Raw genomic sequence first — 54,889 nt, forward strand, 5'->3', positions numbered from 1 at the left:
TGTCTGTGTGTGTGTCTGTCTGTGTGTGTGTCTGTGTGTGTGTGTGTCCGTCTCTGTGTGTCTGTGTGGTGTCTGTGTGTGTGTCCGTGTGGTGTGTGTGTCTGTCTGTGTGTGTCTGTCTGTGTGTGTGTCCGTGTGGTGTGTGTGTCTGTCTGTGTGTGTGTCTATGTGTGTGTGTCCGTCTCTGTGTGTCTGTGTGGTGTGTGTGTGTGTGTGTGTGTGTGTCTGTCCCCTCACCCGCAGCTGACAGGTCCTGGTGGCGTCCCGGCAGGTGCTGAGGAAGGTGGGTGCTGTGGGGCTGAGCAGCTGCACGTTTCAGGGAGCGCCTCCCCGGGGCGGCTCCTGAGCCCCACTTCCGGGACGGGCACCCCAAGGCAGGCGTGGCACAGGGCGAGCAGCCAGTTTCACTTCCTCCTTGCCACAGCACACAGCTCTCAGGGCGAGGAACAGGTCCCGCGCCAGGTCCTCTGCCCACGGCCCGCGCCCCGCACCGGGCAGGAGGGCGGATGGGCAGAGCCAGGGCCCCTGCAGGGAAGATGAGCGCCCGGGCCCCCGCGGGCCCCTGGAGCGGACCCGACGACACGGCCGAGCTCCTGCAGGACCTGGGGTAAGAGGCCCCCAGCCGAGGCCGCGGGTCAGGCCCGCGCGCGCCCCCTGCTCCCACCCGCCCGCCCCGCCGTCTGCCCTGCGGCCGCCTCTCGTGCCCTGAGCACAGGCGGGTGGGGAGCCGGGACTATGCCGAGGCTGCCGCTTCCGAGAAGGGCCAGGTCTGAGGCGTGCCGGGGGCGCCGCAGGCTCCCGGGCGGGCGGGAATCTCTAGCCCCGGGCCGCTGGCGGGGGTGCGACTGTCCCGGCCAGGCCCTGCCGAACGCAGGGGTGGGCGCCGGAGGTATCTGCTGCGAGGCCCGCCTGTGTCTGTCCCGATACTGGGGGGCTCTGGGTCAAATGGGGTGCGGGACATCTCTGAGCCTGTCACACGGCGAGCAAGGAAGAGGGTAGAGTGTGCGCCCCACTCCGGCTGCAGGTCAGGGGGCCCTGTCTGCAGGGAGGGCGGCGAGACAGCTGTGGGCATCCACAGGAGCCGGCGTTGCACAAGAAGGGTGGGGATTTCCTAGAGCAGCCCTTGCCGGGGCGCCCTGGCTGGCGGCTCCACGCCTGCTCGTCAGGAGGGCCTGGCCTGCTCCTGTGTGGATTCCACGGCCCCCTGTCGCCCTTGGGCGTGCGGCCTGTCCAGCGATTCCCCGGGGGGTGCCACGCGGGACGAGGTCTCTGCACGAGACTCCTGGGGGGTCGAGGCTCCCAGATCCTGTCCTGAGACCCTAGCGTCGCGGTTTCTGATGTGATCCCGCCTTCAGCAGGCAGCTCCGCAGGGCAGCTAGAACCTTTAACCCCCCCCAAACACACTCCCCTTTGGGGAATCAGATCTCTCTACCCTCCCAGACTGAACCCCAAATGCAGCGGGAGCGCGGCTCTGAACGCCCCCCGGCCACACAGCTCAGGTACGCCACGGGGGCCGCTCGGGCCTGGAGAAGTGACCGCACCGGGGCTCTGCCCGTGCCCGTCACAGCCCAGCCCAGCCCAGAGGGGACACCCCGGCCCTTCCCTGCACACTGCCGGGACCCTGCCGGAGCACAGCGGGCACCCCTGGGTGCAGCCTAGCTGAGGGACACTGCTCCCCACCACGGGGCCAGGGACACGGGCAATGCAGCCTCACCCCCAGGGCTCAGGGCGCACAGGCGGGCTCCAGCCCAGCCCCGAACCCCAGGAGGCGTGTGTGCCCAGAACTGGCCATGCGGGCGGCCCTGGACATCCGTACCCCTCCCGGTGGACTCTGCAATGACAGACCACGCGGGCCCCGGGCATCTGCTCTGGAGGGGGCCCCCACCTTGCACCTGTGGGGGTGTGGCCGACGGCGTCAGGCTCTTGGGCAGTGTTTTCTGTAGAGCGGGGATGTGGTCACTTCCGAGCGAGGCCAAGGCACGGAGCTGCGCTCGGGAGAGACCGGGAGGGCCGAGGGCTGTGGCGTGGTCCTCCCTGTCGGGTGTGAGCCTGGACACTGCGGCACTGGGCGAGCAGGAGGAGCAGCAAAGGCTGGTGAGAAAGAGAGAGAGGGAGAGAGAGAGAGAGGGAGAGCGAGCGAGCCCCGCAGTTCCAAGAAAGAGAACGCTGGCATTTTCTCTGTCGGTTGGGAGCCTTTTGTTGAACAGCCAGACCGAGGCTTGTTTCCCTCCAGGAAACTCGGTGGCGTGTGTAGCCGCGGGCGGGCGGCTCCGAGGGGGCCGCCCCACCATTCACGAGCACGTTTCTGACCCGCTGACGAGCGCTCGCAGCCGCCGCGCTTGCTTGGCTGTCCCTGGGGCAGCCGAGCCGCGGCCGGAGGGGCGCGGTACCGGGGTCGGAGGCTTGTCTCCCGAGGGGGGTCCCCGCGCAGCTGCCCGGGCTCCAGCAACCGGGTCACGAAGCTCCCGAAAAGGCGGCAGGAGCGGGCAGGTGGCCCGCAGGACGCCGCTGCCCGGCTCGTGGGCGCTGACACCCGAGAGTCCCGGGGAGGATCTGCCGCTTCCGGCGGGACTCCGAGCGCACACGGAGCTTTGAGTCACCGTCTAGTCAGGAGCTGTGCCCAGAGGCCTGACGAAATCAGGTTTCAAAAAGCACCAGAAGCAGCAGAGTGACTCCGTGCAGTGGGCAGACAAGGTGCAGCTGCCGCGGGGACTCAAGTTTTAAATTGCTCTCCAGGGTGATTCGAGCAGTTCGATTCTTATGTTACCGTTTTGGGTCAATACAAGCCGGTAACTTGGGGTTCACTAGGTCTTGCAGTCTTTGTTGGTCCCCAACCCGAGCAGACGCCCTGCGCCGCTTGAGCGGCTGCTCCGGGGGCTCTTTCCTGCGGCGACTGGATGCAGAGACTCGGGAGCATTTCTGCGTCCCGCTCAGAGGGCCGGGGGGAGCCGCCGCTGCTCCTCGGCCTGCACCTACGGGAGTGAGCAAAGCGGGGGTGGGGGCCGCACCCGGTCTAAGCCCACACCGGCCGGGCACACGTCTGCTCGGCCAGCTCCAGGCTCCGAGGGTGTCACGGTCCGCGGTCCCTTCAGGAGGCTCCGCGGTGAAATGTGGTGGCCAGAGCGCCGGGGGCTCGGGTGGGGCCACGGCCATCCCTCGGGCCGCGGACACCCCGCTGGGCCGGCCCCCGAGGACCGCCCGGCCCGGCCACACACACCGGCAACGCCTGCACACGGTGCACATGTGTGTCGTACAGAGCAGAGGGCGACACGCTCAGGGCCGCCCACGTCCCCCCTCACAAGTGCAGGCGCCGAGAGTGCACCCCAAAGTCAGGGCTGCTTGCGCCTGGGGGTGTGCAAAGCCTGGGAGCCCTGGCCGGGGCGCGCGTGCCTGTTGCTACGTGACCGGCCCGCTCCTGACGCGACACCCTGCTCGCCGGCCGGCCGGGCACCCAGCAGTCAGAAGCTTGTGGCGTCTGTGCGGGTCCCAGCTGTGGGGCTGGCCCCGCTGAGGAGACTCAGGGAGCCGGACCCCGTGGCGCCTGCGGGCGGCTGCGGTGCCGAGATGGGCAGCAGCGCGCGTCCCTCTCCTGGGCGGGCTGCTGTGTGGCTCTGGAGAGGAAGGTGCCTCGGCGGCGCCCTGCGCGGCTCTCCCTGGCCTTGACTCCGCGCTGCCAGCCCCGCGGGCTTGCTGCTCCTCCCTGGCCCCGGCCCTGCTCCCGCCGCTGCGCACCTGCCCACGGCCCGGCGCTGAGGCCGCTGCTCCCACTGTGCGTCCCGCTGCGCGGCTGGGCCCGGCGCGGGCTGCCGTTTGGAGGAAGGACGGTCCCCAGGGGGCGGGCGGGACAGCCCACGGGCCGCAGGGCAGCCCGGCCTGGGCCGGGGACTCTGTCCCTTGAAGTTAGAAACACGCGTGTAAAGACGGAGGAGCGAAGGGCACCCGCGGCAAACACGGGGGTGCAGGGAGCACAGCCCACGAGGACGCGGCTCCCTGGGACCCCACGATCTGCCCGGCTCGGCCCCCCCAGCACCCTCCCCCCACCCCCGCCCGGGGCCAGCTCGTGCTGTCCCGTCCCGCGCCGCGCCGTGGCCTCGCTCTCCAGGCCCGGCCAATTCCCGCTCCACGCGCCCCCTTAGCGGGCCAAGGCCCCGCCGCCCCGCCGCCCTGCTCCCCAGGGGCCGCCCAACGCAGCCGCACCCGGAGCCGACCCGGCTGTGCCGACCCGCCCGGCGCTGCAGCCCGCCCGCGGCCCGTGTCTGTTCGCAGACCTCATTGTTGCAAACCTCCCCGCGTGTGCGGCGCACGGGCCCTCGCTGCGCGCGGTGGCGCGGTTGTGCGAGCGCCCCTGGGCGACAAACGGGCTCTGCTCCTGAGGGGCCGAGTGTCGCGACAGCCGTGACTCACTTCATAAATGTTTATCCTGAAACAAAGATGGTGAAAGTCATAAATTACTCCACCTACGAACGGGTATTGTCCAACCGAGGCGCCGCTGACGCCGTCCTGAACGCCCGTTCCTGCCCGCCCGGTGCCTGCAGAGGCCCGTCACGCTGGGAGTGACGGCCGCGTGCGGTAGCGCTCGAGAAAACTGGGAAAGGGAAGCCCCCACAAGCTCGGCCACGTGTCAACACTCAAAAACACCCTGGTCAGCTCCTCTCCAGACTTCTAAAAATATTTTTCTGGAAACGCACACGCACACGCAGACTCACGCGCACAGGCACGCACGCTCAGGCCTGTGGTCATGCCCGCGTACACTGTGGCCCTTGCTTCCCGGCAGGGCGCTCCCCACCGCCTGCTCCTTGCTTTGTCCCAGAGCAGGCTCCGCCGGGCGCTGTGGGTCGGCCTGCTCTCCTGTGTGAAGAACTGGGGGTGGGCATGGGCGTCGGCTCAAATTCCAGAAGGCCTTGACAAAGCAGCAGGTGGGGCTGTGCTCAGACTCTGCTTTACCGTGCGGGGTCCCCGAGTGTGCGCAGGGTGTGGGGTCCCCGGGTCACGGCGTTGAGCGCTCAGATCAGCCTGAGTTGAGATGACGGGGTGGCGGGGGGCAGAGTCCAGGAAGACGGTTAGTGAGGGGTTCACGACGGGGGCCGGGCATGGCGCCGCGGGTCGGCTCAGGCAGCGGTGACTGGCAGCCAAGTAAAGTTTCCTGCTCCTGTAGCTTTTACTGTCAGGGTCTAAAGAAGCTGGGAGCACCTGCAGGTCATCCCTGTCTCCTGACTGGGTCTCTGTCGCGGTGAGTTTCCGAGGTGGTCTGCGGCTCACGCTGCTGCTCAGGGGGTTCCGGCTCCCGCCGGGGAAAGGCCACTGTCAGGCTGACTCTTCAGACGCTCCTGGCGCCATTTTGCCGCGCTCAGTGCTCGGGGGCTCAGCTCGGCCTGTCTCTTCTCAGCCGAGCCCAGTGGCCCCTCGGAGCAGGGCCGTGGACTCGCGCTCCGCCTGCCCCACGCCGGGCGCCAGGGTGAAGGGCAGGTGACGAGTCTCCGAACCGCCCCAGGTGGAGTCAGAGCCGCCGGAACTCGGGGCCGCTGCTGCCGTGTGCACACACCGACGCTGTGTCTGCCCACCCAGCCCTTAGTGCCAACCGTCCTCGGGACAAGATGGCCGAGCCGTGGCACTCTCTGGGCACGGCGCAGGGACGTGGCAGCGGAGTGAGGCCCGGGGCTGCTCTGCTCCCCGACGTACTGGGCTCTCCCTGTGACTGCAGCGTCTCCCGGGGGGCCTTCCCACCCCGGCGCCAGCCCCACGGGGGCCATCCGGGACCATCCCGCCCCAGCACAGGCCCTGCCAGCCTTCTCGGGCCTCCTCGACCCTCACCCGTAGTGCACTATCCCGTCAGCGGCCTGGATCCGTGTCACACCCCGTCCCGAATCTGCTTTCAAGAGAGTTGGCCTCTTCCCCAACTTCCTCCAGAACAGGCTTGTCCTGTTCTCCACTCCCAGAGCTCGCCCCCACCTTTCCGTCCTGTTTCCCTTGAGCTGAGCCCCGACTCCTACGAAAGCGCTTGGTGCCACCTTCGGCTCATTGTTCAATCCTGCTGACACCAGAGCCGTCAACAGGGGAGCTCCCACACCTGGGCGCCGGCCCTCACTAGCCTGCCAGGAGCACACGGCAAGGCGGGCACTGGGATGACCAGCCAAGTCACAGGCTCCCCAGGTGCCCCTGCTGGAAAGAGCGCCCGGTGCCCAGCCTCCCCAGCACCGCACCGCGGGGGCCCGAGCAAGACCGCCAAGCCCTCTGCAGAGCGCCTGCCGGGCGCCCTCTGCTCGGGCACTGTCCATCGGTGCATCGACCACAGACGAGCCGACTCTGACATGGACTTCGTGGCTTACACGGGACACCTTCATGTCTTGAAATCGCCACAGGCTGATGACACAAGAGGCAGATCGACGGGTCTTGAGCTAAATTTGACCTCAAACCCGTGGTTTCTGATGAAGCACAGGGCCAAAGCTTGATCTCCCCAAAATCCGAGCATCTATCACCCACCCTAGGAAACCTGAAGGCAAGCCAGCGGCCCCAGGGGGAGGCTTCGTGCCGAGGCAGGTCAGGCCCGCGGGGTCGCAGCAGGCCCGCCTCACGTCTCCCGGGCGGCCGGAGGCTCTGGCGCGAGTCCAGGCTGAGGAGAGACTGGTCAGCTGTGTGGCCCCGAGGGCCGAGGGCGCCGGCGGTAACCGGGCATCCGCCCCGCTCTGGAGAGTTCACACGGGGTCAGCGTTGTCCAAAAGTGAGAATCGTTTTGAAAATGAAGATAAAAGACATTTCTCCGCGGAAGGTGCGTTCGTGGCGGCTCAAGTCCAGGGGCTCCCGGCTGCCCCACGACACCAGCTTTTTTCTGCTTGCTTCGGGCTCCGCGTTGCTCGTCCAACGCCCGGCGCCGCCTCTCGTGGTCTTGACGACCTAGTGGGTCGCGACCGACACTTTACACAAGAAATAGCAGACGGCAGCGCGTGGAGGGCAGCGCGCGGGCCAGCGCTGGGTGCGTGTTTGTCACAGTCACGGATTGCACGCCAGGCCACGGAGGTTGAAAGCCGCGCCTTGAAAGCGCAGAACAAAACGAGACATAAGTGAGATGCAAACTCCCGTCAGCAAACGCTGACAACAACGCCCTCCCCGGGGGCGGGGAGCCTGCGGCGTTCCTGGGGGCCGGGCCGGGCCGTCTCCCGGAAGGTTCCCGCACCAGGGCAGCAGGCCGGCCAGCTCTCCGGACCTGGCTGCGCTCTCTGCGAGCAGCTTCCTGAACCCCGGGTGGCCACGGACCTCCTCCAGACCTCCTCCAGGGCTGCGCCTCCCCGCGGCTGCGGGATCGCGGCAGGTGACGCGGCGGCTGATGTCCCTGTGGGGGCCACGCGGGCTGCGTCTCTGCTGTGCTGACTTGGGGCCCGGGGCGGGGGCCCGAACACACCGCGGCCTCCGGGAGATGGGACGGTTTCCAGAGCCTTTCCTCTGTCCGTTTTGCTGCTTTTGGAAAGTGAGACCAAAAAGAAAAGTTCTATTGGGTCAAGGATCATGATTCTCGCCGCAGAGCAGCGCGTGGCTAGCACCCAGCACCCAGCACCCAGCACCCAGCACCCAGCACCCAGCACCCAGCACCCAGCACCCAGCACCCAGCACGGCCCGGCACGTCTGTCATGCTTTGGGGGGGGGGCGGTGGGGGTACCTGACGCTGCTGCGGCCACAGGCTGAGCCGCAGGCTGAGTGAGTCAGCGGAGTGAGGCAACACCCAGGAGGGGCAGGGCAGGCCTCCCGCACGCGGCTGCCTGCTGGGCTGCTGATAAGCACCCGGTGGTGATAAGGGGCCAAGCTGAGCTAACGGGAAAGAGAAAACACTCTGGGTGCCTTCCACTGCCTGTGGCGGCGTCTCCCAGGAGCCCCAAGCGGCAGCCCCGGGCCCCTGGTGAAAGCTTTGAGCAGGAATCAGCGATGCAAGCAGGGGCGTCTCCTGGAGGAACCGTGGAGGGGGTGACCTCCGTGCAAGCAGCAGGTCCACCAGCAGCAGCGTGCGGGCAGCAGGGGAGAGGCCAGGAGCGCTGCTTATTTACACATGGCACAGAACAGAAGTACCAGACACGGAGACCGACCTCACGCTTGTGATCGCCTCTGTGGTCAGGGAGCACACGAGACATTTATTTACTAACTTAGACACTTCTGGTTGTTTGATTAAATAAGCAACACCTGACTTTTATAATCTCCAGTGGTGGCTCACCGTGAAGCCGGGGAGGCTCGGCGTGGGGTCTCTGTCCTGCCCAACCCAGAGATGTTGCAGATAAACTAGTCAACTCCGAGTGTTCGAGACCAGCCCCCGGCACACCCTGCAAATGCTCGGGACCTCTCAGCTCAGAGGCAGAAGAACGGAGGGTTTTCCAGATGTGCCAACATCCAGAACGTCACTGCCAATGCCAAGTTGCGAAGCTGAAAACAGCTTCAATAATGTGAAAAAACATTCTAGGCGAAAGGCCAAATTACTGTTGTATTCTCTCTCTGGAAAATGATGCTATAAAATTATTATGCTATGAATAATCAAGGGCCACAGAGTCAAACACGTAGACAAAAACAGGCGTGTGTTAAGCAGTTAAAGAAAATAAGTTTTTTAGGCTTTATGGTATTTGTCAGCTTTCAGATTTGTGACTTGTGCAATTTCTCGTTCTACATATTTACTCTTGTTTTACTTTGCAATGTAACAACTTTTTTAAAGAGACGTCGAGATTTCACTAGCTTCAAGCCCCTTAAAATCTGACTCTCCCCTCTAATAACCGAAATAATGAAATTACAAGAGTAAGCACAGTTTCTTTTTTTAAAGATGTATTTATTCATGCATACAAGAGCTGGGGCACAGGCCAGATGCGCGGGGGGGTGGGGTGGGGGTTGAGAGGAGTCACCAGAGACCAGTGGGGAGCAGAACAGGCAGCCTGACGAAATCCACTGCTGAGGGGAGCAGCGGGCGAGACAGGACAGGTCTGCTGCGCCGTGTGGGATTCTCACTGGCCAGCCGGGCACGAACTGTGCTGCAGAGGCTGCAGACAGCTTCACAGCGCTGCGCTCAGTTTTGACAGCAGGCACACGAGGTCCCTGTGACTAGACCTCCGTGCGTGAGCTGACGGTTGTCTACATTAAGCCATAAGAGCCCTCAGACCGCAGCCGGGGGCTGCCGGAGCCCGGTGCTGGAATAAGGCGGCGCCAGCCTCCTCCTCCCCGTGCCCCTGCCTGCAGCTGCCCCTCGCCCCAGCCTGGGGCTCTGAGCCTGCGCGTGCCTGAATTCTCCCTTCCATGCTCTGTTCCTGCTCTGTTCTCGCCACAGGATTGTTCTCTGAACCACGGTCACGCCACATCCCACCACACTGTGGAGAAAAGGCTCAGTCTCTCTCCCGCCCTTCACCTTCTCTCCCCACCCGCAGCGTCCGGTAAAGAACAGGGCCGGCACACAGTCCATGAAAGAATGACACACGAATAGCGCTGTTATCTCTGGAGACTGGATGAAGGAAGAAGCGAACTATTGTCTTATTTTAAGTTTTAGTTTCCCAATTACACAGAATTTTTTTTTTTTGAGAACAAGTTAAATGAGGAAAGTTTAATCAATTGAAAGCTGCCTTTGATTACAACTGCAGCTCCGGTTCCTTCTGCGAAGAAGCCCATACTTACGAGTGTGGTGTCTATTTTTCTCAGACTTTAATTTTATGCTTTTCTGTGTGTTTACCTGTAAATATAGGTGAGTTCTAGTGCTTGGGAGGTAGATTTTAAAACTAAGTGGTATCATCCACCTCATACCAGTGAGAATGGCCCGTATGAAAAAAACAGAAAACAACAAATGCTGGTGAGGATGTGGAGAAAAAGGAGCCTCTTACACGCTGGGGGAGAGCAAATGGCCCAGCCTGTATGGAAAGCTGTGTGGGGGTTCCTCAAAACACTAAAAATGGACCTACCATACAACCCAGCAATTCCACTCCTAGGGGCTACCCAAAGGACACAAAAACACTAAATCAAAAGGAAACCTGCACCCCTGTGTTCACTGCAGAGCTGTGCACGAGAGTCAAGATATGGAAATGATCTAAATGCCCCCCAACAGACGACCGGATCAAGAAGCTGTGGCATATGCACCCAATGGAATACTACTCAGCCATCAAAAAGACAGATGGATGCGTTTGTGCAACATGGATGGAGCTGGAAGGGATCATGCTAAGCGAAATACGTCAGAAGGAAAAAAGACAAGTATCAGAGGATTTCAGTGATATGCAGAATATACAGAAACCGAACAAAGGATCAGGAAAAAGACAAAACTTGCAAGGCTGACGTTAGATCTGAGGCCTGGGGGAGGGAGCTAAAACGTGGAAGGGGACGCACCAGGGGCTGTGGGGGTGGATCACGGGGGCTGCGGTGCTAGGGGACCTCAGGACTCCCCTGAGGGGGAGATCAAACACTGCAAATTAATGGTGTCCAAAAGGGCACTTAGCTAAAGAAATAAAACTCAGTGGAATCACCTGTGCCTGGGCCCTCTGACGCCGCAGTGTCGGGGATCCGCCGGCTTTGCTGTGTGTGCACGGACCCCGCAGACAGCAGGACGGTTCTAGGCTGCTCGGTACCCGCTGTCCCGCAAGGCCTGTGAGCACCCCTGGCACCCCGCAGCAAGGGCTGAGAGCTGCGTCCATCCTCCTCACTTTCCTTAACTTCTGTCACCTCAGCCGATGAGAAAGCGGCTTCCTGGCTTTCCTGCTGGTGGATATTCAGGATGGCCGCAGGTTCTTGCTTTGTTTTTTTTTTTTTTAAAGATTTATTTATTTATTTATACAAGCACTGGGTACAGTCAGAAGTGCGGGAGGGTGAGAGAATCCACCAGAGCCAGAGCGGGGAGCAGAGCAGGCAGAAGGACCGAAGGACACTGCTGAGGGGAGCAGCGGGCGGCAGGAGGGGTCTGCGCGCCATGTGGGACCCTCCTCCGGTGGCCGGGGAGCAGCCGGGGATCGAACCGGCGCCGCAGAGGCCGCGGGCAGCTTCACAACCCAACACTCAACTGCTGCGCCACCGGGGAGGCCCTGGCCACAGGTTCTGGCTCACACTCCTGCTCATGCCTGCAGGCAGAAGTGGGTTTCAGGCAGAGGCTCTGCCTTCCCTCCAGCCAGCACCGTGGTGACGAGACCCGCAGGCTGGACCTCCAGACCCTTCTTGGTGTCTATGGGCCGCGGGGCTGCTCCAGTTCCTGCACCGCCAGCCCTGCCCCCCCCGCAGCGCGGCCGACAGGGAAGCGGGACACTGTTGTGTCCTCTTGTGGTGCTCGCGTGGGTGCTGAGTGTGTATTTTGCTGCCGTGAGACACGGTCACCTCTGGGGCATGGGTGTCGTGGTGTTCACCACGTGTGCTTCATGCCAGAGACACGCACACGGTGGCCAGAACGCAGGGGTCCCTCGGTCAGCAGTGTCCGTCCCGCTCAGGGCCGGTCGTGCTGTTTTCTCCAGGGCGTTCTCGGGGCGAGTCGCGCCTCCGTGGACATAGTCCGCCAAGTACGTCTCTGCTCCGGCCTCGGTTGATGGTTTCTTGAAGTCCAGCCTCTGCTTTGCCCGTTTTGTTTCCTCCACCCTGCCTGGCGCGGCGCCTGGACAACGCCTCGCATAGAACCGCAGCGTAATGTGTAGAGACCTGGGAGGGTGACGGGCCGACGGCGAGGAGCGGAAGGTGACCCATGTCAGCGCGTCTTCCGCCTCGTTTCTGACGAGACAGCCGGGGGCCACGCCGGCCCACACGGCGGTGCCACACCCGCCGGGGCCTGCGGTCACTGCCCTGGAAGACGAGCTCCCCGCACGCCTGGGGAAGGTGCGCTTGGCCCCCCCTGCCCCCAGAGGGAGGCTGGCGTCGGTGGAGCGGCCGTCTGGGGAGAGGCCCCGGGGCCACCACCGTGCATAGGTGCAGACTGTCTGTGTCTCCATCTCCCCAGGACCGGGGCTCGTGAAGGCCAGGAGGCACACTCCTGCGGGGGGTCACCTCCCAGACGGGGTGGCCGGGTGCTGCCCCCGGGAGCACCCTGACACCGGCCGGCTTCCTACTCCGTGCCCCGCTACGGCGTTCAGCGGTTGTCTCAGAGACCATCACAGCAGGAGCTCCTGGCCCCGGGCTGTCAGCCGCTGAGCCGCAGGAGAATCCTGTCAGTGCCTGAAACGCTTTCTGACCCCACTGCGAAGAATCCGAAGGGAAGTCCAGGTCCTTTCTGCGGTGAAGCATCTTCGGTTGCTTCAAATAAGTGATCTGTGGCTCCAGCGGGGCCTTACGCTGAAATATTCACCCAAGAATTAATCGCTGGCAGAGAGGATTCAGGAACCTGTGACCTGGCCACGGGGGATCTTACCTGCAGAAAGCAGGAACACTCTGACTGTGGTCACGTTTGAGCTTAAGCTTCACCTTGATCGCGCGGTTGTCCTCTGAGGCACTTTCTGGAAAGGTCTGAAGTCTGCAGATCAGCTTCGTGAAGGAGACTGTTTCCTGGTCAAGAGGAACTCGATGAGTTTCCTGTGAGCGGTTTCCCTGCCGCTGCTTCAGCTGCAAATCCGGCTCCAGCACGGGGCGGGGCGCCTCGTCCCACAGAGGGAAACGGCGCTCAGAACCGCGTGTTGGGAAATGCAGCTTTCGGAAGGGCTGGCCTGTGTAGAAACTTCCTTCCCCGGGCGGCCCTGAGTCTGTGGGTCAGAAGCTCAGCCCTTCGGGCGCAGGGTGCAGGCGTGCGTGGCCAGGGCAGGGATCCCGACCCCCACGTCCGGGCAGCCCTGAGCGCCCGGCTGTGTGAGTGCGAGCGCCTGCCGCGTCCCGCCCCCACGCGGGGCTGCGAGTCCCTTTCCACCTGAAGTGAATGGAAAAGACCAACAGCCTGTCCCTGAGCACAAGAAAGGCGCCCCCAGAGGGCGCAGGCCAATCTGACCGTGGACCTTGGAGGCCTCACCACGACAGTGACGGGCGGGCCCTGTTGCCTGCCAGCCCGGGTGCCCCTTCCAGAGCTGGCAGCGGGGGAGGGGGGTTTCCACACACTGACCCCAGGGCCACCCTTCCCGGTGCGCCCTCAGGGGCGGGAACGGCTGGCTGGGTGCTGTGCCTTCCCGGGGCGGCTCAGCAGGGCAGCGCGGGCCGGGCTCCCGCTCCCGGCAGGGCCACCACCTCCGGCTGGGCTGCTGGGGCCAACCCCGGCACGGCACAGGGACTCGGGGAGCGCAGGGCAGCCTGCACCTGGGGGGTGTTCACTGCTGCCCGAGCCCCGCCAGAGGCTGGGGCCTCCAGGATGGGCAGGAAGGTGCTCCGCTCCCAGGTCCCCGGGGGAGGGCAGGGCCGAGGGCTGTGGGTAAGAAAAGGCCTTATTTCCGCCCACCTTCACTCGGGCTACCGCCTTTTCCGAAACGACCCTCTATGGCACACAGATCGATGAGAATGTCCCGGGGACGCCCAGCCCTCGGGCCCTGTGGGCCTGACACGACGCAGGCGCCGGAGCCGCGGCCAGCGGGCCCTGAGTGAAAGGCTCTCTTCCTCCTGCAGGTGGTACCACGGCGGTCTCTCTCGCCACGCGGCCGAGGCGCTCCTGCTCTCCAACGGCCGGGACGGCAGCTACCTCCTGCGGGACAGCCACGAGCAGGCCGGCCTGTACTCGCTCTCCGTCAGGTGGGTGCGAGCCCACCCCGCTGGGCAGCGTCCAGGGAACGGGGCTGAGCACCTCGCAGGCTGTCTAGTTGAACCTCTTTTTTTCTCTTTTTAAAAATAAATTTATTTATGCACACAAGAGCTGGGGTACAGGCCAGAGGTGTGGGGGGGTGAGAGGACTCACCAGAGACAGAGCGGGGAACAGGACAGGCAGATCGACTGAAATCCACTGCTGGGGGAGCAGCGGGCGAGGCAGGAGAGGTCTGTCACGCCCCGTAGGTAGTTCCCTGGCTGGGGATCGAACTCCTGCTGCACAGGCTGCAGACAGCTTAACCCCTTGCGCCACCAGGGAGCAGAAGCCAGGCCCTCAAGGTGGGGTGTCCTGCACACCCCGGGCTCCCATGCCCTTCTGCACCGGCTCTCTCCGGTCATCACAGGGCTGTGGCGAGGCCACTTTCAGAGCCATGGAGCCAGCAGGCCATAGCACGGTCAGTGTTTTCTAGAAATAGACCGACCCCCTTCTAGAGACTCTGCCGAACCCCCATTGTTGAGAAATGACTTCACCCCAGCCGTCCCCAGCCAGACCTGCAACTGTCAGCCCTTCTGGGTCCTCCACATGCTCCTCCCGGCACAGGCAGATCGCGGCAGGCGGACGGGGGGGGGGGGGGGGGGCAGGGAGGGTCACGTGACTCGGGAAAGGACAGGACTAGGCTCGGGCGACTCCCCCGACGGTGGCAGGCAAGGAGGGGGCCACTTGGGGAGGGGCGCGCCCCGGTTTCGGCCATCGGTCACCTGCCCTCTGACGTTCTGCCCCTTCAAGGCCGACCCGGGATGAGGAGCGAGTGGGAGAGCTGTGGGAAGCCCCGTCTTCCACGGGGGGCGGGCTGAGAGAGCTGCGCTCGCACGTCCCGTGTCAGCCGCCGGGCCGTGGAGCCCGCGGGCCGGGTCTCCCGCTGGTGCCGACACCGCACCGTCCCTTCCCCAAAGCGCCGCATTTTCTCCATGACAGCAAGTAAGCGTTTCCCGTCTCCCCTCAGAGCCAAGGAGTCCGTCAAGCACTTCCACGTGGAATACACCGGGTACTCATTTAAATTCGGCTTCAACGAGTTCTCGTCTCTGAAGGATTTTGTCAAGCACTTTGCCAACCAGCCTCTGATCGGCAGCGAGACAGGTGAGGACCCGGGCGGCCCGCGGGCGGCGTTTGGGTGAAGGGGCGGAGGCGGGGGTAGAGGAAGCAGCGGTCACCCCCACAGCAACCGGCTTGTTCAGAAACAGTTCTTTCCCTACACCGCGCCGCACGCTCCGTTCACAGGCGACGTCAGTATTGCGGCTGCGTCCACGGCAGATATTTCTCAGGATGTTATCTAGTAAATTAAAAGCACATCATTTCTTTAAAATAAGCCGTTCATTTCATAATAATACACACAAACCTCACCCCAAAGTCACCAGCCATTTTTGATTCCTCCTAACTCTAGGTATGGGCAGTTTGCTTTTTTGCAGAGACCCATAAAATAATTTTGAGCATTTTTATTTATTTATTTTTTATTTATTTTTTTTCCATTTTGTTTGCTCTATTTAATTGGCAATTAATAGTCTCAAAAATCTTTCTCTTCATCAGATGCTTGATCCCCTTGCAAAACTTTTGGTCTTTGAGCTTGAACATGGAGCTTTACTCCATCAATAACATGATTTTCCTGCTGTAGTGCGTTATGAAGTTCTTCTGAAGAAAACTGAATCCAACCCATGCCTCTGGGAAAGCCCGTCTCTTTGTCGAAAGGCAGAGAGCACCTGCGTACGTGTCCAAACTGCGCGAAATGTTCTCTCAGCTCAACCGAGTTAGCGGTCCAGGGAATTTTTCTGACAAAAGCAACGTGCCGGCCCATATTGGCCCGCGGCGCCATAGCGCCTCTCACTGCAGAGGCCGCCATTTCCCGGCTGGGGCACCTCCGTGACCCGTAATTTTGAGCATTTTTAAAATAAAAAATCCATATTCAGATTTCCGGACACCACTGGATATTGCAAACAGTGCCTGAAAGGGGCTCGCCTGGGCAATCCCTTCACCTCCCGGTAGAATCCTGCTTCTCCCGTCTGGTTTCTCGTTTGACTGGTTGGAAGTTCAACCAGCAGGTCAGAAAACACACGGTCGTGGTGCCCGGAGTAGCGGACTCGTCTGTACCCCTCCAGTGAAGTAAAAGCCCAGCGCCCTGCGCTGGGGCCACAGACTCGCGCTCCTCGCGTCCTAAGCCGCCTGGCTGGTCAGAGGCGGGGCCGTCCCGAGGATCCTGGCGCCGGGGCCGCTGTGCTTCCCACACAGGCCTCCGCGAATTGCCACCCGCACTTGGGGGACCGTGGTGAGGGGCTTTTCGCTAACCTCAGTGCAGGGTGAAGAGGCGCCCCGGCTGCTTGTTCCCTTTCCGCCACCGTCTGGCCTGGAGAAGCCCTGGTGTGGCCCACACGGCGGCAGTGGACAAAAAGCGCAGAGGACACCAGGCCACGGCCTGCGGGGGGTTTATCGCCGTGGCTGCTTTGGCCTGACCGGGTACTTTCTCTCCTCCTGGGTCTGCTCTCAGCCTGCAGCGTCCCCCTGACGCTCAGTTCCATTGGAGTCTTGGTCCCCGGCAGTGGAGAAAGGCCACTGACTGAGGCCAAGGACTTTGTCCGCTTCGTGCCTGTCCTGGTCCGGGCGCCGGGCCCCGGGGTGGCTGACTCCTGGCGCCGCGTGGTCCCCCACGCCCTGGAGATTGTGACCTGTAGCCTGATCTTCCCCAAGCATGGCCACTGCCCTGCGCCCAAGCTCCTGGACTCCACTTCCAACCCCTTCAATCATGCCGTGCCCTCCCTGGACTGTCGCCCAGCTAGGGAGAGGGGAACACACCTTTGCCCCTCCTCTGTTACAGCCACCAGCCAACAGGGCCGTGGCCGCTACTTGAGTCCCTGCTCAGGGTGACGGTGCTGATGGGGACGCACTGGCCCCCGGGAGCGCCCCCGGCTGCTATCGGTCCCAGCCACACGCAGGCGGGCCACAGAGGCCGGGGACAGAGGAGAAGCCACGATGATGGGGCTCCGATGCTGCGCCCTGGGCTAACAGGCCTCAGGAACAAGATAGCACGAAGTCGTGGGGAAGCTCACGCCCCGAAGGCCCTCGGAAGCCAGAGTCGGCTCTGGGAGGAACAGTGGGTGCAAACTAGGCCGCCGGCTTCTGAAAATAGCTCCCCTCTTGTCCACGGAAGCACCGGCCACCGCGTCTCCCCGCGGCCAGGGCCTGCCAGGCTTCCTCTGAGGGTTTCCCGCTCACAATCAGAAGAAGTGCAGATTCTTCCTGAGGCGCTGTCCGATGACAGATGGCCGTGGAAAGCAGGAGCCCGGCAGTGAGAGGCCCTGAGGGCCGCACCTCCAGCCTCCCGGAGCGGAATGCACCAGAGCTGGGCATCGCAGGCCAGGTTCTCAGCCCGGACGCCCGAGCAGCCCACCCTCGAGGGCTGGAGGAGTCAGTTCACTGTCCTCCTTACTCTTGCCCCTGGCAGGGTGGCCGGTGTGCAGGTGACCGGCAAGCTCACACCGTGCCCGGTGACACAGATGTCTCCATGAGCGGGAAACCCAGAGCTCTTCGGGGTCACGAAATGTCTGCGCGCAGAGAGGAAACACATGGCCCCGGAGGGATGAGCGCTATTTTAAGAGGCCATTGTTCTAAGCACGGGTCTGCCCGCCCCAGCATCTTTTACCAGGCCCTTGTACAGCGAGCTGAATCTCATACATAGTCTTCTTCACAGATATTTTTTCTCTCACACACATATTTTCATACGTACAATGTCTTCTCCTAGAGCTCCTCTATTTACAGTGGAGGGGCCTGTGGGAGAGTCCCGGGTGGGCTGTGGATTCAAGAAAGCCGATGTCACGCCCCGGGCCCACTCAGCCTGGCAGCTGCCAAGGGACTGTCTGGACCCCAAGGGACACGAGACAAAGCACCGGCCCCTGACACACCCGCTCAGGGGCACCAGCTCCCCGTGACACTTTCACACACGCACGTCTAGAGCCTGAGCGGGCTCCTCCCGCAGCCAGAGCCCAGCCAGGCTGCGAAACACACGGGAGAGGCGGTAGCTCGACCCGGCGCACACTGAGGCAGTGAGACGAGTCACCCACGCTGCTGCGCCGCTGAGCTCAACTCCCTCCGACCTGCGGGCACACAGCTGCTTGTCGTGTGTGTGTGTGTGTGTGTGCGTGTGCGTGTGCGACTTGCTGTTCAGCTGCTGGTGGGTGGGTCCTGACCCCTGGCTTCTCCGCCTGTGCCTCTGGAGGCAGCAGATCCCGGGCGCCTCCCCACTGACCACCGCCCCTCCCTGGAGCCGCCCCGGAAATGCTCTCAGGTGCCGGCGTCAGTCAGGTCAGCCACAGAGAGCTCTGGCATGGACTCAAGCAAGGTCCCCTCACTCTCCCTTGCGCCTCCCGCCCCTCGCGGTTTCCTGGAGGAACCGAGAAGTTTCTCTTGGAGGAAGTGACCCCAGCATCCCCCTGGCGCGGAGGAGACTTCCCCATGGACCCCTTGGATTCTTCTCCGTCTTCTCTGCAGAAGCCAGACGCGCTGCCGAGTCCCGCGGGGCAGCCCCAGGCTTTAGGGCCCGCAGCCGTCTGGGACAGCCCCCCCCCCCCCCCCCGCCAGGGCTGGCGCCTGCAGGGCCAGAAGCCACGAGGGGCTCCGAGAGAGGTCTGCGGCCCCCTCTGGGCCAGGCGCTGGCCCGGGAACGCATTTGAGGCCACAGAGCCGGGGCAGGTCCTGGGCGCGTGGACTCGGTTCTCGTTTTCATGTGAGTCTGAGCACAGCCGCCGCCGCGGTAGCTGCAACCGCTCGAGACTGGAAAGGCAGATGGCGTGCGTCCTCGGGCCTGCGCGTCCCCAGTCCGGGCAGAAACGACCGCTCCCCTCGCTCGTCGCGTCTGCGGCAGCGCTTGTGCCTGCGGGACTCTCCGGTGCAGCCGGCCCCGGGGATCGCGGCGACTTTCATCAACGAGCCGGCGGGCGACATGTGCCGAGGGCCGAGCTCGGGCTCAGCCCTCGGAGCGGCAGGTCCTCAGCTCTGAAGACCTCCGGGTCTCTCCAGCGCCACGCGGCCACTTCCCTTTTCTTCAGCTGCGGGGATTCCCGGCCCTCCGGGGACGGCCGCGGCTGCCATTGCATTTGCTGCACTAGAGCCTTGACCGGGTGGAATTTTTAAGTTAAGGTGAAATTTTTACTTTTGAGAACGGTGAAACTTCTGAAAACCTCCTGTGGTGACGTGGGATTCTGCCAAACCACAGCCAGGAATGACTTCTTTAGCTTATGTTGGCTAAAAAAATGGTTTTTTTCTTAGTTTATAGATGGTGTCGTTGAACGAGGAGGCAGCAGGCCAGGGCGGGACGACTCCCTCCTCTGCGGAGCGTGTACTCAATTCCAGGCAGCCTCACCTTTTCACAAATTCAAATTCTTTGAACCTCTGAATCCCCACAGCCGTGCGGCCCAGACCACAGCCCAGAGAGGGCCAGTCAGCCGCCCAGGGCTGCAGAGCTGGGCGGCTCAGAGCTGAGACTGGGGGGCCCGGGACGGAAGCAGCCTCAGGACTCTGAGTGGGTTTGAACGTTCGTCCTGTCTTTGTTGCTGGTCTAACTTGGGTTTCAAAAATTGCCCTTTGAGAAATTATACTAAAGAAAAATCTTTTTTAGGAAATCCTATGTTTTTTAGCTGTTCAAACTTGCACAGAAGCATTACAAGACTTACTGCCTCTCGTATCGGAAATGACAAGCAGTGATCTTTAATCCTGGGTGTGAAGGCGACATTCCCTGCCTTTTGCATGTGTTGACGTGCCACGGATACGCGCAACATTTTGTTCTTAAAGCGACAACATTACATGCTTCCAATATTGTTGATTCCCTGATTAACCAGGGAAGGAACTGGCAAGGCCTTTGATATTCTCTTTCCTTTCTCTACATCCTCTTGTCCCTCCCCCCCACCTTCCTCGTCACCGCAGAGCCACCGAGGTAGGTCCCGGCGTCCACCGGTTTCCACAGGTACCTGACTTTGTCGATTCATCTCTGTAAACGTCCGGCATTTGTTTTCATCGTTCTCACTTGCTTCACCACACATAATGCTCTCAAATTCCTCCACTTGGCTGAAAGGGGCTGCATGGCATCTTTCCCCGTGGCTGGCAGACTTGCCACAGCACCCACGCACGAACACCTCCTCGTTCCGCCCTTGGCGGCTGCCCCTGGCAGCTGCCGCCACGTTCCGGCGATCGTGAGCGACGCTGCCGCGGAACACGCTCTCGTGGCACGGATGGTTTTATATGACTTTTCTAGGTTCCTGAGAGGGGGACGCCGGGTTACGTGGCATTTCCATTTTTAGTTTTTCAAGGTTATTTCAGGTGTTTTTCCGTAACAGTGACACCAGTTGACATTCATTCTCCCTCCCCCTTTCCAGCACTGGTTGGGGGGCTGGGTGGTCTGCGCTGCCCTCAAAGGCGCGCGTGCCCATGCGCTGTCCTTTCAGCCTGCAGCCCTCTTAGTGGGGAGATGATGAACAGTTTTGCACCTTTGTGGACCTTCTAGACAGCTTCGTGGGTGACTATCCTCTTCAAAGATGCTGCCCGCGAACAGGGTTGTTTGTTATTGGCGAACGGTGTGATTTGTGCCTACCCCATGCGCAGGAAACCCCCATCGGGTAAGTTTGCTGTAAATACTTCCTCCTATTCAAGAGGACATCTTTTTAAGCTTCTTGTCTTTTCTTTCACTATATAAAAATTGTAAAAATTGACGTAATCCCGAGAGTTTATTTTTATTGCCATAAGGGCTGAATCGCCAAAAAAAACCACCTTTCTCGTTGATGTCACGGGATGTGTTGCCAAAGTGTCCCTCTAAATATTCGGTTACAGGTCTCATCGCTAAGTATTTAGTGTATTCGGGGTTTACTTCTGTACCTGGGGTTAGCGAGTGATCCAACTTCATTCTCTCGTGCGTGGCTTTCCAGCTTTCCCAGCCCCATGCACTGAAGACCTGGCCTTGCCTCGGGGTATGGCCAGAGCTGCGCGGCCCCAGATGAAGCACTGACGTGCACATGCATTTCTTTCTGGGCTCTTGCATCTCTTCAGTGGATGCCTGGATCCACTTCTTGTGCCCACACAGACTGTCTTTAGTGCTGATCCTTTAGAGTCTGAGATCCGGTGGTGTGATTCCAGCGTTTCTCCTTTTTTCTAAGAATTGCTTTTATAACTAGAGGCCTTTTGAGTTCCTGTGAATTTCAGTCTACTTTGTTCAACTTCCTTAAAAAATATTGCGAGCATTTTGTACATTATATTTGTACATCTTTTTTTTTTTTTTTGGCCTCCCTGGGGGCGCAGCGGGTTGAGCGCCGCGCTGTGAAGCTGTCCGCAGCCTCGGCCGCGCGGGTTCGATTCCCGGACGGCCAGGGAGATTCCCGCAGGGCGCGCAGACCTCTCCTGCCTCACCCGCTGCTCCCCTCAGCAGTGTGTTCGGTCCATCTACCTGTTCTGTTCCCCGCTCTCTCTCTGGTGAATCCTCTCACCCTCCCGCACCTCTGGCCTGTACCCCGGTTCTTGTATAAATCAACCCTAAAAAAAAATTGTACATCATTTCTGGCAGGATAGTCATTTTGGTTCTATTAATTCTCCCCGCCCATGAGCATGAACATCCCTCCGCATCTCTATGTTGCTGTCCAAGTCCTTTAAGAATATCTTCTTCTCACTGTGTATGTCTTTCATCTTCTTAAGTTAATTCTGAGGCATTTTTTTTTATTTTTCACTTTTTATTTAAATTTTATTTTTATATTCCTCATATAATTACAACCCCCTTATTTTGACCCCAAGCCCTCCTCTCCCCGCCCCCCACCCCACCATAGAGTGTCTCCGGTTCATAGTTTGTCGATTTTGATATTTTCTTTCTTATAGTAATTCTTTTTTCCTGGTCCCTTATTTAAGTTTTCTAGATTCCTGCTATGAGTGAGGCATTTCTTTTTAAAGCAATTATAAATGGAGTTATTTTCTTAATTGCTTTTACTCGCTGTTGTTTGTATATGAAAAACAAAGTTAGGGGTTTTTGTTCGCTGGTTTTGTAACCTGCCGCTGTGCTGCATCCAGCTGGTGCTTCTAATGACTTTTTGATGGAGTCTCTAGGCCCGCCCACACCGAGCATGGCCTAGGAAAAGTGAGCGTCCCTTGTTTTCCTACACGGATGACTGTCTTAAAATATAAAAAGGCCGACTAGAAAATAAAAGCCACCGAAATACGTAGGCCCACGTCCCCCACATCTCTCCAGAAAGGATAAAAAGCAGCTCAGTGTGGGCTCTTTGCAACTCCCACCCAGTCCTCCTGCAGAGCACCCACTGGAATACAAAGCAGAAAACAAGTGAAAGAAAGTCACAGCAAGGGGGGAAAACCCCTTTCCTTACTCGTCTGCGGTTTCTGGCAGGATGGCTGGGGGAGGGGCGTGCCGAGGGGAAACGGCGCTGAGCCCTGGGGGTGTGCCAACCCCCGTGCGCCCCGGCCGAGGCCAGCTGAAGGGTCCCCTGCAAATGGAAACGAAGGCGACCGTGCGTGCAACAGGCCTGCACCTCATGCTCGCAGGAGCGTGGCCGAGGCTGCCGAGAGCCGGTCCTCGGCCCCGTGGATCGGGTGTTAAAAGCACCGACTCGCTACAGGTGTATGCTGAAGCCAGTGAACAAGGGCAGAAGAATAAGCTGCCCCGGCCCAGCGCGTCTTTGTCAGGTGGTTTCACGACCTACGAAGGCCGCTTGGAAACCAGTCACCCCTCAGGCTGGCCCCACGCGGCCTCCGGCCCCGGCAGCCTCGTGGCGTGACTGCTGAGGGTCACCCTGGCCATCGGCTCACGATGACGTGCACTCACGGGGCACCGGGGGTCAGCAGTCCCACGGGCTGCGCCTCCTGCTCAGCACACAGCTGTGCCCAAGAGATGCTGGGAAACGAGAGACGCTTGCGCTGGGCACGCTGACCTGGCTTTGTGCCCACAGGCACGCTGCTGGTCCTGAGACACCCCTACCCCAGAGCGGTGGAGGAGCCTTCCATTTACGAGTCTGTGCGGGTCCACACGGCCATGCAGACCGGGAGGACGGAGCACGACCTGGTGCCCGCCGCGCCTTCGGTGAGTGTCGCGCTGGGGGGCCCTGCGTCCGCCTCACGTGATGAAGGTGGGGGGGCGGGTTAAAGTTCAATTGTTCACATAAAAACTCTAGCTTGGCAGTGAAAACTGGGGAGGAAAAGAAGCCTGGCCAGTAGGGCTCGGTTCCTCGGGTCGCGGCAACGGCGTGAAGACATGCCCGGTCGGGTGGGGCGCAAGAGCACCGGGCCCCGCAAGTTCAGTGGGGGACATTTCCCCCACTTGTGGGTTAAACATGTCCCCTTGGCTTAAGAAACTTCTGGAATAACAACATGTTGCACTGCAATACGAACATGTCTTCACTGAGTCATGGCACTGACGCACACGGGCACGCCGTCCACCCAGCCCTGTGGTCCTCCCATGCGGGCCGGGCCGCTCTGGGGGCCGGGCCCCTCCGGCGTGAGCACAGAGCCAGCCCTCGCTGGTGACCATCACATCTGGAAAGTAAAAAGCCCCCCGGAGGCCCAGCTGCATCACACGGAGAACCGTCCCCCCCGCCCGCCGCGTGGGGCTCCTGCAGGCCCTGCCTGCTGCACAGCGCCCAGCACTGCCCCCCGCCCCGCATCACCCCGGGGCCTTCCCAGGCCCCACGGCCCTCTGGCCTGGAGCTGTCATGCACAAATGGCGCCTGCCCGGCCTCCCCTCCTGCCCCGAGGCCGAGACTCCGGCCGGCGGCCAGCTGTGGGCCTCCCTCCAGCCGACAAAGGGGCCTGCCTGCTGCGGCTGCACAGGTCCCCCAAATACAGCCCTCGACCTGTTCGAGACAAGCACACCTCGGGCGGCGGGACAGACAGCCCAGGTCAGGGCCGGCCCAGAGCGAGGGCCAGGTCGCCGTTGCCCAGGTCGCCGTTGCCCCTCGCTCCTGCCGGGCGTCCGGTCCCGGCCCGGTCAGGACCCAGCAGGTGGCTGCGGGGCCGCCCAGGTGCCGAGCGTGGGTCAGCCGAGTTGTAGCAAGGCCGCCCGGCGCCCTCGCCCCCCAGGCGCCCTCCCCGGACCCCAGCTGCTGCTCACCTCCCTGCCCCCCAATCCCCGCGCTGCTCACCTCCCTGCCCCCCAACCCCGCGCTGCTCACCTCCTGCGCCCCCAACCCCGCGCTGCTCACCTCCTGCGCCCCCAACCCCGCGCTGCTCACCTCCTGCGCCCCCAACCCCGCGCTGCTCACCTCCTGCGCCCCCAACCCCGCGCTGCTCACCTCCTGCGCCCCCAACCCCGCGCTGCTCACCTCCTGCGCCCCCAACCCCGCGCTGCTCACCTCCCTGCACCCCCCACCCCGCGCTGCTCACCTTCCTGCGCCCCCAACCCCGCGCTGCTCACCTCCCTGCACCCCCCCGCCCCCCCTCATCTCCTGCGCCGCTGTCCTCGGGCGCCGAGGCCCCCGCGCTGCCCAGCCCAGCCGAGCGCGTCTGACCCACTCACCGCGTCCTCGGGGCGGGCTGAGCTGGACCGCGGGCGCTGCAGGCCGGCGTCCGGCTGTCCGGGGGCCCGGGGGACCCCGAGGCCCCAGCCCGGGCGCGGGAGCCCCAGCGAAGAGGCCACACGGGCGCTTACCGAGGCCCATGGCGGGCCCCGCCCACTCCGCGCAAACGCGGCTGTGATTGGTGGAAAGTCCAAGCACTGATTGGTTGGGTTTCCGTTCTGGGCGTGGCTTGCCCTGCGCTCTGCGACGACCCAAGGCGCGAGCCTCTGGCGCACCTGCGGCACACCTGCCGCACAGCTGGGGCGCACCTGCCGCACACCTGCCGCGCACCTGCCGCACACCTGGGGCGCACCTGCCGCACACCTGCCGCACACCTGCCGCACAGCTGGGACGCACCTGCCGCACACCTGCCGCGCACCTGCCGCACACCTGGGGCGCACCTGCCGCACACCTGCCGGCGCCCCGCGTCGCTCCCCGCCTCGGGACGGCGCCCTGTTCGCGGGCTGTTCACCGGCAGCGGGCGGGCTCCGGGCGAGCAGGCGGGCGCACACCTGGGCAGACCTGGCCTAACCCCCCGGGCCCGGAGCCCGGAGTCGCCGCGCTCACCCGGCCGCGCCCAGCGGGGCGCGCGGTTGGGGCCCGGGGGCCCCTCGGTGCTCGCGCCCGCACGGCCCGGGGCCCGACCCGGCACGCCCTGCCCCCCGCCCGGGCCCTCCCGGGAAGCCGGGCCCGCCGCCTTCGCCCCCGGGGCGTCCACGCGGCCTCTGATCAGATTCAGGGTTTTTATCGGGGGCACCCGCCCAAGCGACGTGCGGGGCGCCCAGCCCCCCGCGCCGGGGCCCGGGACCGGCCGCCAAGCCCTGCGCCTCCCGGGGCGCGGGGGGCCGCACGGCTCCTCACCCCAGGCGCACCCCCTGCCGGGGGTGGGGGCGGCACCGGGCACGGAGGGACCCGCCCGCCCGCCCTCTGACAGCGGGACCCGCTCGGCCGCCACGGGTCGCCCAGACCCCGCTCCTGCTCCTGCTCCCCAGGCGCTCGGGTGTCCCGGCAGGCCCGTGACCCCATGTACCCCCTCACCTCGCGTCCAGCCGTCTGGCTTCCGTCCTCATGTGTCTTGATCTCCCCGAGTTCGCCCAGTCAGAGCCCCTCAAGGCAACGCGCGTGTCCACCCACAAGTGGGAATTTTCTTCCTCTGTGGCTCCGCAGACGCTCCGGGCGGTCCTGGCTCCCGCCCGTCTCAGCCGCGGCTCCCTGGGCCGCTCCCCCTGTCTCTGGAGAGAGACTCGGAGGGGGCCTGGCCCGGCTGCTCACCACACTCACCCCTCCCTGCCTCTGCTCCCCCCGCTCGCTCTCCACGGGGCGCACCAGGGTCCCCGCTACTCGCCCAGCACCACAGGACCCACTCGATTTTCTTCCTGGGGCACAGCTGCGGCTCCCCCCCCCCCACAGCCAGGACAGACAGCCCATACTTCCAGCAGTTCCTTATTCGCTGGTCACTCAGTCTCCAGGTGCCAGGCGCAGCCCTGCCTGACCACGCCACTCCTACGGCTGCCGCAGGTGCCCCCGCCTCCCTGGCTAGTACTGACACCACCTGCCCTCAGTGCTTGCTGCCTCGGCCCTGCCCACAGCGCTCCCTGCCCTGCGTGTGCATCGGTGTGCGCTATGCCACGTGCACGGCAGCGCCCACTGCTCACCCCAGAAACTGATGGTGCTGGACTGCCCGTAAGCCAGGTGGCCAGACAGGCCAGCAGATCCTGTTTAACAAAATGTGGATTGTTTCTGATTTGGGACTCACAACCATCTCTCCTGTTGAGAACATAGTTGTTTTTTTTTTTTTTTAAAGATTTATTTATTTACACAAGCACTGGGGACAGTCAGAAGCGGGAGGGTGAGAGGATTCACCAGAGCCAGAGCGGGGAGCAGAGCAGGCAGAAGGACCGAAGGACACTGCTGAGGGGAGCAGCGGGCGGCAGGAGAGGTCTGCGCGCCATGCGGGACCCTCCTCCGGTGGCCGGGGAGCAGCCGGGGATCGAACCGGCGCCGCAGAGGCCGCGGGCAGCTTCGCAACCCAGCGCTCAACCGCTGCGCCACCGGGGAGGCCCAAGATTTATTTATTTATTTATTTATTTATTTATTTATTTATTTATTTATTTATTTATTTATTTATACAAGCACTGGGCACAGTCAGAAGCGCGGGAGGGTGAGAGGAGTCACCAGAGCCAGAGCGGGGAGCAGAGCAGGCAGAAGGACCGAAGGACACTGCTGAGGGGAGCAGCGGGCGGCAGGAGAGGTCTGCGCGCCATGTGGGTCTCTCCCTGGCCGGCCGGGAATTGAACCTGTGCTGCAGCTTCACAGCCCAGCGCTCAACCGCTGCGCCACCGGGGAGGCCCAAGAGAGCATAGGTTTTTAAAAAGATAAACCTGCAATATAATTTCCTTTCTTACCTCAAGATTATGGATAAAGCTGGTGTTCTCAGCCTCCCCCCTGCAGCCTTCCACTTACCTAGCAAAACCCTGAAAACTAGACACGATAGACAGTGTGAGGGAGGTCAGAGGGTGAGCGACGGAACACCTTAGCTGGGGTCCAATGAGCAATTCTTCAGGATCTCTGTGTCAACTTACCGTTAATATTTGGCTCTGCGGACATAGCCTACAAGAAGCCTAAATGTTAACTTTTGCCATTTCTGTACGCGACACCGGAACTCCATTCCGTCAGCTCAGTTTCTTTTACTATCAGAATCACAAAATCAAAACTGCTTGTGATAAATTCTCTGATACAGTTTAACGTTATTTAAATGATCACCTGGGAATTCACTCTCACTTTAGTGACAACAGATTTTTAAGGGAAGTAGTCATTTATTACTTCCCGTTCTAACTCTTTTTTTACCGTCCTAGTGATTGTTCCTCTTTTTATTTGGTACGGAGAACTCAAGTCAGGAGAACATACTCTGGAAACTCCCATAAAAAGAACCTTGATGTCAACCAAGTCATTTTCCAGTTGCTATTCACTTTTTCCTTGACCATAGAGGAATTATATCCTTATTAATATCAGTAACTGTATGTATAATATAGAACATGTATGTTGTTAATATTTAATATTGACATATTAAATCAAAAAATCTGACAAGAAATTTAATTTCTTCAGACACTTATGAAATAAATTTCTTTATCTTAGGGTCCTTGTTTTTTGCAAATTTCTATTCACAGGGTTGGCCATCCTGCCTTATATCTCAGAGGTGACAGCTACGTGTGTGATCGCTGTCACCTTTGCATGGATGATCTGAGTGAAAAGAAATGACTCATTCTCATGTCAGGATAAATCAAATGTAAATAAACCTACTTCTGGGCCTCGCTGGTGGCGCAAGGGGTTAAGCAGTGCTGGGAAGCTGTCCACAGCCTCTGCAGCATGAATTCGATCACCAGCCAGGGAGCGACCCACATGGTGCGGCAGACCTCTCCTGACTCGCCCGCTGCTCCCCTCAGCAGTGTGTTTCAGTCAGTCTGCCTGTTCTGTTCCCCGCTCTGTCTCTGGTGAATCCTCTCACCCTCCCCCGCCTCTGGCCTGTGCCCCGGTTCTTATATAAATAAATAAATAAATAAATCTTAAAAAAATAAATAAACCTACTGCTGCATGGAATATCGGTCTCAAAGAGGGGGTGGGAGGAGGATCATGTGATAAAGTGGGTCAAAAATGCTATTTCTATTGTTGTCTCTTAAAAACTCACAGAATGTATTAGCATAACCTGGTCTCCGGCAAGGCCCGAAGTGACGAAACCCCTCAGTTCTTTTCACACAGCCCTCGCCAGAGCTGCCCTGCGTCCCCGCTGTGCGAGCGTGACGCCCGCATCGGCCAGAGCAGCACTCACGTTTCTAAGTGAGTGACGCGGTGGTGTGCCAACCGCCAGCTCAACTGCAGTGAGGAGTCTTGATCGTGGAGCCTCGTGAAGAACGAAAGATTAAAGCTCAGAGAGAACTTCAGCACAGGGCAGGGAGGGGCAGGAAAACCATGCTAGGATGATTCTGGGCCTCACGCGCTGCTTCTCTTTTTCAGCTGGGCACCAAGGAAGGCTACCTCACCAAACAGGGCGGCCTGGTCAAGGTAAGCGCCACTCATTCTCACCTCCTTGTAAGATTTGCGAATGTCAAGAGTTTGACTTTAATGGCGAATAGTCAAGATTCTGCAAAGTTGCTTGGCTATTCTTTGGCAAAGCCAAAGGCAGGAGAGTGACCTACAGTTAATACCCAAGAAAACACACAGTCCTTTGAATGGAAAGACCCAGGATGAAAGTAGCGAGTTAACTCTAAAACACACATTACTTTTTTTTAAACAAAGAAGTTAAAATTGTATAAAATGTGTGATCGCTTGTACTAGTGTAACTGGTAAAAAAAAAATTCAAAGGAAACACAATTTCGAAGGATACTGGGGGGGGGGAGGTATCCACCCATCCTTCCACCTGTTACCTGCCCTGGAAGGTACTCTGTTTCATGTGAATGTGCCAAGAAGACCTTCGAGAACATTCTGCTCATTCCACTCTCTCACCTGTCCTGGTCTGCTGAATTCAACCTAACTGGTTAGTCATTTGTGTACCTAAGGACAGGCTGTGTTCATGCTCACGGCGACTGTATTTTTAATTGCATGAACTGTTACTTCTTTCACTGGACACAGAGCCATCCAGGAGAAGGTTTGGACTCTGCTGTTACAAGGAGACACTGGCAATAGCGGTTTTTGCCTGAAGTCAGGCAGTTTTTTGATGTGGCTTAAAATACCACGTGGTGTGAGGTTCCTAAAACTCAATGTGCTTATTAGTAAAATAATGATATTTTACCTTGTATGAGGGTTATTATATATATATATAAAATATATATGTTCATATATAAAATATATGTATATAAAACTCAAGGATGGTGTGGAGCACACAGTAGGTCCTCTATCCTTATTGCAGAGGCCCTCAGATAGGAATTATCTGAGTGCAATACATGACAGCATTTTAATCTTTATTAGATATTTAAACTTTTTCCCCTGAAATGACTCTACAACCACATTCTTAAGTTCAAAACCCGCGTCTTTTCATGTTTTTCTTAGACCTGGAAAACACGATGGTTCACTTTGCACAGGAATGAGCTGAAATATTTCAAAGACCAGATGGTGAGAAGCACGACATGTTTTTCCCTTTCAAAATCCGCTTTCTAGACGGCAAGCACATCTGCCGTCCAGACCCGGGTCTCTTCCCTGGGAGCGGCTGCAGCTCCTGACCGGCGATGGGCGTCCACTCTTGGTCCCGACAGGCGCAGAGTCCCCTCCCGGAGGGGGCCCAGACGTGGTGTCCAGCTGCCCCCGGGCAGCGGCAGGGGCGCCAGGGGTGACTGGCTTCTTCCACGCCTCAGGGGGCTCTCCTGCAGCAAATCCCTTCTTTATAAAAATGAGCACTTCCCGGGCCCATTAACCAACATGAAATGGCTCATGTCCTCTCACTTCCCGCCACAGATTTTCTGAAAGCAGAAGTTTAAAAACATGAGAGAAAAAACAGGACGCCTCCCTCGGGCTAAATAAATGACGTTTCCATTCATTTAACGGGAAGAGCAGGGCCCTCCGCCGACCGGCCTCCCGGGCTGCCCAGGTCGGGAGGCGGAGGGGAGGGGTGGGGAGCACATCTGTGCGGGGGTGATGGCAGAGTCGCCTTTTCTTTTTTTCAAGTCACCAGAACCAATTCGGATCCTCGACTTAACAGAATGTTCGGCTGTACAGTTTGACTATTCCCAGGAACGCGTGAACTGTTTTTGGTAAGTTGTCTCATGAAGGACATGTTTGTAAGTCTTCCTGCCAGACACCTGTCGGGCTGAGGAGTAAAAGCCTGTCCATCTTCATGCACAGATTTTGATGGAGGGGTGGGGATTCGGCCATGGCAGAAACTGGAGGTCAGGAGTCCTTTCTGCGGAACGTGACCTGACACAACACCTCCCTTAAGCCAACGGAAAGCAAGCGCTCTGGGGAGGGGTGTGCAGGTCGTGCGCTGCTCAGTGACGATACAGTTCAGAGGACGCAGTCACACCTTAGCTTGATTTCTTCGGGACTTTTCCCTCAAGTTGGATGGTAACCCTGTGACCCCCGCCGTGGAGATGTATGTGACAATTTCTGGCAGATGTAGCCGAAGTGGTTTGTTCTAACAGCTCGGGAGACCTGCCAAGGGGCCGGATAAGGCATGTCTTATTTCCCCTCAGCTTTTCTTGTGACGGTGCTCAAGTCTACAGCAGTTAGAAGATTTACATTCCCATACACCCTTCACCCGGAGGCACCAGCTGCTACTCCTCTGCCGTCTTTGCTCTCTCTCTGTCTTTTCACTTCCCCCCAAACCCATGAGAGAGGCAGATGCCCGGCAGTTTACGTGTAAATACCTGCACTGCGTTTCCAACATGAAAACACCACCCATGCGACTACCATTCCCACACTGCCAGGATGTGTTCCCTAAACGTGCATGAAGGCACCCTGTGAAGGAGCAGGGGTTTATGTTTCTCATACAAGAAAATACTGGGCGCCGGCAGGTCCCGGGCAAGTCAGGTGCCACGTCTCTGCGCCTCTCCTGGCCTTTTCCTCTCCTTCTACTTCAGAGTCCGAGATGGTCATGCCAACCTCAGCCATCACATCTCTCCACAGGGGAGCTGGAGCCATGGTATCAGCCCTGCCTGTCCATTCTTATCAGGAAGCAGACATTCCCCCCGAAACTCTTCCATCACATTTCCCACATTCCTCCTGGGCCAACTCCAGGTTCCATGGCCATCGCTAGCAGAGAAAGACAGAACAGGACTGGCTCCAACTAATTATAAATTACCGCCTGGAGCTCTGTTAGCAAGAAGAAAGGGAAAATATTTGTATTCACATGCTGCGCACAGGGAGTCCCGAGCAGTGATGACCCCAGTTCTGTGCAGTATCGTTGGAACGCACATCAAGGGGCTTAGCTTGAGTCCGCGCAACAGGAATTACTGGCATGAACAAATCTGTCACCAAAATGTCATGATACAGAAAATCCTTCTGACTTTCAGCTTAATTCTTCTTTTTTTTTTTAAAGATTTATTTATTTATTTATTTATTATATTTGTTTGCTTGTTTGTTTATACAAGCACTGGGTACAGTCAGAAGCGCGGGAGGGTGAGAGAATTCACCAGAGCCAGAGCGGGGAGCAGAGCAGGCAGAAGGACCGAAGGACACTGCTGAGGGGAGCAGCGGGCGGCAGGAGAGGTCTGCGCGCCATGTGGGACCCTCTCCAGTGGCTGGGGATCGATCAGGCACTACAGAAGCTGCGGGCAGCTTCACAGCCCAGCGCTCAACCGCTGCGCCACCGGGGAGGCCCTTCAGCTTAATTCTTTTCAAGAGTGGAGGAAAGAAGTTTTTAGTATTTTGCGTCTAGTGTAAAGACAGGAAAGTGGGGGCAAGATATGTTAGCGTCATTTGGATGAAGGTCAAAGGCACAGGGATGGTGAAGGCAGAGACACCTTATTTCTAGAACAAGCCTTTTGTGCCAGTGGGAAGCTCACCTTCCTCCAGCAGAAACTACCTCACGGCTAGTGGAGGGCAAAGCGAATACCCGAGTTTTACCACCTCTCTCCTGCCCTAAACTGCCGAAGCTGCCTGCACCCACAGCGACAGCAGGGCTCGCCCACACAGCTAGTGGACTTCCCTCCGCGGGCTGCGAGCCGCCTTCTCTGAACCTCAGCCCAGGCTCCGAGTCATCTGACAGGTCAGCTGAACGGCACGTGCTGCAGTCAGTGTCTCACACGTCGTGCACGCGGGGCCTGGGGGATTCCTGGGCATGTTTTTCCCTTTGAATTCTCATTAGAAAATACAAGTCTGGCCTATTCGCATCCTTACTGTGAATCCACGTTCTCAGCAGCTCTGCCCCCTGCTGCGGGAACAGCTCCGTGGACACCAGCGGCACCAGGCCCTCTGCCAACCCCTCTTCCCTGGGAGGACTAGATCAGTGTCCCCTCGTTTACATTCCCTAACCCTCTGGAGAATCTGACGTTCTTTGTTTTGTCCCATCAGCTTAGTGTTTCCCTTCAGGACTTTCTACCTCTGTGCAAAGACAGGAGTGGAAGCTGACGAATGGATCAAGATACTGCGCTGGAAACTGGTGAGTCTCGTCTCCCGGGGGCCTGCGACAGCGTGACAGGCTGGGACTTCGAGCCCGTTCCCACGGAGAGTCGGGCTGTGTGGGAGCGGAGCTCAGCCATGTGCAGGCCCACAGGCTGCTCTGGCGGCTTCCCTGGGCCCTCGAAGGGGTGGGGAGCAGGCGCAGAGGAAGGGCTGCCCCGGCATCTCTGCAGAGTCTCCTGCAGGTCCAGCTTCTCCACCTTCCTTTAGGCCGAAGGCCAGTCCAGCCCGGCTGGAAAGGACCTCTGGGACCCGAAGGGCAGACAGAACAGCTGCTGCGCTCCTGCAGGAGGACTCCCTTCCCGGTAGCGGACCAGGAAGGGTGTCTCCAGGGACACAGCTTTATGGCGGTTATGGACAAACCGGTTCATTTGCCGTCTGTGTGCCCGCTTATACTGGGCACAGAAGCTGTTTTTGCTTGTTTGCAAGTTAGGGAGCTGATAGCTAAGACGCTTAGTGAAATTTCCTATAAATACCATCTTGAAACTATTAATGTCTTCACATGTAGACACTTTCACCTAATTATTATGATGTAATTAGCTGATAGCACCCTTTTGATGACTCCTTTCCAGACGTCGGGATTTCTGCTTTGGGTTGTCTCTTCGGTTTGCCATCCAAACAAACGTAACGTTCACTCTGAGAATGTAGCTGACACCCAGGGCGAGGCAGACCGCCGTCTGAAACCTCTGCTCACACAGGAATCATTGTTTTCTCATTTATAACCACTACAGAAAAATGAAGGTCAAGTATATCAAATGCACTTTCAGACTTTTCCCCTGTGCAAATATTACCCAGAAAGTTGAGTCATTCTCTGTGGCCCTTACCTGCTCGCTCCACTTAGCAAGTCCACCAGCTTTCCACAGGGTGCATTTAGAGGCCGTCCTTGAATTCGCTGGGTAGCAGCGCGGTGCAGGTGTCAGGCCGAGTCCCGAGCTGCACAGTTTGAATAAACACATTGCAATATTTCTACTGAGAAAATTCCAAAGAACCAGATTAAAACTTAGAGGGAGGCAGAGAATGTAGCTGCGCAGTTTCCTTACCGATCGGCATGTCCTACCTCATACTCGCCGGGAGCCGGGCCTCCGTGCCTTCAGGCTGCCGTGACAGATGCACGTGTGTTCTGTTCTAGTCTCAAATAAGGAAGCAACTGGACCAAAGCGAAGGCACAATCCGATCTCAGTCGTTCATCTTCAAGTAGGCCTTTCCCGACCGGGAGGCCCTGCCAGGATCGCCCCCGGCCTGCCACCCTCCCCGGACTTCAGACGAAGCTGATTTTTCTATAAAAACCCATCAAGAGTACACGCTGATCTGGACCTTCCAGAGCCCACCACACCTGCTGACGAGGAAGCAGCCGCCCAGTCTGGGCCGGGCAGGGAGGGTGGAGGTGGCCCACGCGGGCTGGACGCAGGGTGGGAGGCGAAGGGGCTGCTCCCAGCGGCCCGGCTGCAGCGTTGGCTCCGAGTCCCGCGGGCTCCCTGGCTGGCTGGCTGCTCCCCAGCCTGGAGGGGAACGGACACCCCGCCGTCCCGCCTCATCCGCGTCCACCCGGGGCTGCCCCACACGCTCCGGCAGCGCGGCCTCCTCCAGGGAGCACTGAGGTGGCAAAATCCAAGCCGGGGCTGCCAGGGGTGGTTTCCATGGTTACAGTGCCACGTGTTTACAGTATTTAGTGACTCGTGAACGGCTGAGAAATCCAGGACCGCTTCCCTCCTAATGAAAACCCGACTGTACACGCGAGGGCTGGACGGGGCAGAGGGCGGGGACCCGGCCGACGACCAATCTGGCCTCACCGGGGGCACATCCAAGGGGGGAGGCGGCCACGTGGGAGCGCGAGGAAGTGACCGTCACTGGGACTCCCCCCGCGCCCGCCCTGGAGCACGCACGAGCACTAAGGGTCTCCAGACGGCCGGAGAGACCCCCTCACCCCGCGCCCCTGGAGCTGGGACTGCAGCAGGTCGCGAGGATGACGCAGCAGTGGCTCCCACTCCTGCTGAGGGAGCAACACTAACCCCAATGTTCAGAAGTAAAGACAGAAATTGGGGAAAGAGACGCCAGCGCTGGCAGCATGTGTGCGCGCCCCGGGCGCCTCTCTCCTGCCCATCCCGCTGTCCCAGCCAGAGACCGAGGGGAGCTGAAGGTGGAGAAAGTGCCTGGAAATAACCACGAGGGTGCAGAGCGCTGAGGGGACACGCTGATGTCCGAGGGCTCCTTGTAAATACGGTTGTTATTTAAACGCCCGGGGCGAGCAGCACATTCCCGTGTCAGTAAGACGGGCGCTGTGCGCGGCTGTGCCCGTCACGGGGGTGCTCGGGCGCCAGGGTGCACGCCGCGTTTGGAGCGAGCAGGAAGGAGAGCGCCTTCCCGGCCCCAGGACCCAGGGTGTCTCCTTGTGCAGTGACGCTGTGTGCACCTGTGAAATACGGGCTTCTATTTATTCTTTACTAGAGAAAGTGAGATTTTGCTGTACTTGTACTCGTTTGCTATTAAAATTTGCATTTGTAACATTTATTTTTTTAAAGATTTGTTTATTTTTATACAAGAGCTGGGGTGCAGGCCAGAGGCGCGGGAGGGTGAGCGGATTCACCAGAGACAGAGCGGGGAGAACAGGCAGACTGATGAAATCCACTGCTGAGGGGAGCAGCGGGTGAGACAGGGGAGGTCTGCTGCGCCATGTGGGTCGCTCCCTGGCCGGGGATGGAACTTGTGCTGCAGTGACTGGACAGCTTCATGGTGCTGACGCTTAACCCCTTGTGCCATCAGGGAGGCCTCTCAAAAGACCTTAAGATGCAAAGAGTTGTTGGGCTTGTCCTCAAGGTTCTAAGACGGCGGTCTGGCTAAGGACCCTCCTGAACGCAATTTCCCATGGCCCGGCCCCCAAACCCGCTGCGCCACCGGGGAGGCCCTCATCTGTAATTTAAACGAAGTACAAAGATTAGTCTCATGACTAGCAGCAAGGAACCCACCTCAGTTAGACTGAGCTACAGGGAGGCCAAGCTGGGGCCCCAAGCAGAGCTGGAGGACGGCGTGAGGAAGCACAGCATGCTGCAGGCAAGGCTCGGGCTGGCGGGGGGTGCGCGGACGTGCGCACACACTCCTGTTGGCAGGGTGCGTGAGCCGACCCAGCATCGTGGGGTCAACACTGGCTGCCGTCCCGGCCTCTAGTCACCCTAAACGGGTCACAACTGCATCTCCAAGAGGGCGGGGCCTCGTGCCGGAGCAGGCCAAGTGGGTTGTTGGGTGGGCATGAGGCCCTGATGCTGACAGGCCTGGGGTCCTATACAGGCTCCCTAGTCCAGTGCATGATGGGAACCTGCTGGGGTCCCTGACCACCTGCCCCATCACGTCGCCCAGCCAGGGCAGGCTTGGCTGGTACCGGGGGAACTTGCCGCAACAGGTCCGCAGCGTGGCACAGCCAGCAGCTCCCGGCCCTGGCCCTGCACACACAGGGCACGGGTGGAGACTCACATCCCTGTCCCAGACTCAGGGCTGGGGACAGTCACAGGGTGGGCATCAGGACCCCCCTCCTCTCGGCTCCCCCCTCACACAGGCTGCGGCACTGGCGTATTTTTGCCAAAGTTCTCCCCGCCAAGCGAACGGTGCTCCAGCACTGAGCTGGGGCACACTCAGCGGCTCCAGGCCTGGCCTGGCGGAAGCAGAGCTGTGCAAATCAGATGTGTGAAGCACTGGATTTCCTCTTTAAAAATATCTGATGACAGACTGGGATTTCCTAAGATCCAAAAAAAAGAAATTACTAGAGAAAGTAAAACTAAGTCTCACAATCCTAACATTTCCAGAATAGACACGAAGCGATGGTCACGCGGCTGTAAGCTGCAAACAGCTTCTGCCCTCTGCCCTGCGTGTCCTGCTCACAGCACAGCTCCTACTCAGGAGAGCAAACCCACGGCGAAGCCAGCGTCCTGGGGAGGAGCAGCGACTAGGCCTTGGAGCCTCGGGCCGCACTACGTCCCCACTCAGCCCACGCAGAGGGGTGTGGATTATCCAACTCGCCCAGCTGGTGACGCAAACAGCTGTTGTTCCAGATGTGCGCCCGTCCCTTGTAAACTGATGCAGCTGCTGCCCTCCCAGGTGCCTTCCTCTTGACGCGCATTACCTAAGGCCCCGGGGGCAGCTGGCTGTACCTGGCAGGCAGAAGCGCGCCCTCCCGTCTGACGCAGGGCGTCTCAGAAGCTGCGGTGCAGCCACCGAGCACCTGACCTTGCCACCCGAGGGTCCCCTCTGCACACAGTCCAGTGCACAGGGCGTGGGTGGGGACCGCGCGCCCCGCAGTCAGCGGGGTGGCAGCTGTGTGAAAGCACGCAAGGGGTGTTCAGAGCGTGGGCTAGGCCCGATGCCAGTGGCAGACTCTGCGTGTGCAGGGACCCGGGAGGAAACCGGCAAGTGCAAGCCGTGGGCGGCGTCCCTGCGAGGCTCTCCTGGGGGGACTCGCTGGGCTGGCGGGAAGCAAACCACGCCACTGAGTTTTTGCCAAAAGTCTCCAAACCAGCCTCTAGTTCGCGTGAATGCAAGACTGGATGACGTTCTCCTCTTAAAGTTCTGAAAGACCTGCAGGGAAAAACGTGAGTGCTCCAGCTATCTTTAAAAAAAAACATATTCAGGTCTGACCAGCAACGACTGTGCTGTTTCTACACGTCAGTGCAAAGAGAACCTGACCGTGAACCCGAGAGCAAGACCACGTGACCACGAGACCGCGGCGGTGACAGCAGCACAGGAGGGACAGACATTCTCTCCGGTTTTCACCAAAGGGGAGCGCCCCGAGGAGTCCTGGGCACACGCCTCTCCGCCACCCGCACCACACACGCGCGGGAAGCCGAGTGATTGTACTGACTTTATTCCTTTCACCTGGCCGTGCTGTAGTTTTCACACAAAGCAGCGACACAAAATGAAGACCAGCCGGTCCCTAGTATTCACGACAGAAAGGGCTGCTTCCTCTCAGGCCTGTGTGCAGGGGCCGCACGGAGCATCCGGCTCAAGGGGGTCGAGCTCCATGGTGACTCCGACCCGCCGAGCAGATGTCGCCCACGCCTGGCGCCGCCGTGTCCCCGCGCGGGGGGGAGCGCGGCCCACACGAGGAGAGGCCGGCGTGTCCGTAGAGAAGGGGGGAGGGGCGGGTGTTTACTGCTCGGATACAAGCGCGGTCTCAAGATTGGTGCCTGGAGCTGGGCTCTGACGAGGCAGAGCACCCACCGAAGCCACTGTCGGCTTAAGAAACTTCCACAACTTGTCTCAAGGCTTCAAATAATGGAGCGAGTTCCTTTTCTAGGCTGACGATTAGTCCTAAAATGAAGAGAGCAAGACAATGAGCACCCTGGAAAATGTTCTTGAAAAGTTTCACTTCAATTCTCTCTGGTGAGCAGTTACTAGGGCAGTAAATGACACCAGGGACTCCCTGCACCTGAAACGCGGTACTGTAATTCTAAGCAACAAAACACCCGGCATTTATAATGAAGCTATTTTAATCCTCTATTATCAAAGCAGATGAATACACACACACATATGAGGGGACACGGAATTACACGCCCCACGCTTTTGGAGTTTTAAAAGGAAAACCTTAACGGTTCAAAATCTGCGCTGACTCGGCAATAAATACACCGTTTTCACTAAATAACCTTTTCCCCTGATTTTTAACAAACCTGACCAAGAGACAGGGGGCTCTAACCTCGAGCAAAGAAATAAGCGCCCAAATAGACTCCAGACACCCCAGCTGACCGCGCAGCACGTGTGCTACTGTGTAGCGTCCTCACAACTGAGGTTTCCTTTACTCCAGTCCGGACGCCTCTACCCTCCCATGTGATTTACAAAGCTCTCCACCCCAGGCAGTTTTTACGATAAAAAACGTATTTTTTTTTGCTAGGAGATTTAGAGAAGAGACCCTACAGCTCACCCCGCCGAACCCGCTCATCTGACAGACGACTTCTCTAAGGACGTGGCTGGAAACAACTTACTCAAATAGCTTGGAAAGGAAACACAGGAAGTTCAGGTCTGAAGAGCAGTCACATGTGAAGGAGACTCACCTTTCACAGTCCCACTTAATCCAAAGGGAATCAAAACATGAAAACTGGCTGCGCCTTGTCATGTCACCCGTGACAGCGCAGGGAAGGCCGAGGCCGTGGGCAGCTCCCCTCCCCGGCCCTCCCATGCGGGAACCACTCTCCACTTTGAGCTTCAGGAAAATCATGAGCTTGTTCGCCCTCCTCATCCTCGCTACATCCTCGCCCACATTCGCCCTGGCCCGCGCACCCTGGGGAGCGGCACACCCCGCCCTCGCTGTCTGCTCTGCCCTCTTCGCCAGCATCTCCGGAAGCCGACTTTGAGCAAAATGCAGCAATCCAAAGGCGAGGACGTGTCTGATGCTGCTTTCTATTTTCAAGGGTCTCATACTCACACACCACCCCGCCTGGACCAGAAGGGCCCTCAGAGAGGCGGTCGGCTTCACACACGGGAACGGCAGCCCGAGCGCAGAGGTGCTGCCGTGAGAGAGCAGGCAGCAAGGACGGGCAGCTGGGCTCGGACTGCGGTTTTCTGGCTGTCACCCACTATTCCCAGAGGGTCCGACTGCTCACCGCGGACGGGAGAGCTGCACGCAGGGCACCGAAACTCACCCGTGTTGGCACTGCTGCTGGCGATGAAACTCACCACCAAGGGCAAGCGGTTGAACTGAACCACCTAATAAGAAAACGAGGTGGGAATCAGGGGTCGTGCCGTGAAGCTGGTCATCAGTCAGACGCAACAGCTCCACCTTTCAAAGGCCTAGCGTCGCCACTCGCCTGCCATCACGGCGGCGTCACGGAGCACGGAAGGCCGGAAATCAACACCGGCATGTGCGCAGAGCCCAGTGCTGAGCGCCGCTCAGAGGCAGTCACGCCGCTGCCCGCGCCCTCCTCGCCCGCCCGTCTGAGGCCCAGGGCGTGCCGGCGACACGGGCAGGGCCCGATACCAGCAACGGCTCCGCGCAGCGTCTCCTGGTCATTCGCTTACGTTCTAGCGTCCTGATTTTTCACGACGTGTGCCTAAGTAACTTTAAGTTAGCTACCTTAAAAAAAAAAAAAACTCAGCCTCAACGTAATCCTCATCAGTGAAACCGAAGTTCAGATGGGCTAGTATTTACACAGCACAAAATAAACGGTAACCTGGAGACAGAAAATGCTAGTCGCATCCATCAACAGTTCCAAAGCCACCCTCGGAAGCATCCCCGGGAGCAGAAGCCAGGAATCTATCTGACAGAGGAACATGCACCTGTGCGTCCCAAGGCTTGCAGAAATTTCTCTTTCCTGCGTACAGTAACCTCGCTCACACACACTCTCCACAGCCTTGCTCACACACACACACTCCACAGCCAGCGATGGGCACGGGTGTTTGCTTATGACCTGCGCCAGGAGGAGCGGCCTAGGGGCGGCGGAGGGCGCCCTCTGCTGGCGGAACATGGGCAGGTCTCCCCCGCGGCCCACAGTGCTCCCCAGGGAACGCCGAGGAGCTGAGCAGCGGAGAGCTCCAAAGGCCATGTCCTCAAAGCTAACGGGTAGAATCATGACAGGAGCCGTCCGCTAGAGAGGGCAGGCGCTGGGGACGATCTGCAAAGCCCTGCTAACCACGCGCTTACCTGGTAGGTGTTATAGTAACAGATGATACTTTTATTTTTCGAGAGGCCGAGTTTGCTCCCCTGGTCCGTGGCGAGGGCGAAGGTGGACAAGAAACTGGGTCTCAGAGCGTGCTCGGGGGCGTTGTCATTGGCCACTGGGAACAGAAACGATTTCAATAAAAAGAAATGGCGCGGCATGGCGGGGGTGGGGGGGGGCTCACAGCACCCGAAAACGTGGGTCTGTGGCGATGCGTCACGACATTACACGCCGCTCCACGAGCTGGGAAGGCACGCGGACTGCACCGTGTAAGGGTGTGCACTCCTCAGAGCCACGGAGATGTGTAACAGTGTGTGACATCACGTGTAACATAACTATTCGCTATTTGATACGCAGAACGTTCTGGTGAAGTGGGCGAAAGAGGCTGCAGGAGTCTTTGCTTTCACAAGCAGCGCGGCACGGCTCGCAGTCCGGCCCTGTCGGCTGCCCGCGGGAAGCTGCCGGCGCTCCAACACGTGAACGCGGGTCCTGCTCCACACAGGGCAAAGCTGAAGGCTTTACCACTGAGGCCCCAGAGAAGGGGAGCGGGGAGCCCCCCGGGAGGGTCCTGTTCCAAGCCCCCGCACAGAACTGAGCGTGAAGGAAGGTGAGGGGGCCCGAGGGGCCAGGCTTTGCGGCGGGAAGGAGAGCGCTGGAGCCAGCCCTGAGTCCACGGCCCGACGGCAGCGACGACGATTCTGGCGCCGGCTGCGACCACAGCTCCAGCCGCCATGGCTGCGTCCAGCGCGGCCCCGGCCGGCCTTGCTCAGGGGCCGGCAGACGGAATGAGCTCATCTCCAAACATGCCTGCGGCCCCACCGCCTGAGCGCGTCTGAGGAAGGTGGCGAGGCCAGGCGGGAGACACGCCATCAGCAAGGCGCGCGGGGCCCCGCTCCATGGGTCTCTGGCAAAGCTCCTGCAGTGGCCGGCGCGACAGACATTCCAGAAGAGGAAGTAATAAAGTACCCGCTCTGGAGCAGCTCATACATACTTAAAAAAATTAAAATCAAAAATCCACACTCTGAAAATGAGTCCGATACTTCTTCGGCAGACTCTGGTTAACTGCATCATCGTAAAGTTGAAAAAGATCTTTCCAGTATGAAAGCTGAAGCAAAACCATCAACACGTGGCGGGCTACCCGGAGCGCGCCGCCACGGAACCGGGGCGGGGCTCTCGGGAACGGCGGCTCCGGAGGACAAGCTGAGCGCGGGCCAACAGGGAGGCGCCACGGCGCCGGGGGCGCACGTCTGGTGGCGTCAGCAAAGCCCAGGGACAAACCCGAGGCAGCTACCCCGACAGCGCGGGCTCCCGGGGGCCCCCGACTGGACGCATGCCCTTCCATGCAGGCTCGGCCTGCGCGTGCGCGCGCTTCCTCCAGCTGGGGCCACTGAGGCGAGCCCGTCACGCACCTGCGGACGCGGGAGACTGTGCCAGCCCGGCAGGCGGCGGCCACCGTCTGGAGTCATTACAACGCAACAGGGGACGTGCCGTACATGCATGTTTATCCTAACACCATCATTAAAATTGAAAAACAAAAACAAAAACAAAGAACATGCATGGGGCCGCCTGCACGATGATGTACGCAGCCGCGCGTCAGCTGCTCTCGGCACGGAGGCTGCTCTCGGCTGGCATGACACACTAAGCTGCCTTGAGCGGGGACCGGGCTTGTGACAAAGGAAGCTTCATCCGTGGCTGTGCCCTGCGCCTTCAGCACAGGTTCCGGCCGACCTTCACATATAGAGGCCAACACGCCCCCTCTACGAGCACCAGCTGACTGCACTGCCGTGCGCTGACAGACCCGCCTTCGGGGCAGCCCGGACGCACAGGCCCCCCTGCGGCACGGCACGCAGGACAGGCGCATGCAAGGCCTTACCTTTGACGACGGGCACCCCGTCTCGGTCGGACACCACGACAGCATGCAGGCCCTCCACGCTAGGGGGGAAAAACAGCGGTTACTACAGCACCAAACATTCCGTGTTCTCACAACAGGCACCTCAACGTCACGACGCTAATTTCACGTACACTCCCAAAACACAGAGGCCACGCACCTCTGGGTACCGGGAGCGCCTCACTACGAGGCTGCGGAAATTCTTCCAGATAGTGAACGTCAGGATACGGCTGACTCGTTCATAAATTTCACACACTGAAGTGGTTTCGGGATGGTCTGAAACACACTTGCTTCCCATTGAAACTGCTGACCTGACCCCCCCCCCATGTTCTGCGAAAGTATGACAAACCACCGCAGCGTGACAGCGACCCAGCCAGAGACACGCGCTCTCCTTGGCCTCGTGTGCGCAGACATCCAGGGCCCATCTGTGCGGCGCTCAGGATTTCAGGCGCGAGGAGTAGCAGAAAGCCCTCCCTTCACCGAACCCCGGGGGGCCGTCAAACCAGGCATCCGCTACAAACACAAAAGCCTCACCCGGGGCGAGCGCCCCAGGACATCGAGGAAGGGAGGCCGGCCTACCCAGGCCCGGAAGGCTTCCCCGAGGCGGCGGTGCCTTAGAGGAGATGTTACTGTGCTGATGAGGGCGGAAGAGAGGACTCTAGGTCCAAGCAGCAGACCAGAGAAAATGAGGGCTGTCCAGCTGCGTGTCCAGAAGCCCAAGGAAGCCCAGGGGTCACCACCCCAGCTCCAGGCTAGAAAGACCTGGGCGGGCCCAAGCCCCTACCGCCCGCGGTCCGCGAGTGCTGCCCGCGCCACGCCGGCGAGAGCTGAGGGGCGAGGACTTGCTTGGCAGTATGACGGGTAACAAGACACGCGTAGAGGCTGGCGCGCGGGCGATATTCTAAGTAATTATTAATGAACATCGCGCATCATCTGGACATGGACCACGAGATCATCGATCCCTGCGGGGTAAGGACTACGGCAATGGTGAGGCTCTTTACCAACAGGAGCTGAAAATCATAGCCCTAACCCATGGATCGGGAGAACAGTCCCCGCTTTCAACATTGACGCCACACCGAAGCCCTGAGCGGAGCACAGGCCTCGAGCCTGTGGACGGCAACTCCGCCGCCTCCGAGTCCCGCCGGGAGCCCATCCCGCCCACGCCTCACGGCGCCAGGCCTGCTGTGTGACCTCAGGAACGGGGGCTATTCACACTAACACGGTGAAACCCAATACTTGAAAATCCCATTGTCTAAAACTGTAACCAGATATTGTTAGTACATTCTGAGGAAACACTACAAACAAAAGCATTTCTCTGTTTCACATAAAAATAACAACGGACAGCTGTACATTAATATTTCCTGGTATCACCTGCTAATTCATTCACTCCTGAAATCACGTATGGATCAAAACACCCACCCTAGGACAAATCTAAGCTAAACGCAGGCCGCCGACAGCTGCACGCACGACCACCGGTGCAGGCAAGAGTGATGTCTTCTGAGACGGGGAAAGACGGGGCCGAGGAGTCCCCCAAAGACCAGTCAGCTACGTCAGGACAGACAGCCACGGGACACTCCCCTGCGTAAGGTGCGGCCACTCCGAGAGCGCTGGGCCACCGAGAGGCCGGCCACAGCCGCAGGAAGCGGGAACCACACCAGAGCACCCACGTGTTCTGAGGAGAGCAACAACTCACTGAATGTGCACGCTGTGCGCGCATGCTGCCATCACTGCACGTCTGAGCCACCCCCACATCTGCTGAAACTCCACTCAGAGATGACAGGCCTGGGAGATGTGACAGGTGGGCCCCTGGAGGCCACGGGTCCTGAGGAAGGCGTCCTCACGCCCGGATTCCATCAGAGGCCGGAGAGGGAGTCAGCGGCGGCGACCCAGACAGCGGTTCTCGCCAGCACCAGAGCCTGCTGGCAGCCGGGTCGCGCGGCCCCGCCTCCAGGACTGCGAGCAATACATTTTGATGGTTTATAAGACCCCACTCTGCACAGCTGCGGTCTCAGCGGATCCACCATGTGTTTCTATGTGTCTCCGGACGTGCGTACATACACGTCTGGAGCATGACACGTCTCCTTCCGGAAGGGACGGCAGTGGCAAGAGCACAGGGACGGGGAGCTTCTCACCTGACACTGCCTCCTCAAAAAATGAGCAAATTTTTAAAAAGGGAGAACACTACAACAAAGTTTCCAAATAGCTGTTACTACGGTAGCTTCTTTTTTCTTACTTTTATGGTAATGAATTTAAACGCCAATAAGTGCACCCAAACAGAGGGGATTAGGACAGACTTTCTTCCTAATGGACACGAAATTCAGAGCTCAATGTTGCAGAGCAGAAGCTGACTCCCACACTTCCAGTACCTGCGTGCGTGAAAACATGCAGGGCACAAGCATAAAAGGTGTTTCCAATTCTACACAACGAGCAAAGACCCACACAGATTTAACCAAGAGCTGACCAGCACTATGACACTGACAGTCCCACCACACTTTTGAAAGAATCCATCAACATCTATGACATAATCTTCAGAAATGTAGACTTTAAACTGCCTAAAAAAAGTACTTTTATTCCACAAAAGCGAACGTTCTATCAGTACTCAGAGTCATCACACTTAGTTTTATTCCCAGGATGATGAAATCTTTGGTTATTCTGAAGCACAGAAGTCCCGACCATGCCAGGCTGACACTGCTCTGGGTCACCACCAGATGTCAACACACAGACCCGAGTCGCATGTGACAGAATGAAACAACACACACAACCACACTGCACGCGTGCCCGACCTGTCCGGCTGGGCCGAGGCACAGCGGTACATCTAAAAAAGCAGCCAGGCGCCGGCGGCCAGACCCCTGCACTGTGCACGCACTGGCCGCACGCCCAATGTCCGTTCTCTGCCACTTCTCCCTGACAGTGCTCAGGAATTTCTCGTCCTTCTCTTAGCTCTGGGGATGTAATACACCGATTTGCTCCCCATGAAACGGTCATGAAAATGAGCACACTGGTCTCGGTCACTGAGAAAGCCACAGGGCCCTTCTGTCCCCCCCATCATGTAAAGAACAAGGCCCCGACCACAAATGTCACCCGTGCTTCTGATTCTGTATCTGTCACCATGTGACGTGAAATCACTGGTAACAATGACGTCATATTTTAAATAGTGTTTTCTTCTGAAATACGGAAGAAAAAATAGAAAACCCAGAGCAAGAGGTAGTCTTAATTCCTAGTGGCTTGTAACCAAGGTCAAGGCACAAGCCAACGAGCAAAACACAATAAAGAATTCAGGCAAAAAACAAACTCTTTCCTCATACTTAAGAAAGTAAACACACATCTAAAGTCATTTTTAACTTAAACAGACTTTGGAGGCTATCGTGTCCAGTAAATGACAGACCAAAAGGTGTTACTTACAGAATTTCAAATCAGCGAAAGTGACCAAGTCCAGCGAATCACTTAAATATGGAAAGTGAAGTCTGCTGTCCTTAACACGATGCCGTGTCATAAAAAAGGCACATCAAATGGGGCGGTGTGCGCAAAAGAAAGCTCTGCCAGTTTCTGAGTACAAACTGCTCAGCCTGGCATTTCCAGGTCATGTGACTTTTGAAAGCAGTATTAAAGATAAAAGGAAGCGCTCAATTTTCACCCTTAAAATGGCTCTACTTCAAACTATAATCCAGTAAACTTCTTTGACAGTGTATCAGAGAGAATTCCAGAGGCAAGAAACCTGAGCTCTCGCCCCCTGGCCACACCAGCAGCTCCAGCTTAGCCAGGTCACAGGCTTTCTCTAGGCCTCGGGATGTGCAAACGCACAGCCTTGTGCTGGAGTTATGTTAGGGGAGAACACAACTCCCCTTCAGTCAGGGTAAGAGCATAGCACACACAGTATCACTCTAAAATAGAAACAAGGGCCTCCCTGGTGGCGCAAGTGTTAAGATGCAACCTATGAAGCAATCCACTGCAGCACGAGTTTGATTCCCGGCCAGCCAGGGAGATTCCCACATGGCACAACAGACCTCTCCTGACTCGCCCGCTGCTCCCCTCAGCAGTGGATTTTGGTCAGTCTGCCTGTTCTGTTCCCTGGTCTCTGGTGAATCCTCTCACCCCCTCACATCTCTGGCCTGTACCCCAGCTCTTGTATGCATAAATAAATCTTAAAAAAAAAAATAGAAACAAAATATTACATGAAATTAGAGTTTACAGAATTTATTTAACAACAGATTAGTAATTTTTTTACCTTGGTAACTTTTTATACAGAAACCGCTTTAGATCCTGAAAGAGAATTAAAAAAAAAAAAATCACATTATAGTAATATGCCTCACATTGGTTGTCTAGATGCTGTCCTAGTCACGTTTTAGAACCTTCTTATGGTTTCTTTTTCTGATCTTGGTATTTAGTAGTTGTGTCTAGAAGCAAGTTAACTGACATTTTTCTCTAAGCCTCAGTTTCACCATTCATTGAATGGGGATAACCACAGAAAGTGTGTCCTGCTAATATTGAGAAGGTGTGTGTAAAGGAGTTTGCACAACTAGAAATGGGAAACACAAAACATACTGGCTGCCAAATTAGAACAGACTTCTCTTATTAATCCCATTGCTATTATGTTCACCTTCGAGAATATTACGGGCCTCTTTTATATCCTCCATCTCCAGATATTTTCCAACATAAATGAGCCTGGGTAAGTGGATTAATTGTTCTGAAACTCAGTTTCCTCACATGACTCGAGATAAACGACAATGTGTGTCAAGCGTCTAGCACAGAACAAGAATAAGACTAAAAAAATCAAGACAGGTATTCTCTTTATACTCTATGGAATCTCACTGACAACCCAGGTATTAATTATAAGCTCTGCACAGAAAAGCTGTTTTAAATCTCCAGTCCTATTTTCGCAACCTGAAACTACCATCTTATTTCATGTTATCTCTAGCTTACTTCTGCTTAACATCTTAAACAGGTGCAAAATGCAACTCATTTGTGTTTTCTCTGACTCCCAATTTCTCCATTCTCTTGTTGCCAGTACCCGCACCACCAACCCTGATATCTAGGTTTGAAAACAGAGTAATTTTTAGGCTTAACCTCACATTTGTCACTTTTAATTCCTTGTTAAGTCAAATGTTTCAAAGTGATCCCTTCCCAGATCTTCTTCTCAACTGCCATGTGGTTCAGCTCACTTTATTAATGACTCGCACTGTCTCCCACTCCACGTGCTGGTCTCTCTTTTTTATTCCATGTTTCCGCGCATGACAATAATCAAATTATTCTCCTTCTCTAAAGTCATAATTGCACTGACACTCAAGTTTGCTTACAGAAACCACTCTGAAGCTTTAAAAAAAATTTTGATGCAGGGGTTGGAGATGCTCCCCAGATGTTCATCCAAGGTGCTCCCCAGATGTTCAGTTAATGTTCAAATTAACTGCTCCCCACTGTTAATTGGACAACACAATCTGTAGCTATTTGAGGCGTTCTACAATATGCTGTGCAGCTAATTCTACATGTTTTTCGTACCCTCCCTCATACATGCCCTCAGTTCTAGCTTCAACTGGGCTTCCTACAGCTTCACATTTGGAGGAGCTACTTGTCCTTTAGAGACAACTCAACCACCCAATACTCCAGGTCAGCTCTTCTGATAGAAAAACCTAATGCAATTGCTCTCTCCCTTGAATTCTCACACAGCAATGTAAGCATACCTATAATCACTTGGCTATTTTTCGTAAACTGTAAGAAGCCCTAGGGAGAGGAATGATGCAGTAACTACCTTCGCAGGGCAAACACTCAATAGATTTTTAGTGATTTGATTATGTCTGGAGAATAATGCCTCAAAAATATAATGCAAGACCCCAAAAAGAGTGGTAAAGGCATCAAAAAGCGGCTAAATGTTGAAACACATACTTCAACAATCTAAGAAGAAAAAATCAGATTCATATTATGTGATGAACACTTTAGTGCAGTGGTGAAGAGTGGGGGTCCTGAAGTCATATGCCTGGTTGGTATCTCAACTCCCCAACTTACTATTCCTCATATATAACATAGGAGTAACAGTACTGACCTGGTAAAAATTGTTGCAAAAATTAAATGAGTACGTACGTTCTGTCCAAAAGTTAAGGCACTATTATGAGGAAACAAGTTTATCTGGGATCTAAGAATTGCAATTTCAGGAAAAAAGAGTCAGTAGAAACCTGAATGATCTTCCCTAAATGACTGCCAGCTACCCTGTCTACCCTGCTCATAATCTGAGCAGTTGGGGAAGGGGGGGGTCATTCAAGCAAGAGGTGAGAATGTTTAGTCTCTCTCAACCTTCGGATCTCTGCGGCTGAGTGTGAGGTGCTCCAGATAGGGTGTGTATCAGCGCCCACTAGAATGCATGGAGTGGACACATGTAAGCTGCACTTGCTCTATGGCCTCTCGGCTCCATTTAGATTCATTTTGTCTCCTGTTTCTACTTGAACGCTTAGACGTATACCTGGCGTGCCTCTGGGAAACAACAGGGTATGAACAGTGAACATTAGTGTCAATATCCTGCTGCTTCTAAACTGGTACAGTTACCTTGATTTTAGAGATTTTAGCTTTCGCTGCGGCGCTTCAAAAGGGACCACGTAGTTAGGAATCATCTCAAATTCCTACAACGCGGCCAGAGACGCCAAGACCACTCGCGGGGAAGCCCCGCGCGGCCACGAGCCGCCGTCCGGACACGCAAACGGCGGCGTCTCAGGGCCCCTCGCGCCCGCACGATGGGCGCCCCGTGTCCGGCTGCCCACTCGGGACAGACCCGGGGCACGGCCAGATCACCGCGCGGCCTCCCGCTCCGACCCTGGAGAAGCCAGGCGGGCGGGGCCCGACGCGAAGCCGCTCGTCCCGAGCGCCGCCGCCCCCCGCTCCGCGTCTCGCGCGGGCCGACTCACATCCGCCATGGTGCCGGCGTCCGCAGGCCCGTGAGCTGCGCCTGCAAGAGAGGACCGCGCTGACCCTCCCGCCGCGCCCGCCCCGGGACGCTCGAGCCGCGCCCCAGCGGCCGCCCCGCCCACGGCCCACGGCCCGCCCCCGGGCCCGCGACCCCGCGACCGGGCGCCCGGCGCCCGCGGTACCTTCCAGCCGTCACTGCTGGCGCGCGGAAGGCCCGTCACATGACTCTGCAGCGCCGCGCCCGGCGCACTTCCGGCGCCTCGCTCCCCGGCGAAGGCGGGACTTCCGGGAGGGGCGCTGGGCGGAGCGCGAGGCCACGCCCCACCCCGGGCACCGCCCCCTGACTCTCAACGCCCGCCTCCCGCTGCTGCTTTCTGCGCCTGCGCAGGCGGTAGGCTCTGCACGTCATTTTGGGTGGACGCGCGACGCTCGCCCGGGACGCAGTACCGCGACAGCATCGCGGGATTTCGGCGACGGGCGCGCGCGGCCGTGGTCTCTGCGTCGCCAGCCTCGAGGGCGGGAGGTCGGGCGCGGGGCTGTCAGGGCCGGACGGCGGGCGGCGGGTCCAGCTCGCCCCGCCCAGGGCCCCGCGACAGGCCGGCGTCCCGGAGGCCTGGCCCGCCCAGGGACCAGGCCCGTTCGCGGGGCGCCGGGGCGTCTCGTGCCCGCCAGGGTGTGGGGCGCGGGCTCGCGCTGGCCCGGGCGTGAGGGGACCCACAACCCGCGTGTCCCGGGAGCCCGCGTGCACCGAGGGGTGCCCCCTGAGCCCCAACCCCGGCGTCCCGGCCTTCTCCCTGCCCGCCCGCAGCCAGCGCCCCCGCCGGTCTCGGCGGCGACTGCCCCGCAGGGCCCGTCCGCTCGCCCTTCCCGCCCTGTCCCAGCCCCGGGCCCGGCTCTGCTCGGTGCAGCCCGGCCGCGCCCCGACGTCCTGGTATTGCGAGCGTCTCCTGGGCTTCTGCGTCTCTCACGGTGTCCTGAGACTGCGAGTCCTGAATTGCACCTTTTATCTGAATTCTAGGGTCGCATTTACAGCTGCTTGTTGGCTGTTGGATATTTTTATGCACGCGTCTTACTGTCAGCTCTAACCCAGAAGCTCCAACAGCTCGGATAACCCGTCTCCTGCTGTATCAGGTCTGTGGTTCCACCCACACCTTTCACCTCGTCATCCAGTTGTTCTCGTATTAAAAGCAGCAAACTAGTAAGCAAGTCACATCAGCAACTTTCTGCTTTTAGCTTACATTTCTCATAGCTTTTGTACATGGCGGAGAAGGCGCCATTCTTTTTAAATTCTTCTTTTTCTATCAAAATATCAACAAGCGTCTGGGTTTCAGCTGGCTTTACTGCGTATGAAAATTCCAGTTGGAATTCAAACTCACAGGAGTCTTGCTGATTCTCCAACATACAAAATCTACAGTTTTACCACTTAGACTAGTCAAATTGCAAACGTTTTGCTAATTTTGATTCTGACTTTCCTTTGGAATACAGTTATGCAAGGTCATATGCAATAACGTTCTCTTCTATCCACCATTGTGAATTGTTCTCTTCTATCCACCATTGTGATGAAAATACACACAGCCGGACAGGTTGTAAACTGTCACCAACCTGGAACCTGTTAAAGTCCTTCTTTTCCACTAGTCAGCTGACTCTGTGAAAACAGTTTTTTCAACTTCTCTTGGTTATTTCTAAGTCTCTGCTTAGCATTCTTGGCCCCACTTTACATATACAAACTGCCTATTTCATCAGGAAGATGCAATCCATAGCACCATGCTACCAGTAGCACAAATTACCTGCATTTGTATACATGCTCCACACATTCCTTCCTGGAAATTCTCAGAAAAACGTCTCCATGTTTGCAATAATTAATGTATCCTCTGGCTGTATCAGGCACTTAATGTTATTCCCTCTCTTTTTCTCTGTTTTTGCTCACATTTTCTTCTTGCTCCTTTCCATCAGAATAAAAGAAGTAGCAAGGTCTCTCATGTAATAATTGAGAAAATAAAAACCTCCTTTAGAAACCATACCCTTTTCCAGTGGCCACTCTTTGTGCTTTTTAACAGTCAAATTTTGGGAAAGATTTTACTTGCTACTTCTTTATATTCCAGATTCCATTCAACAAAGAATTGCTCTTGATCAGACCTTCTGGGTGTCTTTCAAAATCATTCATGAATCTCTAGGTCTACCCTGGCCTAAGTCGTGAATATCTCCTTTGACAATAACTCCCCTTACTTCCTTTCTAGTATCTAAGATGATATTTCCATAAATCTCATCACGTAACTCTCAAAAATCTCAAAGGTTTCTGTTAAAGTCCATTATCATCAAGTGTTATGTATCCTCTGATGGGATCTTGCTGTATGTTTAGTTCTTTGACTTACCCCGTCTTTATGCTGTAATCATACAGGTTTGTTTTCACGCCCGTGAAGTTCTACGACTTGATCCATTTAGCACTGCACCTGAAATATTTCCCGAGCTTTCACTTTACTCCTCCTCGTCCCACACCTTTGGAGTCAGCTTAAACCCACCTTTTGATAAGCTCTCCCTCATTCTCCATCTTTCGATGTGTGCTATCCTGAATAATCTCCTAAGATCATACGACCATGTAACTTCTTTGCAGCATTCATCTTAATTATCCTTATTGACGTGACATTGACCTCCTTGACACATGTAAGCTTCATGAGGACTGTTGCCTTGTTCACATTCACACATTTCTTGAATGGCTGGATTAATGAAAGGAACTATCAAGAATATAAAACATGATAAAAACAGATTCTTTATAGTGAGAACAGACCTTTTTATTCATATATTGAGATAAACTGCAGAGAACGAAAGACAAAAATTCATCATAAGTCATTCAGCAGAAGACTCACTAAAAATCAAATGCATTTTAAGAGTTCTCACAGAAAATTTTATTATGTGTGTCTGATACAGCATTTTACAAATCAGACGTTTTTAAACCTAATCGTATAATCTTGAATACACTATAGACCGGTAAAATAAGACCTCCCTTACCAAATTCGTTTCATTTAATTTACGCAAGGCTTCCACTAAAATACCATCACACCTTGAGAATTACCTGCAGCTCTTATAAACACACGATTTAAACTTTAAATGGAAAGTCTATGTCGCAAACCAAAACCAAAACAGGTAAGAAGCATTTCTTAATATAAATAAATGACAAAGGAACATTGATGTGTGAGTTTCTCCTCATTGGTAGAGCCATGCAACTCAAAAACAATTCATTTTGAAGTTGATGCTCAAAATACTCCCATGTCATTGCAGCATATCATTTTGGTGGTGGTATTAAATGGCCAAGAAGAGTGTCAGAGGGGACACTCTTTCCCAGCCCCTGGTCCAAAGAAACGCGACGTGTCACATTCATACTCATGGCATCTGCTACGCAGCTACTCAGCTCGCCAGCCAGTGACTGCGATTGCTAATGATAACTTACAAAACTAAGACTTTTCAAGAAACCCCTACATATTTCCAAGTTATATATAGAGAGATACAATTACATTTGAATCGTGGGCCTTACAATAGAAGTCTGTTTTAAAATATGAAACAAATCAACAAAGAGTACACCCAGGAAATTTCATGGGCTGATTTTCAAAGTTAGAAATAATACTCACTGCTAACGGAAGCCCTGCTCTGTGCAAACAGTGTGGTATATATTAAACAATCACTTTTGAGGTATTAGCTGGAAAAATGTACATATATACACCTATACACGGACAGACACATCCACAGAATATTCACAACTCGATTGGCCCCCAAACCAGCAGGTAATTAAATGAAAAGGGGTCACATACCAACGGGAAAAATTTACATACAGGGAATTTACAAAAAATGTGATCACATAACCCTTAATATAAGGAGTATGCATCGAGTGAATGTTTTGAGGCAAAATGTTTCTTTATATGAAAGTATCTATTTAGCGTTAATGAAGCCAAGAAAACAACATCTCAGTTCTAGGACTGACTTGTCTGCCACATTATTGACGGGATGTGCAAGGATTCCTTGAAGATCCTCATTCTTCCCACTCTTCCTTGGTAAAGAGAGAAGTTAAAAAATTGGGGGTTTAATATGAGGCTACTCTTCTTTTTTCACTGGTTTATAGTGAATTTTATGGGGGTAGAGGTCTACGGTGGCCAGCAGACACGTTTTCAGCTCCGACACAAAGGTTAAACTTCACATAAGCCACGAGTGTCCTTTCAGTTGGTTTGGCCCAGAGAGAGGAACACACATTCTACTGACCGAGCTGTGAGTGGGGCAGCTAAGTAACTACACGCACTCTCTTCACCCGCTTGGTCCTTTGACATAATACTTGTCCAGTGAGGAAGGACGGTCCTCGGGCCTGCGGCAGGAGGTATCAGCCTGCTCCGGGGAGGCCGGCCTTTCTGTGACTGTGCAGGGGATACGCTAGTACTAACAGCTACACTCGTTCAACGGCAGCTGCCTTTGAGAATACTACAGAGCAACGAAAGGGAAATCCACAGGAAAACCATTTCTCTCAGTGACTATTTTACATACTAGAGTAACTGGAGATGTAATAGGAATAAAACTGAGGCGGAAAAGTAGACTTAGAGTAAGGCGCTGACCCTGGCAACACCTGAGGTGACTTAGTGCATCGGCATCCATGTGCTTCAGGACTTGCTTTTCTCAACCAAACCCATGTAAATCATAAACAAACAAGCGATAATTATGCAACAAATCTTGACTTAAGCATTCCAATGTAATCTGTCCCCAAAGTAAATTGTTTTCACTTATTGGATGAAACAGAACTGGCAATTTTTCACTGTGGAGAATTAAATTCTCGTATTTGACCAAAATAAATTATGAGACTTACAAATGGCTAGCACCAGTCAATTTGAAAACTAAAGGGATCAAAAAAGCAGGAGGAAAGACACCATTTACCATCCTGTACAACCTCAAAGGGACAACGATTTGGAAAAAATACACATGTAAAGCATTAATAAATAATCACTGCCAGACATCTAGAACACCACTGAGAACAGCTAGGAAAGCCATACAAAGAGGAGGGCTGTAGGCACGATGAAAATGAAAAGTACAAGCTATGGATTGAAATTGCCAAACTCTATAGTTACAATAGGATGGTGGATGTTGGAATTTTTATTCTAAGAGCAGCAAATATGGAAATCTTACATCTCAAGTTCGTCTTCTCTGTGGAATGAATCCAGATTTCTGAGACACCTGGTTGTGCCTTCACTGCCTGATACAGGGGACATCAGAAGTTAATCTCTACTCGTGGACTTACTATGTGGCTTACGTTACAGGCACTCGGTCAGTCATGCCCCACAGCTGCTTAAAATTTTATTCTATCAAACATACTTCCCTGAACATTTTTTGAAACGTAATGGAATGCAGCAAAGCAGCTGGAATATAATACTGTCAAAGCAAGTAAGACATCAGAATGTTTAACCTCACTTCGATTGCTGACGTCATCTGGCGCCTTGAAGTCAGAGTGAGGGCTAGGAGTCGGTCAGCAAGCGCTCAGTTCTCGTAGGCACCAGCCGCAAAAGTGCACGTTTCCAGAGGAAACTGGAAAAATAAGTGGATGAAAAATTTCACGTACATTTTCTTAAGTTTTCACGTCTATGAACTTTTAAATTTAGAAGGCTATGAGCTTATTTTTTTTAAAAACTCTATACAGGCTTGAGAAAATACTTGAAATTGTATCTTAAGGACTGCTATTTTTTATGATCACATTTTTAAGAGGAAGTGGGTTAAGCCTTCCGGTTTTCCTAGAACAGTATGTTGTGTGGTAGGGCCTACTGACTCAGTCGGCATTTCTATTGATTCACCTGGAACAGGGGATACAAGAGAACATTTAAAAAGGGAAGGGTTACTGCAGCACTTTATGCAACAGATGCTATAATTTAACCATACTAAGAGAAAACCATTGAAAGAATAGAGCCGCTCGAACTATACTTCTGTCTCATACAAAACAAAACAAAACAAAAGCCCCCAAAGATGTGTTCATGTTCCTCTGAGTATGAAGTAAATTGTTAAAATATTACAACTCTTAAGACAGAAGACTTAGAAATCAAACAGGTTCATACTCATTACACAGTCACTAACTTCAACTTCCAGATGAATTTTCTAATGTCTGTTATGGATTTTATTATGAGGACCTTATTCCTAGAGGAGTGAG

The 54,889-nt window shown here is 56.7% G+C and overlaps 3 protein-coding genes across 3 annotated transcripts; 1 reads left to right on the forward strand and 2 right to left on the reverse strand.

The window, feature by feature from the left end:
• Positions 1-506: 506 nt before the first annotated feature.
• DAPP1 (dual adaptor of phosphotyrosine and 3-phosphoinositides 1) lies at positions 507-33,511 on the forward strand (the record flags this gene model as incomplete). Its single annotated transcript, XM_084252346.1, has 9 exons — positions 507-607; positions 13,495-13,617; positions 14,634-14,767; positions 22,606-22,736; positions 28,219-28,266; positions 29,251-29,313; positions 29,863-29,948; positions 32,206-32,293; positions 33,443-33,511. The coding sequence occupies 9 exons, from the start codon at positions 507-509 to the stop codon at positions 33,509-33,511; spliced, it is 843 nt and encodes a 280-aa protein (XP_084108472.1).
• Positions 15,022-15,524, reverse strand: LOC311182700 (SRA stem-loop-interacting RNA-binding protein, mitochondrial-like; the record flags this gene model as incomplete). Its single annotated transcript, XM_084251724.1, has 1 exon — positions 15,022-15,524. One exon carries the CDS (start codon positions 15,522-15,524, stop codon positions 15,192-15,194), a length of 333 nt encoding a protein of 110 aa, XP_084107850.1. The 3' UTR covers positions 15,022-15,191.
• A 3,712-nt stretch (positions 33,512-37,223) lies between the features above and the next one.
• LAMTOR3 (late endosomal/lysosomal adaptor, MAPK and MTOR activator 3) lies at positions 37,224-48,731 on the reverse strand (the record flags this gene model as incomplete). The annotated part of the gene is made up of 6 exons (XM_084251974.1): positions 37,224-37,608; positions 38,934-38,997; positions 39,932-40,065; positions 41,821-41,879; positions 46,061-46,095; positions 48,723-48,731. 6 exons carry the CDS (start codon positions 48,729-48,731, stop codon positions 37,535-37,537), a joined length of 375 nt encoding a protein of 124 aa, XP_084108100.1. The 3' UTR covers positions 37,224-37,534.
• Between the last annotated feature and the right edge of the window lie 6,158 nt (positions 48,732-54,889).

Source organism: Talpa europaea (assembly GCF_964194135.1).
Source record: "Talpa europaea genome assembly, chromosome: 13".
Taxonomy (NCBI): domain Eukaryota; kingdom Metazoa; phylum Chordata; class Mammalia; order Eulipotyphla; family Talpidae; genus Talpa; species Talpa europaea.